This window comes from Nicotiana tabacum, chromosome 21, assembly GCF_000715075.1.
Source record: "Nicotiana tabacum cultivar K326 chromosome 21, ASM71507v2, whole genome shotgun sequence".
Classification (NCBI taxonomy): Eukaryota; Viridiplantae; Streptophyta; class Magnoliopsida; order Solanales; family Solanaceae; genus Nicotiana; species Nicotiana tabacum.
The window spans coordinates 95297960-95370048 of record NC_134100.1 but is presented as its reverse complement, the minus strand read 5'-3'; the positions used below and the strand labels follow the sequence as shown (position 1 = coordinate 95370048).

Below are 72089 nucleotides of genomic sequence, written 5' to 3'. Positions count from 1 at the left end.
AGGATCGAGATGGTTTTTGCACAGGAGAGATGGCGGAGGTCTGATAAGAGGCCTCATCAATTTGGTGATTTCAATGGTGACTCGTCTGAAGGCAGGGGTAATTTTGGCAGGGGTCATCCTCCAAGACCGTTTCATTCAGCACTTCATGTATCTCCCGGTGTTTCAGCGAGTCGCGGTCCTATTATGCATTACTCCGGGCAGCTATCATTTAGTGCACATTCAGCTCCTATCAGTGCACCACCACTCCAAAATTACTACAGCAGTTATCCGGCCTATCTGGGTCAGCTTCTGCTTCAGCAACCACCACATCAGGATGGTTGTTATGAGTGTGCGAACATTGGTCACATCATGAGGTATTGCCCTAGATTGGCGAGTAACAAATCTCGGCAGGATTCAAGTGCCCTCATACTGGCACCGGTTGCTTCACCGCCTGCTCAGCCAGCTAGAGGTAGGGGTCAGGCAGCTAGGGGTGGAGGTCAGGCCATTAGAGGTGGAGGCCAGACCGTTAGAGATGGAGGCCAGCCAATTAGAGGTCATCCTAGAGACGCAGTTCATAGTGGTGGGGCTCAACCCCGATTTTATGCTTTTCCAGCTAGGCCTGAGGTCGAGTCATCTCGTGTTGTGATCACAGGTATTATTCTAGTTTTCCATAGAGATGCTTCAGTTCTATTTGATCCAGGATCTACTTATTCCTATGTGTCCTCCTATTTTGCTTCATACTTGGTTGTGCCTTGTGATTCTCTGAGTGCTTCTCTGTGTGTATCTACACTGGTGGGAGACTCTGTTGTAGTAGATCATGTCTATCATTCGTGTGTGGTTACTATTGCTAGTCTTGAGACTAGTGTGGATCTTCTATTTCTGGATATGGTAGATTTTGATGTCATCTTGGGTATAGATTGGTTGTCACCTTACCATGCTATATTGGATTGTCATGCCAAGATAGTGACCCTAGCCATGTCGGGGTTACCTCAGTTAGAGTGGAAAGGAACTCCTGGTCATTCTGCCAGCATGGTTATTTCTTATATGAAAGCTTGGCGTATGGTCGAGAAAGGGTGTCTAGCCTATTTGGCTTATATTCACGATCCCAATGCGGATGTTCCTTCTATGGACTCAGTACCAGTTGTTCGTGAATTTCCAGAAGTATTTACTGCAGATCTGCCGAGGATGCCACCCGACAGATATATTGACTTCTGTATTGATTTGGCTCCGGGAACCCAGACCATTTCTATTCCACCATACCGTATGGCCCCGTCGGAATTGAAAGAATTGAAGGATCAGTTACAAGACTTGCTTAATCAGGGATTTATTAGACCCAGTGTCTCACCCTGGAGTGCACCGGTATTATTTGTAAAGAAGAATATGGTTCCATGCGGATGTGTATAGATTATCGGCAGTTGAATAAGGCCACTATCAAAAACAAATATCCGCTGCCAAGAATTGATGACCTATTTGATCAGCTTCAGGGTGCCAAGGTATTTTCGAAGATCGATTTGAGGTCTGGTTACCATCAGTTGAAGATTAGGGCATCTGATGTCCCTAAAATAGCTTTGCGGACTCGATATGGGCATTACGAATTCCTAGTGATGTCATTTGGGTTGACAAATGCCCCAACAACATTTATGGATTTGATGAATCGGGTGTTCAAGCCCTATTTGGTTTCTTTTGTGGTTGTATTCGTTGATGATATCTTGATTTATTCCAACAGCCGAGAGGAACATGAGCAACATCTTCGGAGTGTGCTTCATACCTTGAAGAATAATCAGTTATATGCCAAATTTTCAAAATATGAGTTTTGGTTAGACTCGGTTGCCTTTTTGGGGCATGTTGTATCGGCAGAAGGCATAAAGGTAGATCCTAAGAAGATTGAGGCTATTCAGAATTTGCCTAGACCTACTTCAGTTACAGAAATCCGGAGTTTTTGGGTCTAGCAAGTTATTATCGTCGGTTCGTGAAAGGGTTTTCATCTATAACAAGCCCATTGACCAGACTGACCCAAAAAGGTGTCCCATTCAGATGGTCAGACGAGTGTGAGTTGAGCTTTCAGAAGCTCAAGACTGCTTTGACTACGGCGCTAGTGTTGGTATTACCCACAGGTTCAGGATCGTATACAGTATATTGTGACGCATCTCACACTGGGCTTGGTGCAGTATTATTGCAAGATGGAAGGGTAATTGCATATGCGTCGCGGCAGTTGAAAGTTCATGAGAAGAATTATCCTGTTCATGACTTAGAATTGGCAGCCATTGTTCATGCATTGAAGATTTGGAGGCATTACCTCTACGGTGTCTCGTGTGAGGTATTTACTGATCATCGTAGCCTTCAGTATTTGTTCAAACAAAAAGATCTTAATTTGAGGCAGAGAATATGGTTGGAGTTGTTGAAAGACTATGATATCACCATTTTGTATCACCCCGGAAAGGCTAATGTGGTTGTCGAATCTTTGAGTAGAAAGGCTGTGAGTATGGGCAGTCTTGCATATATTTCGGGTGGTGAGAGGCCATTAGTTGCGGATGTTCATACTTTGGCTAATCAGTTCATGGGGTTAGATGTTTCAGAACCTAGTCGAGTTGTAGCTTGCACAGTCTCTTGGTCTTCTTTATATGAGCGCATCAGAGAGAGGCAGTATGATGATCCTCATTTACTTGTCCTTAAGGACACGGTGCGACACAATGATGCCAAACAGGTTGCTGTGGGGGAAGATAGAGTTCTGCGAATGCAGGGTCGTATTTGTGTACCTAATGTTGACGGGCTTCGTGAATTAATTCTTGAAGAGGCACACTGTTCCAGGTATTCTATTTATCCAGGTACCGCCAAAATGCATCAAGATATGCGGCAACATTATTGGTGGAGGAGAATGAAAAAGGATATAGTTGTATTTGTAGCTCGGTGTCTGAATTGTCAGCAAGTTAAGTACGAGCACCAGAGACCTGGTGGATTGCTTCAGAAGTTAGAAATTCCTGAGTGGAAGTGGGAGCGTATCACTATGGATTTTGTTGTTGGACTCCCACGGACTCAGAGAACATTTGACGCAGTTTGGGTCATTGTGGACAGGTTGATCAAGTCAGCACATTTCATTATAGTGGCAGTTACCTATTCTTCAGAAAGGTTAGCTGAAATTTACATTCGTGAGATTGTCCGCCTTCACGGTGTGCCCGTGTCTATTATTTCAGATCGACGTACGCAGTTTACCTCACACTTTTGGAGGGCTGTACAGCATGAGTTAGGCATGCAGGTTGAGTTGAGTATAGCATTTCATCCACAGACAGATGGACAATCAGAGCGCACCATTCAGATATTGGAAGATATGCTTCGTACTTGTGTTATAGACTTTGGAGGTTCTTAGGATCAGTTCTTGCCACTTGCGGAGTTTGCTTATAATAATAGCTACCAGTCGAGCATTCAGATGGCTCCATATGAGGCATTATACGGAAGCCGATGCCGATCGCCAGTTGGTTGGTTTGAACCTGGAGAGGCTTGGTTATTGGTTACCGATTTGGTACAGGATACCTTGGATATGGTCAAGATTATTCAGGATCGACTTCGCACAACTCAGTCTAGGCAAAAGAGTTATGCTGACCGTAAATTCGTGATATTGCATTCATGGTTGGAGAAAGAATATTACTCCGGGTTTCACCTATGAAAGGTATAATGAGGTATAGAAAGAAGGGCAAGTTGAGCCCTAGGTATATCGGACCCTTTGAAATTCTTGAAAGGGTGGGTGAAGTAGCCTACATACTTGCATTACCACCTAGTTTATCAGCGGCTCATCTGGTGTTCCATGTGTCTATGATCCGGAAATATCATGGTGATCTGTCTCATATGTTAGATTTCAGCTTAGCCCAATTGGACAAAGATTTGACTTACGAGGAGGAGCCGGTGGCTATTCAAGCCCGGCAGGTCCGACAGTTGAGGTCTAAGAGTTATCCTTCAGTTCGAGTGCAATGGAGAGGTTAGCCGGTAGAGACATCTACCTGGGAGTCCGAGTCGGACATGCTGAGTAAATATCCACACCTTATCTCCAGCTCAGGTACTTTTTCTAACTCCGTTCGAGGACGAACGTTTGTTTTAGAGGTGGAGAATGTGATGACCCAAAATATCATCTTTAAATTTAATAAGTAATTATGTGTTCTAAGACCTCGAAAAGCACTATTTATCATTTCTCGACTTGCGTGCGCAGTCCGTAAAAATTTTCAGAAAGTTTTTATGTGAAAAATGGATTAAAATGTGAAATAGAGCTTTAAAACTCAACTAAGTTAACTTTGGTCAACATTTTGAGCAAACGGACACGGATCAGTATTTTGACAGTTCTGGTAGCTCCGTATCGTGATTCGGGACTTGGGAGTATGCCCGAAATTTAATTTGGAGGTCCCTAGCTCAAGTTATAACCATTTAACGGAACTAGTAATTTAAAAGGCTAAAGATTTCCAAGTTTGACCACGGGGTTGACTTTTTGATATCGGAGGCGAAATCCGATTCTGGAAATTAGAATAGCTCCGTTATGTCATTTATGACTTGTATGCCAAATTTGAAGTAATTCTGGATTCATTAAATATGTTTTGGCATAAGATTTGCAAATTAAAAAGTTTAAAACTCAAAGTTCGAATCGAGGTGTGAATTGTAATTTCAGCATTGTTTGACATGATATGAGACCCCGAGTAAGTCCGTATTATATTACGGTACTTGTTGGTATATTCGAACGGGGTCCCGAGTACCCCGAGAGTGATACGGATTGAAATCGGATCAAGAATTGGACTTAAGGAAAAATGTGAAATTTCTGCCTCTGATGTAATCGCACCTGCGAGGGTCTTGGTCGCAGGTGCAATACTGCTGGTGCGGCGAAATTGCGCAGATGCGGGACTGGGCTGGCCTGGAGTCTTCGCAGGTGCGGCCATTTTTCTCAGAAGCGGATGACGCAGGTGCGACAGGAATGTCCGCAGATGCGAAACTTCACCTGGCAGACTGGCATCGCAAATGCCAGCTTTGTCTCGCAAATGCGAGTCCGCAAATGCAGAACTTTTATCCGCAGATGCGAACATGACTGGGTAAAGCCCATAAATTAGAAAATCGCCATTTTTACTCATTTTTGAGTTTTAAGTTTCGGATTTAGGCGATTTCAAAGGAGAGTTTCACGACTTTGAAGTGGGTAAGTGTTCTATAACCAAAAGTGATTATATTTCATGAATCCATGTCTATATTCATCACTTATTTCAGATTTAGAAGCAAGAAATTGGAATTTTTGTATAACTTTTTAAAAACGAAAATTTAAGATTTGAGGGTCCATTTGACATCGGAATTTGATAATTTTTGTATAGTTGGACTCGTCTCGGAATGGGTGTTTGGATTTCGTAAGTTTTTCCGAGATTCGAGGCGTGGATCCCACTGTCAAATATTTTAATGAATTTCGGATTTTATTCAAAAAATTAGTAAATTCATACGGAATTAATTCCTATGATTCGTATTGAATATATCGAATTGTTTGTGGATAGATGTGAAGCTTTCGGAAACAAATTTAAAAGGAAAAGTTGTGGTTGAGAAATTAATTGGAATTTGCAAAGCGAGGTAAGTGTCGTGGTTAACCTTGACTCGAGGGAATAGAACCCTTAAACTATTTGTTATGTGAAATGCATGTGAATGACGTATAGGCGAGGTGACGAGAGTCTATACGTCGTCAAATTAATTGTTTGCATAATTACTTTAAAAATCATAAATCATTTTAAATCATGAATTAATTATTATAATAATTGTTTCTCTCTTATTCTTTATCAAATATTAATTCTTGAATTCCTGCATTAATTGTTACATGCTACTTGAATTATGTGTCTTAATTGTTATTTGACATTTAGCATATTAAATATTAAACTATCTATTTTCTACCTGATTTCCATAATAACTTGCTATTTGTCATTGTTGTTTCATAATTAAATCATAATTATTGTATGCTTGTTATTTTATAATTTTATATTAATTGTTGTATTTATTTGGGAACTTTCTTCTATAAGAATTAGTAAATGAATAAATTGGATGATCGGGCAACAGACTTATTGAAAAGTTTATATATACTTGATTGAAATAAATCCGCAACAGACTTATTTAAAAGTCTATATATACTTGATTGAAATAAATATACAACAGACTTATTTAAAAATCTATATATACTTGATTGAAATAAATATATGACAGACTTGATTAAAATGAGTATATTGGAGGAACGGGTTACACGCCGCAACAGAATGGAATATGAATATATTGTGAGAGCGGGTTGCACGCTGCAACAGAAATTGATGGATAAATGAGTTACCTGATTTTTTCTATTATTTGTTGTTGCTACGAATATTGAGTATGTGTTAATGTAAGTGAACCGCCTTAGCCTCGTCACTACTTCGTCGAGGTTAGGCTCAGCACTTACCAGTACATGGGGTTGGTTGTACTGATACTACACTCTGTACTTCTTGTGCAGATTTCGGAGTTGGTCCCAGCGGCGTACCATAGACTTGCTCGGATTTCAGCTACTCATACGAGACTTGAGGTATAACTACACAGTGTTCGCAGTACTGAAATCCCCGTCTATTTTACTTTAGCTGTGTGTTTATTTCCAGACAGTTTTATTTTATTCAGGCCTTTATTTGTATTATTCTAGAAGCTCGTGCACTTGTGACACAAATTCTGAGATGGTATTTAGACACCGTTAATTTTATGGATTATTCACTATATTTCAGACCTTGCTTCCGCATTTATTTCTTTGTTATTAATAAATTTAAAAATTGTTTAGAAATGGTTAATATTATTCTAACGTTGGCTTGCCTAGCAAGTTAAATGTTAGGTGCAATCACAGTCCGATGGTGGAAATTTCGGGTCGTGACACCACGGGACTCGGGGAATCGTTACACCTTCTCCCCGGTCAACAGAATTTCTTACCAGGACTTTATTTTCGCAGACCAATAATAATAGAGTCAAACCTTCCTTTGACTAGGGATTCAAATAAATGGTGACTTGGAACACCCAAAAAATCAATTCCAAGTGACGACTCTGTAAATAAAATAATCCCTATTCAAAATTGTCACTTTAATTGGAAAAACATTTTAACCCACAACAATCCATAACACATATATCTTTTAGGGCAAAAAGAGGTGTGACAGCTCTGGCGACTCTGCTGGGGAAAATAACCAAGAACTTCTAGTTCAGGGTTCAGAATTCGATCTTGTAATGTGATCTATACTTGGCTTTCTTGATTGTTGATATTACTGTGTTTGTGGGCCTAATGTGATAATTGACGCTCATTTACCGCCTTGATATTATTTGAACTATATAAACTGCCTTCTTATGCCTCCATTATGAGTTTTGTAAATTTATGGTGCACACGTGTGCGTGGACCACTATTCTGTTAGAGGTCATCCCAAATAGAACGAGGCTGGATCAGTAACTAGGCCGGGTAGACTTTCGTGCTCCCGGTACGTTGCCCCCACCCCGTCTCGAGCTGTTCGCTTGGGTAAGCCAGGTATAAAATATCCCCCCCCCCCCAGGATTTTAAACCTAGAATAACATAGCCTCATGTCGGATCCCTAGTAGGAACATTTGTTTGTGTCACGTGCATTTGACTTTGGGGACTCAATACAGGGGTTGGGTCCGTCTAGGACAGGTGTACCCAAAAATGAAAGACCATCGTGATGCATCCTACGTGTTATTTGTGCATTTGGTTTGATCTGATTTGCATGTTGACCAGCTACTAGAATAAATATAGAAAATTGAGAAAAGGCAGAAGTGAGAAGTAGGAGAGAGAAAATTCATCTGGTTTCCAAAAATTTCGGTATTTGAAAAATCTAGAAACTCTGCCGAAATTTTGAAGAAAAAAAAGAGAAAAAGAAAAGTCATTTCAAAATGAGTAAACAAAATCATGTTTTCCCTGTTGTGTCAACACCGACCGAACTACGCGGGTCTGATTCTCACCGGATGTGAGATACGTAGGCAAACCTTATCGGTTTCGGCCCCAATTTTCAAAATATCCAAAAATATTTTCCTTTAATTCCTTCTTTAGAAGTCTTTTCTTAGAAAATTCCAAATAAAAAAATATTTTAAAACACAAAAATATTTTCTTTCTTTTTAGAAGTCTCTCAGCTGAAAAAAAAATCAAATCAAAATCCAAAAATATTTTCTTCCTTTTTTAAAAAAAAAATTCTTTCTCCCAAAAATTCAAAAAAAAAATCAAAATCCAAAAAACAAAACATTTTCTTTCTTTAGAAAATTACAAAAAACAAAAAACATAAAAATATATATTAAAAAAATAAAAATTCAAAAATATTTTCTTTATTCTTAAAGAAGTTTTCCTTTCAAAAATTCCCCCAAAAAAAAAATTATAAAAGAAAAATATTCAAAATTCAAAACTATTTTTCTTGTTAGAAGATTTCGTGGTCTGTTTTGTATATGAGTAAAAAACAAATAAAGGAAAAAGAGTTAGTTTATTTACTATTCCTGATTTTTTTTTGAACTACGAAATGATCTGATTCATGCGGTGTCATGATACGTAGGCAATCCCCATCGGATTCGATCATAGCCATAAACAAATTGAGTGAAAAAATAAACCGAAAAAAGAAAAAGAAAAACATTGAGTGAAAAAGAAAGAAAAGAGTGACAAAACAAATAACAAAGAAAAACAAAGAGCGAAAAATAACAAAAAGAGAAAGAAAAAAGAAATCAACGTATGAAAAAAAAATTCAAAAAAAAAAAAGAAAGTAGAAAAAAAAGGAGGGCCTCCCGAGAAGGAATCGGTTTACCCCTGTTGGTGAATCATACTCGAGCTTGTTCCAAAAAGCTAGTCAGGCTAGGTCTACTGCAGCTAGTAGCTCCGAACCGATGCACCGGGCTAATGCTAGATATGAATACCACTCTGGAGCAGTAGGACATGATACATAAGACTGCTGAATGTTTAAGAGAGCAGTGGAAGACCTCATCGAGGTCAAGGCAATAGTGCTTAGCGATGAAGATGCCCCTAATATGATGAACAATCCTCTGCCTACTCACACCAATGGGCCAGTAGTCAGAATGATCTGTGAAGATGAGGAATTTGATCCAGCACTGAAAGCCACAGTAGCCATTTCCGCGGCAGAAGAGAAACCTAAAAACGGGCGCCAAGCCTGAAAAGTTCTCTTTCAGATGGGAGTCTCGGTAGCCGATCTTGCTATCTTTTCTGTGTCCAGATTATTTCAGGGTGTAATGCGGACGTTTTACTTTTAGTGTCTTACTTTGGGATGTAAACCCTTCAATCTTTATTTTTAAAAAATAAAAATAAATCAAATCAAATGAAATTTCATTGAATGTCTCTTTTCTTAATCTTGTCATCTTTCTTATTCTCTTTTCAGTTCTGTTAAGGCAGATTTTAATGAGATGGCATTCTTGCGGACTTCATGCCTAAATCCTAAAATGTTGTCAGACCTCGAAATAATGAATCAAGAAGCAGAATGTGTTGAAGATAAGGCATGTGAGAAAATAAACAAAGAATTGGAACAGTAGGCCTAGGCCAAATCCGAATGAAATCAGAAGAAGTTGAAATTCCCTCTCTTCGGATCATTGTTGAGGCTGAGATTGAGGATAAAGATTAGGTCAAGAATCGATTGGAACAATTGACACTGATTGATGAAAAGCGATTGGCCGCAGTTTGTCACGAGCAGTTGTACCAACAAAGAATGGCTAGTGCCTACAACAAGAAAGTGCGGCCCGGGAAATTTGAAGTGGGGCAACTCGTTCTGAGATGTATCCTCCCGCATCATGAAGAAGCTAAAGGAAATTGGCTCCAAATTGATGCAGTAAAAAAGGTACTATGTTTGACCCTTCACGCACCTTTAATGCTCTTTGATTGAGATGACGGAGGCTTTCATTCTCGCTACCCAAACACCATTAACCTTTTTTTCCATCCCTTTGAGCCGGTTACCTTTATTTGATTACCCTCTTTGGAACATGAAGGAGTTATTGAAAAGAAAAAAAAAGAAAAAAAAGGAAAAGGAAAGAGAAAGAAAACAAAATAGACAGAAAGATTAAAAAAACAGTTCATGTTACCTTGAACTACGTTCTACTTGATTCCAAAAGGATACATAGGCAGCCTCTCTCTGGGGTTCAGTCACACCTAAATAAAAATCCACATTTAAAAAAAAAAACTGAAACTGGTGCAGATGTTACAATGGTTCGGCAATGGTTTCGCCTTAATGGTTCCAAAGTTGTAATTCAATCCAAATCCCTTTTACCCAAATCTTTTTCAAGTCCTTCTGATCAATCAACGAGAATGTTCAAGAATTGGAGGATACAATTACTTGGATCTGATACAACAAAATGAGAGAAGTAAAATGAGAGAGTCTTATTGATGAAAATCCTCACGGGCACTGCAAGGCGATGGTGAGCAAAGAAACCAAAATGAGAGTCTTGTTAGTGAAAACTCGCAAAGAGTACTATAAGGCGATGGCGAAAAGAGAAATGAGAGAGGTTAGTTAGTGAAAACCCGCAAAGGGCGCCACTGATCGAAAAGAGGATCCTCACACCCATTGGCATTGACACAGTCCTAGGCAAGGTTTCTCGGTTTCAAGGCAAAAGTTGTGATGAATTTCTGAGAGTCGTACAGTGGACACAGATCGGGCATCCAGTCCAAAAGGCATTTCATGTTCATTGAAGTCCGCATATACTCCAGATATATCCATCTTTCCTTCCCCTTAAAGGGATATCTCTTGTCATTGTCCATTCCATTATTTGTTGTTCTTTGAATCCCTTTCGGTCTAACTCTGTTCCAAAACTAAAGCAAAGAAGGGATAGCAAGACTGATTTACAGGGCTTTCGTTTGATACAAGCTAATATTCAAGAGGCACCCAGCCTTGGCAGGGGCATCAAGTCAACCCCGATTGGCCATGGTGGATGATGCTTTGAAATCAAAAACTCTCAAAAGGAGAAAATCAAATTGAAAGTGCCTACAAGGCAAAATGAAGTTGAATAGGTTAAGTCCCAAGTGGCTAACCATTTTGGCGAAGTTTGAAAAGCCAAAGGTTCCCCAATGCTCTGAAATTGAAAGTTTTGGAGGAAAGAAGTCGAAAGTGAAATACCACAAAGGCAAAATAAAATTGAAAAGATTAAGTCCCATGCGACCAACCATCATGTAAAAGTTTGAAAAGTCAAAGGCTCTTTGAGGCCAGAAATGCAAGTGGTATTCATGAAACATCTAGTGGCAGGTTAAAATCATCATCAAAAGAAGATGGGCATAAAGCCAAGCTGCCAAATACATCAAGGCCACAAACTGACCACCACTTTTAAAACTAACATTTTTTCTTTGTTTGTAGCAGGAACAAAGCAATGCAGAATGGCGACTCCTAAAAGGAGAATGTCACCAAAGGTAAGTTTCCTCAAAATCTCCACTTTCCTTTATTTTTAGCATGCATCACTACCGTTCATACCTCTCATTTTCATAGCTTAACCCAGGTAGAACCTTTTCGCCTAGGGGGATCCAACTCATAGTTCTGGGTAAAAGTACTCTTCGCCCAGGTTATTTTACGTAGCTTAACCCAGGTGGAACCTTTTCGCCTAGGGAGATCCATCTCATATTTCGAGTAGAAGTACTCTTCGCCCAGGCTCGCTTTTCGCAGTTTAACCCAGGTAGAACCTTTTCGCCTAGGGGGATCCAGCTCATAGTTCCGGGTAGAAGTATTCTTCGCTCAGGTTGTTTACGTAGCTTAACCCAGGTAGAACCTTTTCGCCTAGGGTGATCCAGCTCATAGTTCCGGGTAGAGGTACTCTTCGCCCAGACATGTTTTTCGTAGCTTAACCCAGGTAGAACCTTTTGCCTAGGGGGATCCAACTCATAGTTCCGGGTAGAAGTACTCTTCGCCCAGGCTATTTCTCGTAGCATAACCCAAGCTCTTCGCCCAAGATGTTTTTCGTAGCTTAACCCAGGTAGAACCTTTTCTCCTAGAGGGATCCAGCTCATAGTTTTCGGGTAGAAGTACTCTTCGCCCAGGCTATTTCTCGTAGCTTAATCCAGGTAGAATATTTTCGCCTACAGGGATCCAGCTCATAGTTCCGGGTAGAAGTGCTCTTCGCTCAGGTTGTTTTACATATCTTAACCAAGGTAGAACCTTTTCGCCTAGGGGAATCCAGCTCATATTTTCGAGTAGAAGTACTCTTCGGCCATGCTTGTTTTTCGTAGCTTAACCCAGGTAGAACCTTTTCGCCTAGGGGGATCCAACTCATAGTTACGGGTAGAAGTGTTATTCGCCCAGGCTTATTTTTCTTAGCTTAACCCAGGTAGAACATTTTTGCCTAGGGGGATCCAGCCCATAGTTCCGAGTAGAAGTACTCTTCGCCCAGGCTGTTTTTCGTAGCTTAACCCAGGTAGAACATTTTCGCATAGGGGGATCCAGCTCATATTTTTGGGTAGAAGTACTCTTCGCCCAGGCTTATTTTTCGTATCTTAACCCAGGTAGAACCTTTTCGCCTAGGGGGATCCAGCTCATATTTCTGGGTAGAAGTACTCTTCACCCAGGCTTGTTTTTTCGTAGCTTAACCCAGATAGAACCTTTTCGCCTAAGGGGATCCAGCTCATATTTCCGGGTAGAAGTACTCTTCGCCCAGGCTTGTTTTTCGTAGTTTAACCCAGGTAGAACTTTTTCGCCTAGGTGCATCTAGCTTATAGTTCCGGGTAGAAGTACTCTTTGCTCAGGTTGTTTTACGTAGCTTAACCCAGGTAGAAACTTTTCGCCTAGGGAGATCCAGCTCATATTCTGGGTAGAAGTACTCTTCACCCAGGCTCGCTTTTCACTGTTTAACCCAGGTAGAACCTTTTTGCCCATGGGATTCATTTTCATTTCAGTAATAGAGGGCACCAACCCCTGGTTACATTTCTTTTCCGTAATACAGGGTGTCATCCCTTGGTTACATTTCCTTTCAGTAATATAGGATGCCATCCCATGACTATATTCTTTTCAGTAATACAGGGTACCAAGCCCTGATTACATTCTTTTTTCCGTAATATACGGTATCAACCCCTGGTTACATTTCCTTACCAGTATCAGGGTACACTAATCCCTAGTCGCTTTTCCAATATAGGGTTTCCACTCCCTAGTTTCTTTCATTTTTATACATAGGGTCTCTATTCCCTAGTCTCTATTTTTTTCGGGGTACATCATTCTCGACCTTTTATTGCTTTCAATAAAGAAGTAGTTTAGAATTTTGTTACAATAACTCACGAAAATTTCCTACTGCAAACTGGGGCAGAAAAATTTTGTTTGTTTGTTTTGGTGTTTGAGTAGGTTTTACCTCGAGGAACATGGTTCGAGATGACCAAAAGAAGAAGCCTCAATTCAGAATAAAATAAAAGAAAAAATAGGTGAATCCAAAATGCAAAAGCAGTTGAAATGATGTGGAATGCTCAAGACATGACTGAAGCCACGAGCATTGGAGTCCTGTTTTGATTAGAAGAAGCTATAGAACAATGAACTAGCACCTACAGCTAGTGAGCATCAAGGTTTAGATCAGAGTTTGCATGAAGAACCAGTCAAGACGCAAGATCAAGTTTCAGAGATAGGAATCTTGTAACTCATAGCTGATAGGCTTGTTTAGTTTTTTTTTTATAATAGCAGGATCGCTGACCGGAGCCTCGACGGAACCTCACTCGACACCTCAACTCATCATTCCACCATTTTTCTTGAACAACACGTGACCTGATTCCCCTATAACTCGGGATATGTAGGTTGTCCAAAACCAGGACTCGGTTACACCCTATCTTTTATTTCTTTTCCTTTTGAAAAACGGTTTGGTCAAAAATTAGTCACATGGCTCACCTAGTCTTTGCCTGAAAACTCTTCATGTTTTCAAGTGAAGAGGGGCAGCTCTGAGCACCTAATTTTTGACTATATTTGAATTTTTACCACCTTCTACTATGAAAATATTTTTAGAAATTTAATATATATATTTTTAGCTTTGTTACTTTTTTTAATATAGGGTAAGAATTAAAAATAATTTAAAACGTCAAATTATTACTATTAGTATTATTTTTATTTTTTATCTTTATTTTAAAATAAAATAAATTTAAAAAAACTGAAAAAATTAAATATTTTTTAAAATTTTTGGATGGGAATAAAATAATAGGAAAATTAAAGGTATGGAATAAAAAATTAAAAGTAAAATTAGGTGGAAATTGATATTTAAAAAAAGTAAAAGAAAGTGAAAAATTAAAAAAATAAAAGTAAAAGAAAGTGAAAATTTTAAAAAATAAAAAGTAAAAGAAAGATGAAATTAAAAAATAAAAGTAGAGGTAGCTGAAATTGTTTTAAAAAAAGTAAAAGAAAGTGGAAATTTTTTAAAAAAAAAAGTAAAATAAGTGGAAAATAAAAGAAAGTAAAGTAAAAAAATTGGGAAATTAAAAAATAAAAGTAAAGGAAAGTGGAAAATTATTTTTCTATAAAATAATAAAATAATATAAAAAAATCTGAAACAATTCTGATTTTTTTCTATAAATAGAAGAGAAAGGTGAGGAGAAAAGGGCAGGGAGAAGGAGAAAAAAATAAGGGAGGAAGGAATTGAGAGAAATTATTTTTTCCTCTTCTACGCTAAGAGAATTTCGACTCGTGTTATTCTTTCTTCGTCTTTCTTTCAAATAATCCAGCAAGTCATCACCCAAAATCCAACAAAAATACTTCATAACATCCTTTTTTTACACGCCAAAAAGTGGAGTCAATAGTCGAGGTCGAAGATTCCGTTGGAGCTCCGTTCACTAGGTTTGATGTTATTCGACGTTCGTATGAGTTATTGTACCTGTTCTTGGGGACTCATTTAATTGGAAATTTTGCATTAAAGGTTTATTCTTCCCTCTGTTCTTTTTATCTTATTTCATGTGATTTATTTATTTGCCTTTAAACTTTATAAATAATAATGTATGTTAGTCCTTAAATGCTATATGCTTAATCATGTTTTTGAAAATATGGTATTCAAACTTGCTTTAAAGTTGGGAAGATTTGGACCCTAATGAGTTTGGGCTTCAATTGTTGGGTTGTAGGGTATTGGTATATGATGGTTTATTTATTCAAATATATAAAATCATACACTTCTTCCACAAGTAATTCCATAATTCATGGCCTTCACAATAATCTCAAACTTAGGAAAGAAACAAATCATGAATGCGCTAGAATGCTTTAGGCGTACTCATAATTAATTGAATCATCGTAATTATGTATACGTTCGCGTGATATAATTACGATTCCCAAAACTAAAATCAAGGTATGCATTCGCGCAACTTTGGGCGAAACAACCTTAAATATAATAAAAATACTATTAATTGTGTGCACGTACACGTGACATGATTTTGGCATAATAAACAAAACGAATTCACACACGTGATTCGTTTCAAAGATAATTTTATATTTTAATATAAAAGCGGACATATAAAATATGGAAATTAATAAATCACAGTTTATCTAAAATTAATTCAAGCCAAGTTGTAGTCAATAAAGCGACCGTGCTAGAATCACGGGACTCGGGGAATTCCTTACACCTTCTCTCCGGTCAACAAAATTTCTTACCCGGACTTTGTTTTCGCAGACCAATAATGTAACGACCTGACTTATCGTTTTAAGAATTAACGTCACGTTCAGTGACTTAAGATCTCGAAAAGCTTCGCAATATGTATTATGACCCGCAGGTGTGGTCGAGTTTGAATTACTAAAGATTCGGAATTAAATTAAGAGAACAATCCTTATTTAGAATCTTAAATGGAAAGAGTTGACCGAAGAGTTGACTTTTGAGCAAACGACTCCGGAATAGAATTTTGATGATGTCAATAGATCCGTATGGTGATTATGGACTTAGGGGCGTGTCCGAAAAATTATTTGTGAGGTCTGTAGAGGAATTAGGTTTGAAATGGCGAAAGATGAATTTTTGGGAAGTTTGACCGGGGGTTGACTTTTTGATATCGGTGTCGGAATCCAGTTCTGAAAATTTTCATAGCTCCGTTATGTCATTTATGACTTGTGTGCAAAATTTGAGGTCAATTGGAATTGATTTGATACATTTCGGCGCAAAATATAGAAGTTGGAAGATTTGAAAACTCATAATCCGATTCGATGCGCGATTCGTAATTTCGGCATTGTTTGGCATAGTTTGAAGCATCAACTAAGTTTATATTGTATTCTGAGACATGTTGGTATATTTGTTTAAGGTCCCAAGGGCCACGGGTGGATTTCGGAAGGTAAACGGAATGGATTTCGAACAAAGAGGGTTGCTGAAAATTTCTATTGCAGAGCTGTTCGCCAGAAATTTCTGGTGCGTGGAGCCAACTTTGAAATCTTATATCTCACAATCTATAAAGAATCAGAAATTTTTAAAACTTTAAAGTTGTAGCCCTTTGATTCTAGTTTCCAGAATGTTAAACCATTCATCATTTGGACATTTATACAGAAAGTTATGATGCCAACTTTGGAAGTTTATATCTCGCAATTCATAAGGAATCAAAAATTTATCAAAACATGAAAGTTGTAGTCCTTTGATTCGAGTTTCCAGAAAGTTAAACCATTTATCATTTGGACATTTGTACATAAAGTTATGATAGATTGAATGAAGGCTGCTGCAAGCAAATTCTGGTGTGGACTTTTAATGACGGAAAATGGACTTTTAGTGACGGAAAATGGACTTTTAGTGACGAATGGGCAGAAACTTAAGGACTAAAAATGGTCATTTACTTCATTTCGTTTTGGATTTTTGGAGCACGGTTCTTGGGCAATTTTTGGGCGATTTTCATGAAAAAACATTGGGGTAAGTGTTCTTTATCCTATATTGATTTTATTTCATGATTCCATACTCATTTACATCATGAATCCGTGAATTTATGGAAGAAAAATCAAGATTTTAGCAAAATCTTCCAAAAATAAAAATTTAAGATTTGGAGGTCGAGTTGTTATCGGAATTTGATAAAATTGGTATGGGTGAATTCGTAATTTAATGGGTTGTTGGATTTCATAACTTTTGCCGGATTTCGAGACGTGGGTTCCACGGGCGAATTTCTATTGAAAAATATAGTATTTTCTTATGGAATTGATTCTATAATTTTTGTTGATTGTATTGAATAATTATGACTAGATTCGAGCGGTCCAGAGGTCAATTCAAACAAGAAGGCAACTTTGAAATATCGGCATAACTTCAAAAAGGTAAGTGTCTTGCCTAACTGTCACGACCCAAATTATCCCTCCGTAAGGGGGTCGTGATGGCACCTAGTCTTTCCGACTAGGTAAGCCTAATATTGCGAAAAATATAAAGAAAACACAATATTTTAAAGGTAAACAGCATATTATAAATAGCCAAGAGTAGCACCACTCGGCATATGCAAAATAGTTTCCCAAAACCCGGAATATCACTAAGTCACAAGCTGCTATAATCTATGTAGCTCTATACAAAAGTCTGAAGATAATAAGGAAAGTCTCTAGACGAGGGAGTAGAAGGGGACTCTGAAGATCTGCGGACCCAAGCAGAAGTACCTTGAAGTTTCCTAGAATCAGCAGCACGCGCTAATCCCAAGGCTGATAGCTCGTACCTGGATCTGCACACGAAAAACATGTGCAGAAAAGGGCATGAGTACACCACAATGGTACCCAGTAAGTGCCAAGCCTAACCTCGGTCAAGTAGTGACGAGGTCAGGTCAAGGCCCTACCGGAGTAAATATAATAAATTAAACTGTAAAAGATATAAGTAGATTTTATGATAACACAGTTAAAGAAATTCTCAAAAATTTAACAGGTAAGGGAGCCCTTGGCTCAAAATAAGGTAAACACAGTAGGAAATCTCTCGAGATACCGTCCCGTAGTTTCAAATAAATATGCAGTACAAGGGGGGATCTCCCGGAATACGTCCATAGTCCCAAAGTAAATATGCAGTGCTGGGAGATCTCCTGGAATACGTCCGTAGTCCCAAAGTAAATATGCAGTACAGGGGGATCTCCCGAAATATGCAGTACAGGGGGATCTCCCGAAATACGTCCGTAGTCCCAAAGTAAATATGCAGTACAGGGGGATCTTCCGGAATACGTCTGTAGTCCCAATTTAAATATGCAATGCAAGATGAAATGACAGGTATGACATCGAGTTATACAGTTTATACTGGACACAGATAAGGCAAATAAGGACTTAACTGAACATGATGCACAGAATGTCAATTAGGCAGTTAAAACACGCAAACATGCTTTTCTAGTATAAACTACACAATTAAACATATTAGTACAATTACTAAGAGAAGCAATTTATGATTTAAAAAGGTTAAATATAATTTTTGCAATAATAGCCCATGTACGTACTCGTCACCTCACGTACACGGCGCCCACACACCAAATAATATCAAGATATCCTAAGGAAAAAGTCCCCAACACAAGGTTAGGCAAGCCACTTACCTCGAACCGCTCAAATCAACTTGATATCACGTTCTTGCCATGAGTATCCGACTCCAAATGGCCCGAATCAATTCAAAACAGTACAATACCATCAATACGCGCTAATGGAATGAATCCCACAAGAAAAACTACAAAATTAGGCCAAAACCCGAAATTGGCTCAAACCCAGCCCCCGGGGCCCACGTCTCGAAACCCGACAAAATTCACGAAACTAGAAAGCTCATTCACTCACGAGTCTAACCATATCAAATTCAAACTCCCAAATCCCTAGTCTCCAACTTCCAATTTTCACCTTAAATACATATTAACTAGGTGGAAAAATACATGGCAAGGCAAGCTTTATGACCAAAAATAAGCACAAGGAACTTACCTCAAGATATTCCTCGAAAATGCTCTCACAAAATCGCCCCAACCTAAGTTTGCAAAGCCAAAAATGATATTAAAAAAACGCGAAGCCCTTTGGTTTTAATCACTGCCCAGGTATTTCTGCACCAACAGAACCTTGGCTCGCACCTGCGGGTGCGCTTGTGCGAAAAACGTGCGCATCTGCGCAATTCACTTACCCCCTCTGCCTTCGCACCTGCGACAAAAAGGCCGCACTTGTGCGCTCGCGCCTGTGGACAACCCTTCCGCTTCTGCACATCTTGCGCATTTGCGAACAGCCTTGCCCATTTGCGGGCATCGAAGATGCGGGACTTCCTCGCACCTGTGACCCCAGGCCAATTCTCGAATTTCTCGCATCTGCGCCTGCAAGTCTCGCTTCTGCGAGGCCGCACCTGCAGATTACCCACCGCAGGTGCGAAAACACCAGAACCAGCAAAAAAAATCAGAAATTCCTCCAAGTCCAAGCTTTCACCCGTTAAGCATCCGAAACACACCCGAGGTCCCCGGGACCTCGACCAAACAGACCAACCAATCCTAAAATACCATACGAACTTAGTCGAGCTCTCAAATCCCATCAAACAACGCAAAAATCACGAATCACCCTCCAATTTAATTTTAAAGAACTTGAAACTTCAAAATTCTACAACCGATGTCGAAACCTATCAAATCACGTCCGATTGACCTCAAATTTTGCGCAGAAGTCATAATCGACATTACGGACCTACTCCAACTTCCGAAATCAGAAAACGACCCCGATATCAAAAAAATCCACTACCGGCCCAAAACTCCAAAAATTCGACTTTCGCCATTCAAGCCTAAATGAGCTACGAACCTCCAAAACACAATCCGGACATGCTCCTAAACCCAAAATTATCTAACGGAGCTAAGGGAACCAACGGAATTCCATTCCGGAGTCGTCTTCACACAGTTCTGTCTACGGTCTATATCCTAAGGCTTAAGCTCTCATTTAGGGACTAAGTGTCCCAAAACACTCCGAAACTCAAAACCAATCATCCCGGCAAGTCACAATAGCAGAAAAAGATTTGGGGGAAATAGTTAATAGGGGATCGGGGCTATTACTCTCAAAACGACCGGCTGGGTCGTTACATCCTCCCCCTCTTAAAACAACCGTTCGTCCTCGAACGAGTATAAAGACATACCTGAAATTGTGAAAAGATGAGGGTGCTGGCTGCGCATATCCTGCTCGGTCTCCCAAGTTGCCTCCTTGACCGGCTGACCCCTCCACCGGACCTTTACTGAAGCAATATTCTTTGACATGAGCTTTCTGACCTGTCTGTCCAAAATGGCTACTGGCTCCTCAACATAAGATAGATCTTTATCCAATTGGACAGAGCTGAAATCCAACACATGAGTCGGATCACCGTGGTACTTCCGGAGCATAGACACGTGGAATACCGGGTGAACTCCTGCTAGGCTGGGAGGCAACGCAAGCTCATAAGCAACTTCCCCATCTCGTCGCAATATCTCAAAAGGACCAATGAACCTCGGGCTCAGCTTGCCCTTATTCCCGAACCTCATGACACCCTTTATAGGAGATACCCGAAGCAAGACCCGCTCACCAACCATAAATGACAAATCACGAACCTTACGGTCTGCATAACTCTTCTGCCTGGACTTGGCTGTGCGAAGTCTCTCTTGAATCACCTTCACCTTAACCAGGGCATCCTGGACCAAATTTTTACCCAACAATCGGGCCTCGCCCAGCTCAAACCATCCCACTGGGGACCGGCACCGCCTACCATACAAAGCCTCATACGGTGCCATTTGAATGCTGGACTGGTAACTGTTATTGTAAGCAAACTTTACAAGTGGCAAGTATCGGTCCCATGACCCTCCAAACTCCATCACATAGGCACAGAGCATATCCTCAAGAATCTGAATTGTGCGCTCGGACTGCCCATCCGTCTGAGGGTGAAAGGCTGTGCTCAACTCTACCCTAGTACCCAACTCCTGTTGTATGGCTCTCCAAACCCGTGATGTGAACTGTGTACCTCTATCTGAAATGATGGATACTGGAATACCATGAAGGCGGACAATCTCTCTTATATAAATCTCAGCCAACCTCTCCGAAGAGGATGTAGTCAGCACCGGAATGAAATGGGCTGACTTGGTCAGCCGATCCACGATCACCCAAATAGCATCGAACTTTCTCAAAGTTCGAGGAAGTCTAGGAGAGATAATGGTGGCTATTGTCAGGGACAATATGTGATGATGTGGTATTGTGGTGTTGATGATTTTCATGTGATATTCTTGTGTTTATTTTTATACCTTGTGCAATTTGTCTTGTTGTTGGTAAATTGATAACAATCTGATTTATGTTAAAATTGGGAGACTGTGGCTATTGCTAGGCAGGTTATAAAATGAAATGTGGGCGAGAGGTGCCGTGAGTAAATAATGAGGATATCGGCACGTGAATTGTCCGTGCAATTGTGGTATGAAATGAGGGCACGAGGTGCTGTGATTAAATGATAATGATACTTAACACGTGAATTGTCCGTGCAGTTGTGATATGAAATGAGGGCACGAGGTGCCGAAAAAATATAATGATTTAATTATGGGCACGAAGTACCGTGGAGATATGAAAAATAGCCTGAGACCCGTGTTTATGAAAAATATGAAAATGGGCTGAGACCCGTATTTTTATGATTATGAAATAAGGTGTCACATGATGACTTTTTAATTGAAGAATTACATTCAAAATATTTATTTGAAGGATTTTTATTTAGAAAGTATTATATGAAAGAATTGTATTTGAAAGATATTTATTTGAGGAAATTATATTTGAAGAGATTTATTGAAAGAATTATATTTGAAAGATAATTATTTGAGAAAATTATATTTGAAAGAAAGTTATTTGGAAAAATTATATGTGAAAGACATTTATTTGAAGAATTTGATTTAATTGGGTGTACTTGTATTTATTATTTGTTGAGCGATATTAATGGTATTTTGTTGTCTTGTTGTGCATATCAATGGTTGTTTTATGTTGCCCTTATTGTTATTTGTTCCCATTATTTTGTATATTATATTGCAAAGGTTATTAGACTAGTGAGTGTCTTGACTGTACCTCGTCTCTACTCCACTGAGGTTAGTCTTGATACTTACTGGGTACCGACCGTGGTGTACTCATACTACACTTTTGCACATTTTTGTGCAGAGCCAGGTATTGAAGATATCGGACTTGAGCAGAGTTAAAGCGGGATCGTAAGGATTCAAGGTAGAGCTGTTTGGTCGTCCCAGTCCCTTGGAGTCTTTTCATTTCATTGTACTGTTAATTTTTAATCAAACAGTATTGTATATTCGGTCCCCGTGATCAATCCATGTATTCAGTTAGAGTTTGTGACTCAGTACTACCAGTCTTGGGAGGTTGTATATTCATTTTGTTCCGCTGTTAGTTTTAATTACTTATGTTATTTAAATAAAAAAAATGGCTTCAAAATGTAATTGAAATCGGCTTACCTAGTCTTAGAGACTAGGTGTCATCACGACGCCTGTGGTGGAATTTTGGGTCGTGACAAATAATAATAGAGTCAAACCTTCCTTTGACTAGGGATTCAAATAAAAGGTTACTTGGAACACCCAAAAAATCAATTCCAAGTGGCGACTCTGTAAATAAAATAATCCCTATTCAAATTTGTCACTTTAATTAGAAAAACTTTTTAACCCACAATAATCCATAACACATATATCTTTTGGGGCAAAAAGAGGTGTGACAGTGTTATCAATTAATGCATATCATAAAGGTTTACTTATAATTACCTTAATATGATTGTGTAAATATTTTTTTACACCATTATATGCATGGAATCTAAACTCAACGTAGATATTTAAGTTTTATATATATATATATATATATATATATATATATATATATATATATATATAGTAAAATATAGAATTGGTGTATAAGGTAAATTCCTCCCAAAAAAGGCACAGGATTTGTAAATCTTCACACACTATCGTCTCACTTTGCGTGGTTGTTTAATTATTTCGTGAAAGAGCATGGCCATTGGGAAATTGATAGAATAACCAAAAATCTTTTTTGATTTGGTCGGTCGGAGAATGTAAAACTGAATTTTGTTTAACAGAAATGTGAATTCTTCAGCCACGACACGTCCTTTTAAAAACAACTACAATATAATGTAGTTCGTAGGGCTCTGCATAGAAGAGATAGCTGCAACCAAAGTCTAAATGAAGAAAGGGGGATAGAGGAATTTAAGGTATATGTTAGAAGCGAATTCAGAATTTAAAGTTTATGGATTTTTACCGCTAGGGGTATGCAAACTGATGTTTGGATATAATTCCATATTTTTTGTCAATTACTTACCTTATATTTTGGTGTTCTAATGCTAAATTGTATTATATTTATGCTTAATTGAATTTATTTTATGTGTAGGTACTTTGAAGATGAAATTTAGGAGCAAAGTAAATATTTTAATATGTATTTTATACACTATAAATGTGGGATCATTAATTATGTGATTATGAAGAGCATTAAGTGGAGGAAATTGAAGACAATTGCAAACAGAGAAAGAAAAAGCAAAGAAACAAGAAAAATGGAAACGTTAGGCAATCCAAAGTTTTGCAGCAACTTGAAAGCAAAAGTTCGGCGGAAACGTTACTGGATTTACCGCTACACGCCGGCCTGGACCTGCATTACGTGATTTGTCCTATTTCGCCTGGGACTTGGTTATTTCGATTCTACACGGTCCCAACTTGTATAAAAGGGGTCCTAAACCTATTTTGGAGGGAGAGGATGTTTTGAGAGAAAAAACACAAGCACAAAACCGCCGTGGAGGCCGAAATTCATCAAGTTCCATCTTTCTCTCACCAAACTTAGTAATTTTTATGTTTCTTTGTATGATTTATTGTTTGGCTACCATGTCTATGTGGAGTTAAACTTCACGTTCTAGGGTTGTGATTCTTTCATAACTATTATTATTCTGATATTGATTTTGCCTTCTTGATTTATCATATTGGTTTATTTATTCAATCTTGCGCTTAATTATTTAATTGCTTGATCACCATTTGAATACTATCTACGAATCTAGAATTGAACTCGAAAGTGGGAATTCTAGATTGCATATAGGATTGAGTAGAGCAAGTTCTTGAACTCGGGCATCGGGGAACGGATTCGTGGTTAGGATAGACATATACCTAATTGCCTTGCTTGGTTGATTTACAGAAATTATAAATGCGTTCTTGTTGATTCTAACTCCATAGATATATAGGCGTTAGGTTAGCTTGAATAGGCGAGTAAGAACTCGACAGATTCTTATGAGCAATATTAACCCTGTCAACCAATAAGCTAGATAAATTAGTCGGTCAATTCAATTGAAGAATACAATAGGATTGTTAGATAGCCCATAACCCTAGAACGTTTTCATTACATTGATATCATAAAAATCTGTTCTTTCTCTGTTCAAAGTTCATTATTTATATTTTTTTATTTAATTAGTTTAGAATCAAATATTTTTAGGTTTAATTCTTGTTTAGATAATTAGGATAATCTAATTTAATTAATAGTTAATCACAAGTCCTCGTGGGTTCGACATCCGACTTTTAGTCACTTTATTACTTGACGATCGTGTATACTTGCGTGTGCGTTTGGCTGCAACAAGTTTTTGGCGCCGTTGCCGGGGACTTAGAAATTAGCTATTTTTCTAGATTAGACATTTTTTTATCTATTCATTTTTTTTAGTTTAGTTAGTATTTGTTATTTATTTTAACATGACATCTTGGAATGAAAATTATTCGAATGATGGTTATTCTTATTTTCATGATCCTTGTCTATATTGTGGAGGACCCCACTGGTGGAAAAATTGTCAGAATATTCCCGGGACCGATTTGTACGCACAATCTCAATCCTTTGAGTGAAATATTTGTAATATGTGTGGTGGTCAAGATGGCCATTGGGATGGTTATCCTAATCCTGTTCATCCTTCTCTGAGCCCTTATTATGATCTTTCTAATGATGTTTCTGAGTTTGATAGGGGCAATGAAGTGCATGATATGGAACCTAATGCATATATTAGGGATATTCTGAGGCAAGTAGCAGAGCAACAGGATGAACTCAAAAAAGATATGAAAAGAATGAGGGCAGCAATCACAAGAATGAAGGCCAATATAGAAGAATTAAATGAAGAGAGCGAGTACCAGCAAGAAGATAATTTTGAAAAAGTGGAGATTTTGAGCTATATGTCGCTGGTGGAACAATCCGAAAGATTAGAAATATATGAGGCTCAACGTGAGGAAATTACAAATGAGATGAGATACTTTATAGAAGGAAGAGCCGACTTGGGACAAGAGATCGATAAATTTGGCACTACTATTCACTACTTAGAGGCTCAATTGAATACAAAGGTTGATGCGTCTAACGCCCAACAAAACAGTAATGAGTTGTGTAAAACTGAAAATGAGCTTATACGCCAAATTGAGGAGCTAAAAATGGAGAGCCAATCACTCGAGCATATTTTTGTTGATGATGCCCATGTTGAGAAAAGTACACTAGAGCCATGTGAGGAAGTAGATAATGTTATATTTGAAGATTCTTGTGTATGTAAATATGAGGATGTAAAGAGTAATACAATTCTAGAGTTAGGGCGTATTGGTCCTCATTCCAATTATTTTTCCACATTGTGTTTAAATAGTAAGATAGTAATCAAGCCATCTGAGCCTATGGGGGAGTCAAAGAGTGAGGATGAGAGTGCTTGTATTCTTGAATTTGTCATGCCAAAAAGCAAAAAATACATTCCTCATCTAAAGGCCGAGAAGTGTAGAGTGAAAAATTTATTACTTGGCCTGGTTATCATTGTAGCCCCACCACTGGAGCATAGCCGCAAACTGGATGCCATGTTAGGGGCTCAATTCATAAGTTCGAGGTGGAGGCAAAAAGTGATTCACGTCGTGCCGCTACGTTAAATCAGGCGCTTGTTGGGAGGCAACCCAGCTTTACCGCTTTTTTTTATTTTTGTTTACTTTCTATTTTATTTTATTTTTATTATTTTATAGTATTTATTTTTATTTTGTAGGATTATGAGCATAGGAAGAAAAGCCATTAGAAGAGTGCAAAAGCGAGCTAGATGGTGAGGACTAAGTGTGGGGTGCCCACACAAAGGACGATGCCTGGTAGAAGTTTGAGTACCTCGTGAGCCGCTATTGCTTCGGCCTTTGGCCTACCAGGGAGACTCGTTTACCCTCTTATTATTTATAGTGTGCATTGAGGACATTGCAAAATTTTAAGTGTGGGGTGAGGAGATCGTTTGGATGAGTTTCTGTGCTATTTTAGTTTAGTTGTAGTACTCATTCTTAAGTGTAGTAGCTTTTGTGAAGAAAAAAAAATGAAAAATTAGAAAAATTGGACTTTTCCCGACGATTGATCTCCTAGACAGTTTTCTTGAGGGATTAAAGTCTAAACAAAAATCCAAAAATATATCTTTTAGCTTTATTTAGGTAGTAATAATCCCCTATGATTTTTCTTTGTGCCTCGGTTCTTTTTCATGGGATGTAGTTTGAACTAGATAATTTTTTTCCGAGTAGATTAGGAATTTAGGAAATAAAAAGAGCAAGAATGATGAACCTAGGCGCCCTTGATGATGCCTTGTTAAATTGGATAGCATGTTTTGTGGCGCCTATGTCTCGTTTACATGACTTATGTTCACCTTGTGCTTAATGCTTAATATCTTGTTGCTCCGTGAATACTTACATTGTTTGAGAGTCGAAATGTGATCGTCCTTAGTGAGTCATGTGCCATGTGTGGTGAGGTTTTTGTGTAGTCCATGTATTGTACTTTTGTCTAGAACTTGCCCGGTATGTGAGTTGAAGCGAAATTTGAGGTGATGCTCGGTTTGAAAAATGATTTTAGGCTTTCTTTGATCTTTTTAAGATTATTGCTTATCATAAATAAAATTTATCCCTAGTTAACCATTTTGAGCCTATTGACTTTTATTTGGTACCGACATTACAAGCCTATACCCTTTTTATTCTTAATTGATATTGTTTTGATCCTTTTACCTCTTAAAACACTTTAATTGTTAGATGAGCGCTAAAAGAAGTAAGAAGGGACTAAGTGTGGGGTGACTTTTGAGTGGAACCAATGAAAGAAAGAAGGGTGCACTTATTTTGTAAAATAATACACCACTAGCGGAAATTGAAAAAAAAAAAAGAAAGAAAAATATAGATGAATAAATTGTTGTCTTGTTCTTGCTAGTGGGTATGAAGTAAAGTAGTGCTTAAAGAAAGAGGAAATATTGTTGGGGATGATATTATTTTTGAAATTGAAATAGTGTTGAAGAATTTGCGCTTAAGTTATTTGATGATGTGTTAAAGTGCTTAGGAGGTTGAGTCACTATTCCTAAAATATATCCTACCCGTCCCTTAGCCCACATTACAACCATGAAAAAGTCCTAATTGATTTTAGATCGAGCGAGCTTATATTAGTAGAGATTTACATTAAGGGCAAGCCTATAGTACCAATTACATACATGTGGCTTCTTTTGTGAGAGTGAGCGATTTTCGTTGATATATGTGAGCATGAGATTCGAATGTGTGGATTGATTTTACTCTCTTTGCTTTTGTTGTGAGGGCACATAGTTTCAAGAGGGATAGGTAACATTATTAGACTTCTTTAGGATGTTGGGTGTTCAAGCCATGAGTGCATTATGACATTGAGTCGGTTTTTGAGCCTAGGATTGTTATGAGTATGTTGTCTTTGTTTGAATATTTTTGAAGTTATGGCATAAGTTAAAAGGAAGTGTGTGGTGATTGCATACTCTAGAGTTTAATTGTTGCTATCAACCATGATCATTGGTGGAGAGTGATCAAAGATAGAGTTATTTGTTGGTTGACTCGAGGACGAGCAACGTTTAAGTATGGGGTAGTGATATTTGGATATAATTCCATATTTTTTGTGCATTACTTACCTTATATTTTGGTGTTCTAATGCTAAATTGTATTATATTTATGCTTAATTGAATTTATTTTATGTGTAGGTACTTTGAAGATGAAATTTAGGAACAAAGTAAATATTTTAATATGTATTTTATACACTACAAATGTGGGATCATTAATTATGTGATTATGAAGAGCATTAAGTGGAGGAAATTGAAGACAATTGCAAACAAAGAAAGAAAAAGCAAAGAAACAAGAAAAATGGAAACGTTAGGCAATCCAAAGTTTTGCAGCAACTTGAAAGCAAAAGTTCGGCGGAAACGTTACTGGATATACCGCTACACGCCGGCCTGGACCTGCATTACGTGATTTGTCCTATTTCGCTTGGGACTTGGTTATTTCGATCCTACATGGTCCCAACTTGTATAAAAGGGGTCCTAAACCTATTTTGGAAGGAAAGGATGTTTTGAGAGAAAAAACACAAGCACAAAGCCGCCGTGGAGGCCGAAATTCATCAAGTTCCATCTTTCTCTCACCAAACTTAGTAATTTTTATGTTTCTTTATATGATTTGTTGTTTGGCTACTATGTCTATGTGGAGCTAAACTTCACGTTCTAGGGTTGTGGTTCTTTCATGACTATTGTTATTCTGATATTGATTTTGCCTTCTTGATTTATCATATTGGTTTATTTATTCAATCTTGCGCTTAATTATTTAATTGCTTGATCACCATTTGAATACTATCTACGAATCTAGAATTGAACTCGAAAGTGGGAATTCTAGATTGCATATAGGATTGAGTAGAGCAAGTTCTTGAACTCGGGCATCGGGGAACGGATTCGTGGTTAGGATAGACATATACCTAATTGCCTTGCTTGGTTGATTTACAGAAATTATAAATGCGTTCTTGTTGATTCTAACTCCATAGATATATAGGCGTTAGGTTAGCTTGAATAGGCGAGTAAGAACTCGACAGATTCTTATGAGCAATATTAACCCTGTCAACCAATAAGCTAGATAAATTAGTCAGTCAATTCAATTGAAGAATACAATAGGATTGTTAGATAGCCCATAACCCTAAAACGTTTTAATTACATTGATATCATAAAAATCTGCTCTTTCTCTGTTCAAAGTTTATTATTTATATTTTTTTATTTAATTAGTTTAGAATCAAATATTTTTAGGTTTAATTCTTGTTTAGATAATTAGGATAGTCTAATTTAGTTAATAGTTAATCACAAGTCCTCGTGGGTTCGACATCCGACTTTTAGTCACTTTATTACTTGACGACCGCGTATACTTGCGTGTGCGTTTGGCTGCAACAAATTTTTGGCGCCATTGCCGGGGACTTAGAAATTAGCTATTTTTCTAGATTAGACATTTTTTTTCTATTCTTTCTTTAGTTTAGTTAGTATTTTTTATTTATTTTATACATTTAAGACTTAATATAAAATTTTCTTTAAAAAATGTCTAGAAATATTTGGGATTCTCTTGTGGGATGTAATATTTAATAGAATATGAAGTGCTCCATTTTTATTAACTTTAAATAATTTATTGTATGATCACATTCTTATCAATTGTTATTAAAATGCGTCAATCTTTTTGTTCTTTCATATTCATATGTCAAGATCTATTAAATTCTTATATATTTTTTGAATTTGAAGTGGTAATTGAAAATTAAATAGAATCTATTTAGGTATCATATTGATTTTTATATTTAATTATTAAATTCGGTTAATCTTGAAAGAGTACATCAACGAAAAGTTATTGTCAGACAATCAAAAAATAATTATCATGTGCTACTAAGAAAATTCGCCTATAAAAATATTTTAATAGATCATATGTTTGTCAATTTTTTTAATTTTTATTAAACGTATTAACTTATCAAAAAATTAACAAAGTAAGATTGACATATTATTCATGTAACAAAAAAGCAAAAAAATCCAAAAAAATCCGACAAAATCGAACCAATCCAAATCGATATAGTTTGTTTGGTTTGGTTTTAATAAAAACCGAATCAACCTGGTTCATGTACACCGCTACTGACCTCAATCTCAAATTAATATATAATATTAATTGGAAAACAAAATGGGCTTCGAACTAAATACTCTTATACATTTAATAATTTCGTAACACAAAATACTACGTACGGATAAAAGTAGTTCACGTGAACCCGTAACTATTACATAAATTCCTGCGGAGATCCGATAAAATTGGAAGGTATATACACAAACGATATGTTTCACAATATTAATATAGTGTAACTTTTGATAATATGTTAGTTAATATTCTTTCTAGGTTATCAGCTGATATTTATCATAAATTTAGTCGCAATTAAGTGATTTGAATGTCAAAAAGAGAAGATTTGGCATTGTTTAAAGCAGGGTTGTACATGAACCGAGTTGGTTCGATTTTTGTCAAAACCAAATCAAACAAACTATATCGGTTTGGAATGGTTCGATTTTGTCGGGGTTTTCGGGTTTTTTGTTACTTAAATATTATTTCAATCTTACTTTGTTAAATATTTGATAAGTAAATATATAATTAGTAAAAATATAAAAATTGAAAAACATATTATCGATTAAAATATTCTTATGGGAGAATTCTATTAGTAACACATAATAGTTATTTTTTTAGTCGTCTGACAATAATTTTTCGTTGATGTACACTTTCAAGTTAACCGAATTTAGTAATTAAACATAATAATCAATATGATACATAAATATTAATAATCACTTCACATTCGAAAAAGATATAAGAATTTAATATATCTTAACATATGATATGAATATGGAAGAACAAAGAGATAGACGCATTTCAGCAACACTTGATAAGAAGGTGATCATACAACCCATTATTTAAGGTCAATAAATATGGAGCACTTCATATTCTATTAAAATTTATATCCCGCAAGAGAATCCCAAATATTTCTATACATTTTGTAAAAAATATATATATAAAATCTTAAAAGTATATATAAAAATTATATATTTATATGTCGGGTTGGTTCGGTTTTTTTTACTCAATACCAAACTAAATCAAACCAAACCAAGTCGGGTTTTTAATCGGTTTGGTTTGACTTTTCAGTTTGGTACGGTTTTTCGGTTCGGTTTGTACACCCCCAGTTTAAAGTATGTAGTTGCCCTTTTTTTTTCCCCCTAACTACTTAGCATTTATAAGTGAACGTACCTTTTAAACAAGTACTTGTGAGGAAAAAAAGATAGTCTAGAAGTAACATGCTGAGGATTTACTTTCAAAGTGGTCCTTCACTTAAGTTATTATTATTATTATTATTATTATTATTATTATTATTATTATTATTATTATTATTATTATTATTTAGTTATTTTTTGAAAAAATAAAATGAACAGTCTAAGTTTTGTCTAACCTGGCGTGTGTGGCCTAACAAGATTGTCTTTCTCAAAGAGTTAACATCTATGAGGGTATAATTCAGGTGAACAACCATTTCTCTTAAATTTTCTTGTCTTCTCAAAATTTCAATAAATATTCTTGAAAGAGATAGAAAATAGAGATGATAAATGGATGGTATAAAGTTAGTTCTACATCTTGATGACCATTTATTGCTTTTGTTTTTCTCTATTTTCTTGAAAGCTTGAGAAAGAGGGGAAGAAAGAGTTTGATATTAATGAACTTATATAGACAAAGACCTTAATTTTATCCATTATTTCAATGTCACGGCCCCGACCATGCTGCTAAGGCATTGTCCGTTTTGGCTCGATTCTTTAAGACCACCTTAAGACTTTTCAGCCTTACGATCTTTTTGTCTTGGATTTTATTCAAAAGGTTGTCTCAACAGTTTGAATTATGGGTCCTTAAATTTTCTCTTTCATTCTGATGCGAGATTTAGTCAAAGCTTCACAATGAACTCCCTCTCTACCGTTCACGGTTTTGTCCTCTTGGACTTTAACTCAAAAGGTGCATCGATATTGAATACTAAACTCGTGCTTATATGACTCTTAAATTTCTTCTCTTATTTCGATATGAGATTTGCCTAATGTAATTTTACAACGAACCTTATTTTAATTTCAACCGTCTGTAGTCTATTGGTTGTTACAATCAATCTCTCTTATCATATGATGTATACTCGCAAAGAGCTTTTAGGTGATCTGAAAATGTAATACTTTGTATTTTTTATATATTGTTGTAAAGAAGTTAAACTTAAATCAAAAGAACTTAACTTATATACACTAGGTATATAAAAAATTTATATTTATTTTAACCTGTTATAGTAAGTTACTGATCTTATTTTTTAGATTATTAATCTCAATTTTATGGACGCTTACTTATAATTATCTTTTAAATGACATGATTGTGTGAGAAATTATACATTGTAGGCTCTAACAGAGAATCCAAGTTTTCATTTCCTAGAAGGAAAAAGAAAAAATAAACAAAGAAGAAATGAAAACATCACATGTTCGATTTATAGCTTTCCTCTTTGTTTGCTAATAACTCAGCGTGGAGCTTAAATTTTTTCATCTATTGATGTCATTCATTCCTGCCATAGACTTTCTGTCCTCTCTATTTTTTTATTAACTATATATAGAGCAACATACCTATTTGTTATATTGAGAGAAAAAAAATAGATTCAATTTTCCATTCAATCATTTACAAATAAAATAGAGAAAACAAAATGAAAGTGGGGTCTATGGGAGTATTCTGTAATTAAGAGTGGCGGTGGGAAGGTAAGGGGAAAGAAACAAATATGCCACCAAAGACTAATGATAATAGTGTCAAAAATATATCAAATCTTGTTTAAACAATCCCACCATTTTATTATCCACAATTATAGGCAATAACACATGGTTTGCTACTTTTGATTAACCCTTTACCTACTATCTAATCAAACCATATTTGACCATAATACTTTTTTGTTTCTTTTTTAGCTAGCTAGCTCCAAGATTCTAATCGGAGATAGATTTAAAACGTATTCTATTAACAGTAACTCAAATTATGTATCTATACAAAAATTTTAAATGCATTGTTTTGCGAGATTTCTTTTTCTTATGATTAACCAAACAACGCTTACTTTACATTCACGTATATTAGTTTATGTGACTATCTAAATAGAATTTTCAACATATAATAAGATCGCACTTATTCTAAATTATTGATTCTTGATTCCTATATTTGCCTCTCATTCTAACCAACTAGCAAAACTCCATCTCCACCTCACCCCACCCTACCCCACCCCCTTTTTCAAGATTTATATACACTTCTACCATTCCACCAAATACCAATCAACAAACTCATCTAGTGTGCTTCAAAAATGACAACAAGAACAGAGGGAGAAAAGCAAAAGAAAGGAGCCATGTATGTATATAACTTAGAAACCGGAAATCCAAAACCAAAACCAAAACCAGAACCCGATTTATCATCCATGTTAAAGAAAGGGATTTCAAAAGGATGGGGCCTCAGAAGATCGAAAACTTATCGCGAAAATCATCAAGGTGAGTTGAATAATATGAATGTTACAACAAAAGGAGAAACAAGAAAATCAGTTTCATCTATTGAATCAAGAAAATCAGTTTCATCAGTTGAAGAAGTGAAGCAAGTTGAATCAAGAAAATCAGTTTCTTACATTGAAACAAATAGGAAATCAGTGACACGTGTGGAATTGAATGTAGCATCAATGGCTGCAATTCTTCAAGTTAAAGTTTTGGTTACAGATATGCCAGGATTTATGCTAGTGCATGCTATTAAATGTGCAAGAACTACTTATGATAGCTTGGAAAAATTCAGCTCTAAACATATGGCCTATAACATGAAAAAGGTATGTGTCCCATCCTTTTACCTTTGAATTTATTTTTTTTTCTTGGCTAATTTTCTTCCAATTGCCGAGGATATATTGGAAACATCCATCTACCTTCACAAGGTAGAGGTAAAATCTGCGTACACAGTATTTTTTCAGACTCCACTTGTAAGATTACATTATGTTTTTTTGTTGTTGGTGGTGGTGATATAATTTTCTTCCAATTCTGACCCCAATCTTAGTAGAAAACAATTGTGAAGTGGATTTTCTTTGTGAGTTTTACACAAGTCCCTATTCATAAATTTATGCAATTTGAGAGAGTGTAACTTTTGGGCATGACTAGTGTACTGTTTTCTATCAGGTTAAGATAACCTACAATAATACGTAACTATTTATCGTAATGTAGTGACTTAGAATGCGTAGTAAGTAACATGCAATAATCGGTTAAAATATACTGAATGTATAAAATTATTTGACGTTGTTAGTGTATATCTATGCTAGCCTAAACATGGAACTGTTGTTTGGGGTGAGTGAGTTGAAGTATGAAATATGAATTATGCAACTCAAAACTAAAGTACCTAGATATGGTTGTTTTAATAAATAAAAAAAGGGGTCTGAAATAATTTTCTGTTATCTCTATCTTGTTTCTACTGTTGATTTAGTTTAGGCTACTTTGTGGATTTTTTTTATTTTTTGGGGGGGAAAACAACCCCAACTACTTTTAACGGAAAAGAAGTTTCTCATTCTTCCTCCCTTTCATTTATTTTGAGAGTTTAATGTATTTCTACACTGTTAAAAAAACATTCACACTACATTTACATAAAATAAAAGTCATCTACTCATTTTTATGGTAACTGTTTGACAAATAAAAACATGCAAACCTGTCAATCAGATCTGAGACAACTGATTGAGGGCTAGACCATATATTAAACAAAAACAATTAGGGGCAGCCCATTAATTAGTGTAGAATCACAAGTTAATATTTAATAATAGCAAACTGTATCTCTAATCATGTGCTAATTGTCAATCACTATTCTCTTCTTAGTCATCCCATGTGAACAACAAAAGCAAAATTAAAGATGGCTACTTCAAGAAATAATTATATTTATTATAAACTAGCTGTGGAAGTAATATTCTACTGGTTTAACTTTTATTCATTGATAGTATAAAAAAATGTATACACACTATCACACTACTTAAAAGATAAATACAAGTAATCATTCACAATAAATGAGATCAGTAACTTAAAAAATAAGGTAGATAGTTTGCTACAACAGGATAAACTATATTGATAATATAAAAATTCTTAACATTATCAATGGATATAAGTTAAAGAGATCTTTATACAAATAGCCGGTGACTATTTATTTTTTCTAACCGGTATACATCAATTATACTCTGATTATATACGGTTATACATATATTATATATAAATTATACATATTATATATATATATATATGCCAGCTATTTTAAATTTAAGCGATCGGATGCACAACTATTTAGGTTAAGTCTTTACACAAATAGCCGGTCAGATTCATTCTTTATTTTTTCTCGCTGGTACACATAAACTATGCACTGATTATACACAATTATGCATCTATTATATATAGATTATACTTATATTATATATCCTCCGTCTATCTTTAGTTTAAACAGTTTAGTGATCGCTATTTAATTTAATTCTTCTAAGTTAAATCCATATTTTGATAAGATTCTTGTTTACAAATTTCAACAGGAATTTGATAAAATATATGGGCCGGCCTGGCATTGTATAGTGGGCTCAAGTTTTGGGTCATATGTGACTCACTCCACAGGTGGCTTCCTCTATTTCTCAATGGAAAAGCTTTATATATTAGTCTTTAAGACAAAAGTGCAAAAGACCATTGAATCATAATTTATTTATTTATTGGTAGTAATACTTTTACTTTTGTGATTTATATCACGTTTGTAGAGAGTTCCTTATTTTTTATTTAGGGTTTGTAAATGAAATTCATTGAGATGAAGTGTGTATATGTCTTAAATTCATATGAGAATGTGCAATTGTCTTATTAGGATATATGATTGTAGCGATTTAAGACAAGTTTCACATTACATCTCTATTTTTCCTCCGAGGAATGTTTAAAATTCTCACTGCTTAGTTTTTAATTCGCCTTTGATCATCAAATGAAATGTGAATAACCCGTCCGACCCGTATAAATACATCAGTTTTTTACTCGTGCAAAGGAGCTATTTCTTGACAACTTGGATAACTTAGAACGATATTTGTCCTGCACATCACTAGGAGGAAAGAACCCATACCTTGAACCCGAAAAAGACTATAACTACCCAGAAAATGATGAAGTACGTGAAGCGGCTCATTTTTTGAGTCCAGACCTTTTAGCACAAAATAAAGAATAAGGATCTAATTTTATGTAAAATACTTTTTGTACTTATACTAGTCCATAAAAGTTCAATAATGAGCTGAATTATGTGAAATTGACCTAGAGGGCCATATAGTAGGTAAGCATATATTATTTGAGGGGTCTTGTCAGCAGTTGCACTTAATTACGGGAAAATTAAGTTTGGCTAAAGTACAAACCACTAATGGCTTGATTTTAAACATCCCTCATTTTCGAAGTTGTCACTTGGCTATAGTCTTGATATTTTTCCTCGCTATTTATTTATACTATATTAAAAGCACGAAGGATCTTAGCTAAATGTCGTTCGCATTTTTTACCCTTTAAAAATAGATTTTGCACTAGACAAAATAGTCATTTAATTACTATCCTAATATTTAGTACTTTAAAAATACCTAAAATTTTGGTTATTAATTTTTTTTCCTATTTGAACTAGGTAGAAATTCCTAAAAGTTAAGAGTTTAAAGTCAACTAAAATTCCACCTTACATAATTATTTTCCTTATTTGAACTATATACAAAATTTAATTATAATTCTTATGTTATTTTTTTTCATGGATGTATACTCTGTGGAAAAAAAGAGTAATTAATGAAATTAAAGTAACTGACTGAATCCACAATTTTTATGCTAATATTTGAAAGGTCAACTAAAAATATGTGCACGAAAAACAAAATTTTGATATCAAATATGGAAGAATAACGATAATTCATATTTGAGATAAGAGGTAGGCATGGGATTAGACTTTAAAAAGCAATTAGGAGGTTTTTTTTTTCCTTTTCTTTGAACAATAGACGGACTTAGATTTGAAAGTATACTTAGATTTTGTCCACTTTTATTGTCTATTAGAAAGTAATCAAATGATAATCTTTTTTAAATATGAAATCTATTTTAAACGGTAAAAAAATTGACTAATATTTTGTACAAAGAAATACGAATAGGAAAATGATGTATATATCTAATTAGAGAGAGTAAAAGAAGTTATTTAGAAAAAAATCATAGGCAATCTAAAAAAACTATCAAGCTAAAAATTTATAAGAACTATTAATAAGCTAAAATTTTATAATAATTATTAATAATAATTGAGTTTGGATGCCTATGTAATTACAAAGGTATGAATAGAATAGATTGGATCGTCAAACTCCTAAATATGATTAATATTTATCATTATGGAACTTGCAAATTTTTATTAATTTTTATACTATAACGCAAAAATATATCTTTTGAATATATTTTTATATTATTTTAAAAAATTTAGTTTCATTGACACGAGAAACAAGCGCAACGCGCGTACGCTAATACTAGTTTAAGGAAAGGAGAATAAATAGGAACAGAGGCAGAGCCACGATTTCAAATTTATGAGTTCGAGATTCAAATTGTTTTAAATTATTGAGTTCTAAATTAATAATTTATACATATTCAATAGATTTTTAAGACAAATATAAGGTTCTAATCAAAGTTATTGGGTTTGATCGAACCCGCTCCCGACACTCTAGTTTCGCCCCTGATTAGTAAACCATAATAGAAATGACCCCTACAGGTTCAATTCTAATATATAATGTGTGGACTGTAACATGCAACCAGGCAACAAATTAAAGAGGTGGTGGATAGATTGGATTGAAATTGGTTTGGTTGGATTATATATATATAACGAAAATGACTTGTTTTTATTATAATATAGTCAATAACCACTTTATCCTGTAGTTTTTCCTTTGTCATCTAAAATATAACACGTCATTTTCTTGTTGTTTTAGGTGATCAAATTTGGAAACTTTCAATTATCTAGATGGAATCTTCTTTAGGTCACTTAGTCACTATGAGTCTTTGCCTAAGAAATTATAGTAAATATTACTCGTACTAATGCATAATTAGGAAGTTGATGTGCGAGTTAGGCATTTGCATTGACCAATTGACATATTTGTAATGTTTCAAAATGGACCAGATCTTTTAGCACCTGCTTTGTATTTAACTAATTTGTTAGCAAAATTCAAAACACCCAACAACTTTCATGAGCTTTTAACCTGTCTTAAATATTCAAGAATGGCTATCTTTGCAACAATGGAGAGAGAGTTAGTTAGAAATATTTAAAAAGCATAGCTCGTGCACTAAAATTTCGTTATGGGGTCAGTGAATGATCGGACTATACATTGGAACAATTGTATGTACCTTTAACTTGTATTCCTGTAAGAGATTTTTTTTACGGCTTAAACTCTTAATCTTCTAGTCTCAAGGTATCAGGTTATACCGTTGCACGTAGGGATGGACGTTCGGTCAGTTCGGTTCGATTTGAAGAAATTCGGTTCAGTTATTTGGATTTCTATTTTGTAAAAGTAGTAACCAAACTGAAATAAGTTTGGTTCAGTTCGGTTTTCTAATTTCGGTTTGGTTTATTTCTAATCGGTTTTCGGTTTGAACATTATCATATTGGGTTCTTTTTATATAATAATTGGACTGACGAATTTGCTGGTTTTCTTTCAAAATTTCGGTAAGTTAGAATAAAATGGTAAGTTTCCTTAGAGTTAAAAGTCTTAAAGAATGAAAAATTAGGAATAACCGATTGGGTTACTTATTTGGATTGGATCTTTGATGGACTTCAAAATTGGGCCTATATTATTAACTATGAGTTTAGCCTATATATAACTTAAAGAATCTATATGCTAATAATTCGGTTTTTCGGTTAACCAAATCAAATAAATTAATAACCGACAACCGAACCGAAAAACTGAAAATTTAAATTTTAAACTACCAAAAAAACCTAATAATCGAAACCAAAATAAAAATATTTTCGGTTCGATCAGTTTCTTCTGTTCGGACCGAAATATGCCCGTCCCTAGTTGCACCCAGGCTTCACATCATCTAGGGACTAGAGTAGAAAAATATTTCTATTTTGAAAATTTGAACTTCTTCTCTGTACATTTGAAAAAACATCTTCATACACGAAAATTAGAAAGTATAGCAATACAGAAAATATATTTAAAATTAAAACTTACCCACATCCAATATTAATTTAAAACTAATTAAACCTATGAATGCATAACATATGTTCCCACTTTTAACTTAACCATGGTTAATAATATAGTTGTAACTTGTCATATATTTTAGGTCAAATACATATACAGCCAATTTAACTTGGTCTTATTTTTTTATTTTGGCACTTTATCTCAACCTTGTTCCATTTTGGCCCTCCCACTCTATTTCTTATGTTTTTCATTTAACACAAAAGCTGAAATCAGTGCCAAAAAATATAGCGCATGTGTATACACAAATGTGAGGTGTAATAAATATCCAATTAAATGTTGTTCATCCTTGTCAAACGGGTCAATACTAAAATACCCGACCCGAATTTCTTGATGTCCATGATATTTTCAGTTCAACTTGAAATCCACAAGAACAAATATCCATTCCATTATGAAAAAATAATTTTCTTTGAGACATGGATTCACTTCAAACTTCAAGCTTATATAAAATAAAGGATGAAAAAATCAGGTGGCAATATTTAATTGGATATTTATTACACCTCAGATTTGTGTATACACACGCGCTATAATTTTTTGCACTGGTTTCAGCTTTTGTGTTAAAATAAAACATAAGAAATAGAATTTGAGGGCCAAAATAAAACAAGGTTGAGATAGAGTACCAAAATAAAAAATAAAGTCAAGTTGAATGTGCCTTTATTTGGGTTTTGCCTATATTTTATCACTAATCGTGATTAATTAATATATAGTAGTGTGAACATAGTTGTATATAATTGTTTTGTGGTTCTATAGTTAAAAGAGAAATGCTCTTATGAGCAAAAACCTATACCTAAGAGTAACAAAAGAAGAAAAGATACATCTTCTATTTTCCTTTTACCCATCTAACGCCGTAACAAATGGCAGCTCGGCGCACAAGGTATTTTGCGTTTATGCAGGGTTCGGGGAACGGCCGCATCTCAAGAGGGTGTGATATAGACAATCTATCTTAATGCAATCATTAGTGGTTATTTCCTCAACTCACACCCGTGACCTATAAGTCATACAGAGACAACTTTACTATTGCTCTAATACTCCCCTTCCCATCTAACAACAACAACAACAACAATAAAATGTAATCCTACAAATGGGGTCTACGAAGGGTAATATCTACATAGACCTTATCCCTACCTGGCAAAGATAGAAAGACTGTTTCTGATAAAAACTCGGCTCAAGAATCAATCTAACACTGTAAATACTGAAAAACAATACATACAAAAGGGTAACAAAAGTCTCATCTTACAAACAAAAAAAAAATAGATGATTCCACATCATGTCTGAGGAAGAAACATAGTACAAAGCCATAAAAAAAACACAGAGAAAGATAAGCAAAGAGGACAATTTCACTACACACTAAGACTTACGTTGGACAAATTTACGTGGTTTTTTAGATTTAACAGGCTTACCAAATATGCCACAAATACCACAACTAGATACCTTAGGAGATGGAGGATCAATGGACGGTTCCATGTAGTTATCTTTAGAGCGATAACTAATACGAGGTTTTTGTTCTGACGATGATGGAGATTTTTGTTCTTTCTTGTGTTGTTCTTGACTATGATCATGAGTTGAAATTTTGTTGAGTTCCCCAGATAATAATTTATCATCCCATATTAAACCTGATGAACCTTGTCTTCTAAATGATATTTCTGACCTTGGCAATATTTCTCCTGTAGTTGAAGCCATGAAACTTTATTCTTGTTCTTCTTCTTGATCTAATAAGGGGAATTCTTGATTTGAAGATATCAAGGTGAATTTGAGTCAAAAGGATTTGTTCAATCTTGATATACTATAAGAAATTATAAGATATGAAAAGATTGATTAGTTGGACAATGATGTGATCATAAACTAGTGTTTGAAATTACTTGTTTGCCCTTTGAAATTAATGAAACTATTTTTGAAGATTTAACAAGACTAGCCCGTTTGGCTATGCAATTTGTTTTTCAATATTTTTCGAAATTAGTGTTTGGCCATAAAATTTTTAATTTTCACTTGAAAATATGAATTTTGGAATTTTTGAAAATTTTGAAAAACTACAAAAAACTATTTTTCAAAATTCACTCAAATCACTAACAAAAATTCAAAAACAACCACAAATTATATTCATGTCCAAATATAACTCTAATTTTTAAATACCACTTTCACTTCAAAAAAAATTCAATTTTTTTCCAGAATTTTACAATTCTTAAGTCTAGACGCCCACTAAATTCTTTCTTCCGTCCTTACTCGAGAACTATTGCCTACGATCATAAATGGTAGGGTTCAAGTGATATTGATTGACTGTATATAGGATTTGGTAATTAATAATTTGAATTTTTTTTCTCGCCTGGTGTCCGATATAGGCATTGTGATCTGATTAAATTCGGGATCGCACTGGAAGGTCTCGCATTTGAGGATTATAATTCGCTCCCTAACAAAAACGAATCTATACCCAAGACTCGAACCCGAGATAATATGATATAAGACTTGTAATTTCAATCCGACAAATAGGTTAGATATGAAGGTAGTAAGGAAGCACAAACATGGACGACAGTCAAAATTATAGTATAAAAGTAGCAGCCATCTTTGAATAGAAAATTTGTTTTCAAAATTTCATGAAAAACAATATGAGTAAGAAAATGTCACTAGTTTGAAAAAAAAAATATGAGTAAGAAAATGTCACTAGCAAATACAGTGATTTTTTATTTTAAATCTTCCAGATTATTTCGATGTGATTGATTTGATTATTTGGGGAAGTCTCTAAAATTACGTTCATTTTTCCTCGTGCTAGTTGTTTTATCTATGTTTGGGTAACGAGTTAGAAGTTAATGAGGTTTAGTATGGAGTGATAACGTATTAATATGTCGAGTAATTACTTGAAAAACATAAGATTTTCCAATGAATTAATAATTAAAGTAAAAAAATGAATTAATCTTTTTTTTAATTTCCTACCCGATTTTTAGTACCCATCTTGGATCCGACTAATCCGGATTCGTACAGAAAAATCTTACAATGGGGTTAAAACGCATTCCCAAGGCTCAAATCCGAAACTTCTAATTTAAGTCTTACAATGAGGTAAAACACTCTTATGGGGTAAAACACATTTCCAATGCTCAAATCCGAAACTTCTAATTTAAGTCATACAGTGGGGGCAAAACACACTCTCAGCCAAAGGAAACTCCATTTCCAAGGCTTCAAACTAAGGCTTCTAGTAACATTACTCCCTCCCTCCGTCTCGAATTATCTGTCGTGATTTTTAAAAATAGTTGTCTCAAATTGATTGTCATCTTAGAAGTTCAAAACTAAATTAATTATTTTTTTCTATTTTATCTTTAATATTAATTGTTCTTGAAAACTACAAATAACTCAATTATAAGTAAATATTAAAGGAAGATAGATTATATCTTAAGACATAAATAAGGGTAAACGGTCAAAAACCTCTCCTATTTAATATTTTCTTAAGAGACGCGTAAAAGAGAAACACGACAGATAATTTGAAATTTGAGACTGAGGGACTATCATGGTAAAAGGCTATATTCCATCTACCTATGCTACTCCATTGCACAATTTCTTCTACCAAATACTCATGACACATGCATGGACTTGGTTGATTCAAAATCTTGTGAAGTTTCAAGCACCTCTACAAAAACATTTACCATTTTCACTTCCATTTAACACTCTCAAAACAAAACTTTGCACCAAGCTACAGTAAAACCTTTTCAGAACTAAGTTTACATCATTATACTACAGAAATCCTTTCAGATATGTTTCATCAAGCCCTTAGTAATTCTACTAATTGCTGAAGTTCACTACTGAACTCAGCCTCCTTTTGTCTTTGAGAATTTCACTCAGAGGTTTTGGACCTGAAAAATCTTCTCTTTCACTTCCTCCAGATGGCACAGTTCTCTCAAAAGAATTTCCATCTTCTCTTCCTTTAATCTTTTCTTCTCTAATTTGAGCTAGTGTCTTTGGTCCACCAAAGATCTTAGGAACTTCAGTCGATCTCTGCCTAGAAGCCATCCTCCTAGGGGTTTCATTTGCAAAAGGCTGTGACCTGCCCCGTCTCCTGTCCTTGAAATGCTGCTGCCTGTAACTGCTTCTGTGGGATTGTCTCAACTTCTTCAGTTGATTGGCACCCTCCAGACGAGTGGCATCCACAAAACCGGAGGAGAAAGAAGAGTTGCTTTCCAATTTTGAAGCCAGACTCTGAGGCATCCACCGAGAACCCTGTGGCCGATGCCTATCCCTGCATTGCTCACGAGCATTAAACCTAGACAGGTCTAACCTTCTAGACAAGTAATTTGGAGGATCACTTTCAATGACTCGACGCTTCTTCAGAAGGTCCCGGAGGTCCACATTGCCTCTGGCACAAAAACCCGGTTCTCTAGGAAACTTTCTTTTATGTGGTATACTCTGTCTTCCATGAGCAGGGATAACAATTTCTCTTGCATATTCATTTACTTCATGACTCTCAACTTTACTATAATAAGAATCATCTAGTTCTTCGTCGGACACAATTCTCATGTCTGGATATGCAGGATCATACTCAAGGTTGTTCTCAAAATCATATCCAGCAAACCGCTCGTCACACTCCCTATCATGCTGCAGTAGGTAACTATGATCATCTTTGTGACTCCAACCTTCTATTCTATCATCAACAAGAACATCAAAACCAGGAGATGATTCCAACCACTCCTCTCTCTCCACATTGTCCTCCACTTCTTCGTCTGAGCTCCAGTCGGGGGACAAATCGGATCCTCCTTGGGTAAAGCCTTCAGCAGGGACTAAGGAATCTAACCTTACTGCAGTAGCTTCTTCAGAAGGAGATCCTGAAGTCTCATGAGAAGCACTCTGCTCACCTACATCATTAGTCATCGAGATGAGATCCACTTGTGACTTGATATATTCATGTGCTGCTGCCTTGGATCCAGTTTCAGAAGAATTAGAGGGCTTCTCCACTGATGCAGGACCAGTTTCACTTCCTACAGATGTCTTTTTCTCAGCTGTTGGTCCATCAGGGACTCCAGACGCTATTTTCGAGGATTTCCATGTGGTTGTACCATCATCAGGTCCATGCAGAAATGAACATCTTTCACCTTTAATGCAATAGCCATTGAAATAGAAGTAACAGGGAACATTTGTCTTGTTAACAGGCACTGCAGATTTATGTTGTGGAGGAGCAGATTCAGATGATGTCTCAGCATGGCTCTCTAATGGCTGAGGAAATGAAAAGGAAAAAATTAACACAATCAAAGAATTAAAAATATCAAGTTCAAGAAGCAATTTTATACAGGTTAGAAACAAGGACATGAAAGATCAGAGAAAAACATTGCTTTAAAGCATCAAATTTCTTGTTAGCTTGGTACTTAAGTAACCCAATTAAGTCGTACAAGGCAATGACCAACCAAATGAGAAATCAGACGCAAAAACCTTCAGACTCGGGAAGATCTAACGACCAGCCTCCAGGTACTTTTTCTTTGTTTTTTGGGGTATGGTAAATCCACCTCCAAAACCGGCCTGCCTAACACTAACCTTTATCCGCTTTGCTTCCTTAATGAGTAGAATCCCCAACCTCATGGTTGGAGGTGGGTGGTCCCGAAAACTGCAGTTTTCTTTCTTTTCTAGTTCTTCTCCCTATACAGATGCTTTTTATACAAGATTCTTAGTTGGTGGGGAAAGAGAATTAGTTTCGAATTTCGATTAAGCTATCCCTCCTCATCAACCAGTCTCCGGTACTTAACTCATTTATACCCCCAAAGCCTCTTTTCTGTTCCACCAGAAGAATTAATATGAGCACATCTTAGCGCCTTATATATGCATACAGAATTCGTTAACATTCATTTCTATCAGAATTAAACATCAAAATCTTACAGCCAAGTGACAACCAAAAGGAGAAAGAATGTTATATGATAGTGTTCGTATGTATAAACCACTAACTAGAAGCGAGATAGATTACTGTATTCTCCTGTGGCTTGAAAACGATGAAGTCTTTTGTGTCAGAGTAACAAGAAGAAGGTAAATCAGTCACCGAGGCATTAAGATTCAGGGGAATGAAGGCGCAGAACCAACGTTTCTTCAACCGACAGAATTTGGAGGAGTTAAAATTATGCTTCTGAACTGTTCATGTTGCAATCTTTTGTATATTACTTGAATCCATTTTGCTAGATCTTACGCAGGTTTTTGCAGAATTCTGCTGGTAATCTCATAGTTTACATACAAGCAAGAATAACTATTGTTTCTTTAAATAGTTTACATATGACATTTAAAGAAAAACTATTGTTTCTTTAAATATTTTACACTATTGTTTGTATATTACTTGAATCCATTTTGTTAGATCTTACGCAGATTTTTGCAGAATTCTGCTGGTAATCTCATAGTTTACATACAAGCAAAGAATAACAATTGTTTCTTTAAATATTTTACATATGACATGAGGTTTTGCGAACTTCACATAAATAAATCATTCAGCAGAAAGGGCTACAGACATAATTTCTGATGAATGCTTTCTTTTCTTTTTCAAAGTAATGTCAGTTTCAAGATACTCGCATAAAACCAATAAAGAAAAGGAAATATTCATTTCCATTTATAGGGTTTACACAACTCCCTCAAAACAACAACTCCTGCAAAAGGGAATTTTTGGGCCCCCACACCTTGAGAAGGAACATGAAATAAGGGAGACAGGGGACTTAAAAAGGATGCCAAACAAATTATCTAATCCCATTAAAGAATTTACACAAACAAGATAGTACAACATATGGAAACCCCACAAACTAATATCAAACTTAAATTTGACATTACCTGATCAAACTCATGTAAACTTGCATAAGTGAATGCAGTAATAGCAGCACACGAAAGAAGGGACCCACTATCCCAACACCTCAGGGTGACCCAACCTGAGTTTTTTCTTTTAGTAATAGGTAATGCATAGGACAATTACACTTTGTCTACCTAAGCTCTAGAATGGTAGAAAAAAACACGGCATAAAAAGTAGGCTACCACAGTTGGATGTAAGTAAAGTAATAAATAAAATTTGCTGAGAAAGCTTTACAGATAAATACTTGGTAGATTGTTGTTTGACGGAGTAAGGCAAATCATTTTGAAAGAGATATCCAACTCTAGATATTTCAACCGCATTTTCTAAGGTTTAGTTAGAATATATGATTTCCAGAACATGAAACTCTTGATGAATAAAAAATATATATGAAGAGGATGAGTCAGAACAAGTAAAGAATAAAAGAGATGCTCGTGAAAACTTAAACCTTTAGATAATTGCACTGGTTTTTTTCAACAGTTCAGTGATTTGGGAATTCCGAGAATATCGAGGTTTCAAATATCGTGTTAGTCCTACGGAATGTTGCATTGTACTCTTCTCGAAAAAAGAATTTGGAACTTGAGCTCTAAGCTTGTTGAAATTCCCGAGTCACGGTTGCCATGGTTTTGGCTGACACAGGTCTTGAGGAGCCCGCAATTCTTATGGTGATCTATGTTTCTTGACTCCTGATGGTATCTTGTTTTCTTGGCTGACACAGGTCTTGAGGAGCTAGTAAATTTTAGGGAGATCTATATTTCCTGACTGTTGATATAGGAAAAGTGCTTCTTCGACATGAAGCTATCTCACTTTGTCTTTTCATGAGAAGAGTGCAGTGCAACATTCTTTAGGAGCAACAGGATATTTGAAACAGCAGAGTCCTCGAAATGCCCAAATCACTGAACTGACTAGAAGGCCAATGCAGTTATCCAAAGGTTTAACTGCACCAAAATCTCTTTATTTTTTACTTGATTTGATCATCCTTTTAATATATCTTTTATTCACAAAAAACATGATATGGATATCATATACTTTAACAAAATCTTAAAAGAAAATGATATTGATATATTTAGAATTGAATATTCTCTTTCAAAATGGTTTCCCTTACACCATCAGGCAGGACTCTATCAAGTATATCTGAATTCTCAGTGCATCTAGCTATGGTAGCCTACTTTTTAGGTGATGGTGGCGGTTCTACCATTTTAGAGGTTAGGTAGACCGTAGACACAGTGTAATTCTCCTACGTGATAGGCTAACACTAATACCCTATCAAAACAAAAAGATAGGCAATAGTAATATTCTTATATTTTGAAAGAAGAAACAGTCAAAATATGTTTAAACTTGATACACTATTTTAAGTTGGGAGAAAGTGTCAAGCCGAAACAAAAGCATAGTTTATTTTTGTCGCATTTTTGCATTACTTATATGTCAAAGTCAGCACAGACATCAATTTCAAGGCATAGCAGCTTCGTGCTTACCGGATGCCGAAAAGCACATGTTGGGTTAAGACAGCTTTCCGCCAGCCAGTACCAACAATCCCTAGGGTTGAGCCTAGCTATCTCACTATGTCGATATTCACATTCTATTCCCTGGAACAAAAATCCATATCACAAAACTCAGATACAATAATTGAAATAATGAGTCAAGAATGCACATAAAACAAAAATACTCATGACAGAGTAAACCAAGATAACCAGGTATAATACTTGATACGATGAGTCAAGAATGCACAAGTAAGAAAACATCTAAGATTACCGACACTGGTGCATAAGTTAAACAACAACGATAAGTGTTCATTGTATTAAGGCTACTACTGTGATCGTTGTGATTCCATCATCTCTAAACCATAACTGATTAGACTTGAACTAAAAAACTAAAATTACAAAATAGAAAATGAGTAAAGACCACTTAACCACAATAATGGACAGTATTCTAATAGATAGATAGTATGACTTCAGTAACCACAGTAGGATCACCGAATCCATTTACTTGTAAACGTCTAAATAACACGCAAATCTTCAACCCACTGAATTCCCCTAGCATGAACTCACCACTGAACCATTCCATTGTAAAGAAAATCCAAGAAATCAATGCAACCTAAACCAGACAAAAAATACATCAAACAGTGTATAAAGACCCATACACACACAGAATACACATACATTCTCCGTTTCAATTTTATACTATAGTGTTTGCTAGACACAAAGTTTAACATATAAATTTGAATTTAAGTTCCATACACTGATAGTGTAATTCAGTAATTTACAATGTATCATAGTAGGTTAGCTACCATTTTTATAAGGTCACGGGTTAATGCTCATCAAGAGACTTACTATCAATTTAAGGTGTATAGTATATCAGTGATAACATACAAAAATACTCACTTAATTGATAAAGAGAACATAACATCAAAATTGAAAAGGAAAATAAGATAAGTGAATATAAACACTTGAGAATTATAGAAATTCTACAGAACAATATTATTAGTGGAATCACATCAAACATTTTAGCATGTTTCAAAATAAAAAAGTGCAAACACCATATAAATTGGAACCCGTGTTAGAAATGCAAGGAAATTAATACATCGCCTTGTAATACGAAATGCGTTCATCCAACATTTTCCACAAATTCTTGAACAATTAAATAGGAAGTCAAATAAATGCGAAATTCGAAGAAATGCAAATGAAAAAAGAGATAAATACAGAAAATTATACCTTCTTGCAAGTGAGGGGAGAGGCTAAAAAATATACACAATCAGTGTTGCGCTTTAACAATTCTTCCTCCATTTTTCCCCCTACAATTTGATTGATTATACAAAATGTTCAAATTTCAAAGCATAACGTACAATATAACGTGATAAAATATACAATGAAGCCCTCAATCCGCATATATATGGTGTTTTCGAGTTTTATAGAAGCTAACGCTTGGGGTTTATATATATTTATATATATTAATAATATTAATTTTATGATTTCTTTTTTGGGTTATGGTCCTTGCTTTTTCGGCATGCTTCATTGTTTGCCCGGTAATTGTTTTTAAATGTCCTATTCAATTTTCGTATTTAAAAATTCTTATTTTATTCTTAATATTTAATAAGAAGGTAACTAATAAAGTTACAGTCATGTGATCAGGAGGTCACTGGTTCGAGCCGTAAAAATAGACTTTTGCAGAAATGCAGGATAATGTTATGTACAATAGATCTTTGTGATCCGACTCTTCCCCGGACCCCGCCCATAACGGGATCGTTTTACCATATAAAGTGAAATTTCTCCGCACGAATCCAAATATAATCGGGTTCCAATGTTTGACTTAAATTGCATCTTCGGGTAGAGTCTAGCTATCTCACAATGTCGATATTCACATTCTATTCCCTAGTGTTGAGTATTGAGATTTTGATGATTAACAAAGTTTGTTTAGATGCAATGTTCGAAAAACTAGGTCCTCAACGTAGTTGCTTAATTATTCTAAGAACCAGCTCCTTTGGTTGATGATTGTACGTCTATGCAAGATAGTAACTTTATCTCAAAGTTACCTAGGTCCAAGTTTGGTGGAAGAAGGTTGCTACAAGTGATAGGGTTGTTGCTTAAGAAAATACGAATAAATTAGTAAGAGGCAAGAGTCCCAAAACTTGTGGAGTCCTTAAAACAGTAGGAGTCCTATCAAACGAGAAGTTGATTATGCATAGGACTCCTAAAATATCTTGAAGTCCATGCGTTTAAATACTATCTATTTTGGACTTCTAAGATTAACCTTTTACACATCAACCGAAGAACTACATTTTGTTCACTCTAATTTAGTACTAATGTTGTGTTCTTCTTGAGTCAGTCTAGTGAATGTGTTTTAGGAAATTGATTTGTAATCAAAGTGTCACAAATAATTAGTGAGATGGAGTGAGTGTTTGCTTTACAAGTTAGAGTAACTTGTAAATCAAATAGTCGTAGTAGCAGTACTGGAGAGTATTGAATTATAGTCTTGTAATTGATACATTTTGGCTCATTTTTCTTGTGGAGTTGAAGTTGAAAATCCTACGCAGTAGGTCATAATTTTTACACCTCTTGAGCCGGGTGATTTTTCACGTAAAAATTATTGTGTTTACTTTATTGCTTATTTTACCTCACGTTTAAGGAACACGGTAAAGAATCAAGTTCTTTAGTAATTCATATGGGCACTCAAATTAACAGTTGGTATCAGAGCAGGTTCTCTCTCACACACGACTAACACCTAGAGAGATCTTAAAAGCAAGATGAGTGCTCCATGCGAAATTAATGAAGGGCAATCAACTACCAGACCACCCATGTTTAATAAAAATATTACAGTTGGTGGAAAGCAAGAATGGAAGACTTCTTGACAGCTTAAGACAATGAACTATGGACCATAGTGAAGTAAGGTCCATTGACTCCTGCTAAACAAAATGCACAAAATGAAACAGTTCCTAAGGACCCCTCTGAATTTGTGCCATCATATTTCAGAATGATAGAGAAGAATGCAAAGGCTAAGAAAATCCTTATCTGTTAACTTGGTCTTGATGAGTACAACAAAAATTTTCATGCTCTAATGTAAATGAGATATGGGATGCACTCCAAACTTCTCATGAAGGAACAAACCAAGTGAAGAGATCAAGGATAGAACTACTTACAAGAAACTATGAGCTCTTGTCCATGAAGTTGTTTGAGCCCATCGAGGAGATGATGACTAGGTTTACCATAATAACTAATAAACTGAAATTACTTGGAAAGGTGTTTACCTCAGAAGAGTTAGTCAGCAAAGTTCTAAGTATCCTTCTAACTTCATGGGAATCAAAAGTCATGGCGATCTAGGAAGCCAAGGAGCTGGACAAAATATCACTTGATGAGTTGGTTGGAAACTTAAAGACTCATGAAATGAGGAAAATAGAACTGTACAAGGAAGAACCAAAGAGGGATAAGGCCTTAGTCCTTAAAGCATCTGAGGAAGATAAATTTGACAATGATGATCCTGACCTAGCAATGTTTGATAAGTTCAAGAGGTTCATGAAGAACTCCAAAAGTGTATCTAAGAGTGAGACCAACAGTAAGCCTAAGCAGATTGACAAAGCTAATTATAATGGGTGCTACAAGTGTAGCATGCTAGATCACATGGTCAAGGACTTCCCAATGTAGGAAATTTGGTGGAGGAAAGAATGAGCTAAAAGGGAAAAACGTGAGAAGATGAGAGAATATGGTTCCAACAAAGGAAAAATCCTAGGTAATGGATTCACTGAAGCAATGAAGCATGCCTTCTTGGAAGCATATGATGACAGTGGAAGCTATCAAGAGGAAGAAAAGGAGGATGGGATATAAGTCTCTATGTTGTAATTGATGAACATCATACAATGGAGACAGAGCCTCCAGTACATCTTGGAATGCACATTGTAAGACATCCTCTATTTGATGGACACCACTATGATGAATGTAAGTTACGTGTGGAAACAATCCTTCAGGCCACTGACTTTGACCTATGGGTAGGGCTGCTTATCGGGCAGATCGGGCGGTTATTTACGCTTAACGGTTTGACCTATTGGTTATCGACTTATAAATGTATGAGTACATATACCACTTGACATTAAACAACTTAAATTAAACACATTTATATTAATTTTCTTGATCTAAACCTGCCTAAAAGTCTGATGTTTTTTTGTTTTTGCAGTACCACTATTTGTTTAACTGATATTCCTATTTGCAAATACATTTATAATCACTGGTGTTAATGAAATATAGAACTATGGAAAGGGAAATTTAAAAATAAAATCAAGAACAATTGGAGGAGACATCCAAAATACAATTCTTGCAGTTAACAGTTCTTCAATTTCTGCAGCTTCAAAGTTCAAACAACTTGACTTGTTGTTCTGGTTATGGCCGTATGGAGAAAACGAGGAAGTGACTCGATTCTTAGAGAAGAGAATGTGCTTTTCGTTGAGTTATTGTCTTGTTGGTGTCGCAACTCGCAAGAACTGTTTGGTTGAGTTGTTGCCTCAAGTTTAGAGACATGTAGTACTCACGTTGAGACCTTGAGACCTTTCTGTGGAATCTTTTGGTAGTTTGGTTGAGTTGTTGCCTTTCCTCAACCCTCAAGTTCAGAGAGTAGAGAGTAGAGACTGAGAGGTGAGCGCGGTGAGTAGAGAGTAGAGACTGAGAGGTGAGAGCGGTGAGAGAGAATGTTTATGACTGCTGAGGGAAATTAGGAATTTAAATTTTAGGGTTTCAAATAGTAGAAGAGATATTTAATATACATAGGGATAAAAATATAAATATAAAAATTCTTAACGGGTTAACGGTTTATCCGATAAGAAAATTAAATAATGCGCCCCCAAACTGATAAGCCGTTAATTAAAATATTTTAATCCATTCACCACCCATTAATCGGATAACCTGATAACCCGATACCAATAAGCTAATTTTACGGTTCGGTTTTCGTTTTCAGTTCGGTTTTGAGCACCCCTACCTATGGGTAATTGTCAATCATGGACCAATTCTCTTGACCAAAATAGATGTTGAAGGTAACAAGTGCAACAAGAGATGAGAGGAATACAATGATGACGATCATCAGCTAATCCAGAAAAATGCTAAAGCAAAGGACCTCCTTTACAGAAGCTTGCCTAGAAATATTATCTACAAAGTGTCATCTTTCATCTCTACCCATGATATATAGAGGACCTTGAAAGCTGACTTTGGAGATGAAAACATCAAAGTGGCACTAATGGCTATTTATGAATCCCAAACAGAAGAAGAAGTGATAAGAATGATGGCCATGTGTAATTCAAAAACTGAAGATGAAACAAACCAGGTAAGTATCTCTAACTTAAAATAAAACATCCATGCTATGTCTAAAAAATAACCGATGGCCATAATTGTGAGCATGATAAGTCAAATGGATAAAATGAGTGATGAAAATGACCAGTTAATAAGCAATCTTTCATGTGTCAAACTTGATCTCAAAGAGCTTGAATCTGACAAAGCTAAATTAGCTAATCTAAAAGTGACAAGTCTCTTGATATACATGGTAAGGGAAAAATGAGTGATCAGCAGAAAAAGCTTGAAAAATAATTAAAAAGGGCTAAAGATAATCTTTGTGATGCTGAACGTAGGAATAAAGCCCTGTAAGAAAATCTAGAAAAGGCTAATTATGAACTATATAGACTAAGGAAATGGCATAGATCTTCAAATGCTTTGAATTGGCTGAATAAAAACTGCAGCTCTAACAAATCAGAAATTGACGACAGAAAACTTGTTCCCAAGTTTGATCCAAAGTATGTAGGAATTTATTATAATAAAATGTGCACTCATTGTGGAAAGGTAGGACACTTTAGAGATACTTGTCATGTCCTAATTCATGCTCAGTTTAGAAACACCTTTGGTATTGCTAAAAGTGTGAAGAAGGAAGAGGAGCCAAAAGCCAAGCCTTTTGTGCATACTAAATGGATTAAGGTTAATAAGAAAATAGCTTCTAATCCTCTTCCCTTCTAGGTAAGAAGAGATCTGATTCATCCGTTTCCAAACAAAAAGGGACCCAAGCTTGTCTGGGTTTCCAAGACTAACTTGTGATTTCTGGTGCATACTAAAGTGAGAGGGAACAATCAAGACTGGTATCTAGACAGTGGATGCTCAAGGCATATGACTAGAGAGAATAAAACTTCCTCTCACTAACAGCCTTCTAAGGGGGGAGTGTGTTATTTGGAAATGGGAAAAAAGCCTAGAGAACGTATTGGCAAAGTTGGTAAGTCAATCTCTCAAGTTATAGAAGATGTGTATTATTTGGTAGGCCTTAAACATAATCTTCATAGCATCTCTCAAATGTGTGACAAAGGAAATAAAGTAAAATTCAATTCCAAAATCTGCACTATCACTAAGCTTGATACTGATGAAGTTGTGGTAAAAGGTACGAGACATAACAATATTTACAAGATATCTATTATGTCTCTACCCCAGAGTGAGCATACATGCTTAAGTGTAGTGGAAGATGACCTACTGCTATGGCATAGAAGATTGGGTCATGCTAGTCTTTCTCAACTCAATAAGTTGGTAGCAAAGGACTTGATCCTTGGTCTACCAAAAGTTGAGTTCTCTTCAAACAAGGTTTGGTCTACCAAAAGTTGTCAGCACCTCCAAACCTCTGGAACTCCTTTACATTGACCTATGCGGACCAATGAGAGTGAGGAGCAGAGGAGGTAAGATGTATGTTTTTGTCATTGTAGATGACTTCTCTAGGTATACTTGGACTCTGATTTTGGGATCTAAAGATAAAACCATTGATGTTTTTTGTGTATTTGTCAGAATAATTCAACATAAACTGGGTTGCAATGTATTAAGTATAAGAACAGACCATGGAACTAAGTTTAAAAATTCCAAATTCCTTGAGTTCTGTAACTCACATGGTATTGATCATAATTTCTCTGTACCTAGAACTCTACAATAAAATTGGGTTGTAGAAAGAAAGAATATATCCCTAAAAGATATGGGAAGGACCATGTTGATTGCTAGCGGACTGCCTAAGAGTTTCTGGGTTGAGGCTGTCAATACTGCTTGTTACTTGCTGAACAGATACATGGTCAGACCTATTCTTGAGAAAAATCCCTATGAGTTACTTCGAGGAAGAAAGCCCAACATCACTCACCTGACATCACTCGGGTGCAAATGTTTTATGTATAATAATGGCAAAGAAGCTCTAGGTAAGTTTGATGACATAAGTGATGAGAGAATTTTCTTGGGTTACTCTCCACATAATAAGGCCTATAAAGTTTTTAATAAAAGAACTATGTGTGTAGAGAAAAATATTCATGTTATTTTTTATGTATCTAACAATTTAGCTGAGAAAGGTCTGCAGTATGAAGACTATGACATAGGACTCACTGGTGATGGAGTTCCTAAGGAATCTGAACCTCAATCTGATGATGGATCCGTAGAAGACAAGGAAATTGACAGTGATCATGAGGAACAAGAAGAAGAGAGAACTAGTTTGACTGCTAACCAGGCTGATGAAGCTATACCTAGTGTACATATTCCTTTGGGTCACTCCTTGGGTGAATCTTCTATGGGTATATAGATCATGCTATGGAAATATCAAAGTTCACATCCTCTTGAGAACATCATCTTTGATCCAAATGCAAGAGTGCAAACTAGGTCATCTTTGAGAAATCTATGTGCACTCACAACATTTCTCTCACAAGTTGAACCTAAGACCATCAAGGAAGCTCAAGAGGAGCTAAATCAATTTGAAAGAAGAAAGGTTTGGTACTTGGTACAAAGACCCAAGAACAGAACTGTCATAGGTACCAGATGGGTGTTTAGAAAACAAGCTGGATGAACAAGGAAATGTCACAAGGAACAAGGCCAAACTGGTGGTTGAGGGATATAATCAAGAGGAAGGTATTGACTATGATGAGACGTTTGCACTTGTAGATATAATGAAAGCTATAAGAATGCTAATAGACTTTATTTCACACATGGAGTTCACCTTGTATCAGATGGATGTAAATAGTGCATTCTTGAATAGTTATCTAAAAGAGGAAGTGTTTGTAAAGTAACATCCTGGGTTTGAAAGTGAAGAATTTCCTCACTATATGTTCAAGTTAGATAAAGCCTTGTATGGACTGAAATAGGCTCCAAGATCTTGCTATGAAAGACTCTCAAAATTCCTCTTAACCAACAACTTTGTAAGAGAACAGGTGGACAACACTCTGTTTTTTAGGAGCAAAGGCAGGAATGTTTTGATTGTGCAAGTGTATGTGGATGACATTATATTTGGGGCTACTAATGAAGCAATGTGCAAGGAATTTTTTGAGATGATGGAGAATGAGTTTGAAATGAGCATGATGGGTGAACTGAACTTCATCTTAAGCTTGATAAGTGTGGATTTTGACCACTTATTAGTACCTTTTTACTTTTATTTTAGTCCGAAAGTGTTGATTTATGTTTTCAAAACTAATGAAAGTATGCAAATTGCAGGAATATTGGAGATTTGGGTTCAAATGAAGAAATCCAACTCAAAAAGGAGTGTTGCGTCTCACAAGGCAAGAAGGGGAGCAACATACCAAAATTGTGGTACGCAAAAGTATTTCTGCTGCCGCAAAAGAAAGTGCGGACCGCAAAATTCTCCTTGCGATCGCAGATCTATTATTGAAGCTCATATATGGAATGAAGAGAAGTGCGGCCGTAGAACATGGTCGCACTGACAAGAATTCAAAAAGTTCAAAGAGTGTGCAAAATGACCAAGACTGAAGCCTTGTCTGAAGTACGAAGCATACATGAATTGTGCGGCCGCAGAAGCTGAAGTGAAAGTGCAGATCAAATTGTGCGGCTGCAGAATCTATCTACCCGCAGACTCAAGCAATGTGCGAAACCGTAGAACCTCTCGAAAGGCATTTTTGTCAGCAAAAGTTTGGCCACTATAAATAGACGAGAATCACCTTTTTAGGTCAAATTTTGAAGTTTCTTAGCTGTAGCTGTTGTAGTTTACCATTTTGAGTAATTTGTGATAATTTTGGGACAACAATATCATAGTTTAACATTTTAATTCTATATTATGGCTTTAATTAATGTTTGTTCTTTGTTTTCTTCATTTTCTACTATGAGTAGCTAGATACTTACTATGTTGTGACCCAACCCTAATGTGTAAACCTTATGGATATTTAATTTAATGCTTGTTTATAATTGGGTATTTATTATTTAGCTTTGTTCATGCTTTAATTTTAGAATTAATGATTGCAAATATTGATTCATCACTTTTTGACTTGGTCTTTACTTGAAAAGAGGGACCTAGTCTAGGAAAACTTGGTTAACAAGAAATTGGACTAGTTAAGGATTTGGTTAGCCTAATTAAAGGGTTTGAACCAGAGATTGGAAAAACCCGCCTTGAGCTCATTTCAACTATTTAGCTTGATACCCATTAGGGCTTGATAAAGCCAGATTGGGCATAATCACTCTATGACCAAGAGGTATTTAGTGGATAACTTAGAGTTGAGAGCTATATTACACCCTAATCAATAAAACAAGTGTTAACGTAATTAACCCATTAGGCGAATACCTAGGCGAAGGTTACATCCCTAGGATTTTTACTTTTTGAAAACAATCAAAAATAATTAGTCAACTTCTAGTTTCATTTCTCTAGTTGATCATTGATAGTGTAATTCATAGAAGTAATTTGCAAAACCAACTTGATTGGAAGTGTGTTTAAGCTGTTTCATCTTCACGCATCAAGTGTACACTCTAACACCCATTGTTAGCTCCCTGAGGAAATTGACCCCGACTCATAGTTGGGCACTATTCTTCCAATGACCTCTTTCACTCATTGTTGAGTGTGGACTGGGAGTGGATCAATTTTTGGCGCCATTGTCGGGGAGTTAAAATGATGTTATCTATATATTTGAATGTGTTTTTGGAATATCTTCTTTCCCTTCTGTGGTACTAATTTGGTTGAGAAATCATAGGTACATATATGACGAACAATGAGCTCAAAAACTTTCCTTTGGGGGACTTAGACACCGAGGAGGAACAAGTAGATGAGGTACCTCAAAAGCCACAAGCCAATCAGAGAGGCCGGGTATCACATGATAACGTTCCCGTTCCACCCCACCTCCACCACGAACGGCTCAACACCAGATATTGCCCAGCGAAGGTTATGCTAGTGCAGTAGTGTCACGACCCAAAACTCAACATGTCGCGATGGCGCCTGTCATGGTACTAGGCAAGTCGACATATCACGCATACCACATTTTTAAATTCCAATTTGGAACTGAAATAAATTTAAATAAGTAAGAATCTCATAAAAGATGGGTATAAACATTGTAACTCAGTACAAAATTCTCCCAAAAGATCCGGGTGTTATGAAGTACATGAGCATCTACATAACAATACGGTCTAACCAATAGAACACTATCTAGGAAAGTAGAACAATATAAACAAGACTAAAAGATAAAGGAGGAGAGTCAAGGTCTGCGGACACCAAGGCAGCTACCTCGATGATCTCCGAACTGATGAACTGTCAGGAATCAGCAACCGTCGTGCCCGAAAATACCTGGATCTGCACACGAAGTGCAAGGTATAGCGTGAGTACAACCAACTAAATAAGTAACAATTCTAACCTGCGGTCTGAAAGCAGTGATGAGCTCACACAATACAGTAAAAATACAAAATTTAGAAATGCAGAAAAGTAGACATGCTTCTAGATTCAACAGTTAAGTTCAGCACAGGTAAAATAGGCCAAGTGTGACTGATAAGAAGAATATGACATCTCTATATCTACATGCCAAGGTGAATACCGTATGTGATGCAACACAGTGTAATCCCAAATACTCACACTCTTAGAGCACTCAATCTGCCCGTCTCAATTCTCGCTCGCCACGCTCAGTCACTTAGCACTGTACGATACCTGATGCGGCGTGCAACCCAATCCACATATAGACATAAGGCTTGTTGCTCTCTCTCTCTCTCTCTCTCTCTCTCTCTCTCTCTCTCTCTCTTTATATATATATATATATATATATATATATATATATATATATATATATATATATATATATATATATATAGAGAGAGAGAGAGAGAGTCGGCATGTAACTCGATCCATATATACAACCCTAAGGCTCGTTGTGGCGTGCAACCCGATCCATATATACATATAGATCACAGCTCGGCACTTAGGCCCACACACACACACACACACACACACACACACACACATATATATATATATATATATATATATATATATATATATATATATATATATATATATATATATATATATATACACTCGGCCTCACTCAGTCATCAATCTCTCCAGTCTCTCGGGCTCACAACACTCATGCTAAGCAACCCTAATCAATGATACGAGATGTGACAATATACAATAAAAGATATTGAGATATGATATGTAATGATGAATGCGACTGAGTACATAACTGCAATTAAACAAATAAATCAACAGCAACGAACAACCAATGTGGGTCGCAATAGTACTAGCATATAGCCTAAACATGATTTCTAATATGAATCACAGTTCAAGTGCTCTAACACATAGAGTACAACAAAAATGTTCGGATAAAATAGCTACGCAGTTCCAAGGAATCAACTAGATCACAATTTCTATAGTGCACACCCACACACCTGTCACCTAGCATGCGCGTCACCTCAACATAAATCACATAGCATGAAATTCGTGGTTTCATACCCTCAGAACCAAGCTTAGAAGTGTTACTTACCTCAAATTGTGCTAAACTCTACTCCAACAAGTCCTTGCCTCACGAAATAGACTCTGAATGTATCGAATCTATCCACAAACAATTTGATACAATCAACACGAGCCGAAGGAATCAATTCCATAAGAAAATACTAAGTTCTTAATCAAAAGTCAAAAAGTCAACTCAAAAGTTAGCCCCCCGGGCCCACGTCTCGAAATTCGATAAAAGTCACAAAATCCGGAAGCCCATTCAATCACGGTCCAACCATACCAAAATTACCAAAATCCAATACCAAATTGACACCCAAACCCCCAATTTAAACGCTCCAAATCCCTAGCCTCAAACTCTAAAATTATACCTTAAAACCACACAATCTACCTGGGAATATCAACGGGGAAACATAATTATTGAGTAAATTTAACCACAAGTGACTTACCTCAAGAACCCCTTCGAAATTCCTCTCAAAAAATGCCTAATCCCGAGCTTGAAATGTCCAAAATTAAGGAAATCACAAAACCCTCAAACTTAATACTCTGCCCAGCACTTTTGCACCTACGGCCTCGCAGGTGCGAGAAATCTTCTGCTTCTGCGGTTAGCCCAAGGCTCCAATGCTTCCGCTTCTGCAACCACACACACCCAGGTGCGAGTCTGCACCTGCGGAAATCCTTATGTATCCGCGCTCCACATCCCCCAATCCATTTCTGCTTCTGCGCTCCAGTCGCTGCATCTGTGGCCACGTAGGTGCAAAAATACCCTCGCATATGCGACCACTGCACACTCACCTCCAGGACGCATCTGCACTTCCCTGCTCGCACCTATGACCACCACTTTGCACGTACGATTGCACCAGAACTGGTGAGCTTCAGCAGCCTCTCAACTTCCAAATTTGATCCATTAACTATCCGAACTCCACCCGAGGCCCCCGGGACCTCGACCAAATATACAAACACGTCCTAAAACACGATATGAACTTAGTCTATCCTTCAAATCACATCAAACCATGCTAAAACCCCGAATCGCGCGTCGATTCAAGCCTAAAGAACTTTTAAACTTCTAACTTCTACATTATATGCCGAAACCTTTCAAATCACGTCCGATTGACCTCAAATTTTACACACAAGTCACAAATAACACGACAGACCTACTCCAACTCCCAGAACCCCAATACAAGCCCAGTAACCACAAAGTCCACTCTTCGTCAAATTTCCAAATTTCCAACTTTCATCATTTCAAGCCTAATTTAACTATGGACCTCCAATCCGGATAAGCTCCTAAGTCCAAAATCACCCAACGGAGCTAACAAAATTATCAAAGCTACATTCCGGGGCCATTTACACACAATTCAATATCCAGTCAATCATTTCAACTTAAGCTTCCAACCTTGAGACTAAGTGTCTCAACTCTTTCCGAAACCTCTTCGGACTTGAACCAACTACTCCGGCAAGTCACATAACAACAATTAAGCATGGAATGAGCAATAAATTGGGGGGGGGGAGGGAATGGGACTACAACTCTCAAAATAATCGGTCGGATCATTACAAATAGTCCCTCTCTATATTAGGGCGGGCAACTTTCAAATCACCAACGTGATGCTCACATTACTTTAGCAGCATGCGTTTTTTACCGGTGCACCAACTCAAAATGCCTACAAACATTTGAAGGATTTTGTGCATATATATTGGAGGAGCAAGCAAATGAATGTTTCCGAGGATGCATTGAGGCTAAGGCTTTTTTCCTTCTCTCTACGGGGGAAAGACTTGGAATGGTTGGAACAATTGCCGAACCATTCGATCGACACTTGGGATGAGTTGGCGGCAAAGTTCATTTCTATATTTTTCTCTCTCGGGCACATGGCTACACTTCGAGATGAGATCTTGGCATTCAAACAAGAGCTGAATGAACCACTACACTAAATTTATTGAGCGCTGTAGAACAATGGTTAAGAAATGTCCCAACAATAATATGACGAAAAACATGTTGCAACAAACGTTTTGTTGTGGGACTAACACAACCAACCAATGTGTAGTGAATCAACTTGCCAGTGGAAACTTTATGACTAAAACTTATGAGAAGGCGTGCGATATTCTATATAAGATGGCGGAGACGTCATCGACTTAGCAATCCCGGGCCAATATTCTACTAGGTGATCTGAACATGATCCGCCTCCACAAAGAATTGCAAGACCATGGGCAAGCCATTGCCAAATTGACCACTACCATGACTTAACTAACAAAGGCCTAACTTAATTAAGTGCAAGCTCCTTTGCATGTTCATGTTATGGAGGGAGTAAATATTTTGGTGAAGAAGAGGAGGACCAAGGGTCCACAAATGCAAAGTCGAGTGGAGAACGATGTGCAAGATGATGATGATGATGGTGGTTTTGATCAAGATGATTCTTATAATGAGCAAGAGGATAAAGTTCAATATGTGAATAATTTTCAAGGGCAAAGAAACAACTTCCAAGGCCCAACACAATAATAATGGCGACCACAAAACAATCATGGCAATTGGAGTTCTAATAATCAAGGGAGTTGGCATAACAATAAAAATAATTAAGGGGACTGGAGTGGAAACAACCAAGAAAATTGGGGAGGCAACAACCAAGGAGGTTGGGGTAACAATCAAGGCAACCGGGGGTCAGGTTTTCAAAGGCCCCTAATGTATCAACAACCGAGTAACCCACCTCCTTATCCTTCACATGGTTCAAGTTTTTCAAACAATGAGATAGGACGTATTGAGAATATGTTCAAGCAAATAATGAAAAAGAATGCCGATTCGGATGACCAACTTTTCTCACACAACACATCAATCCGCAACATAGAAGTTCAAATGGGGTAAATCTATCAAGCTCTAAATTCTCATCCTAAGGGTACAGTACCAAGTTACACGGTGGTAAACCCAAAGGGTGGTAACAATACGGGGCATGTTATGGCGGTCATCACAAGAAGTGGAAGAGGTGGGAATGCACCCACCTCAAGTGGAAGGAGACTTGTTGATGATGATCAAGTAATGTAAGAAGAAGAGATCCCGAACAATGTTGTTCAAACAAATAGGGAAGTTTGGATTGATATTGATGATAGTGCGCAAGAGATTTAAGAGGAGGTGAACCTGTCTAAGGAACACATCATTGACATACAAAAACCGGTAGTGAAAAAGGCAAAGGCACCATTGCCTAAGCCTCCACCTCCATACCCTCAAAGACTTGCCAAGAAAAATAGTGAGAATCAATTCAAGAAGTTTATTCAAATGATGAAGAGTCTTTCAATCAATGTGACATTGGTAAAAGCTTTGGAAAAATGCCCGGTTATGCAAAGTTTATGAAAGATCTTGTGAAAAAGAAGCGGTCGATGAATTTTGAGACTATCATAGTGAGAGAGATTGTTCATTCAATGGATCCTAAGTTGGAGGATCCCGGTGCTTTCACAATTCCTTGTACATTTGGAAGTGCTGAATTTGCTAAAGCTTTTTATGATCTTGGGGCAAGTATAAATTTGATGCCCTATTCGGTTTTCAAGACTTTTGGGATTGGGCAACCTAGACCCATTTCTATGAGATTGTACATGCCCGATTGTACCATAAAAAGTCCGTTGGGTGTGATTGAAGATGTTTTGGTCCGAGTTGATAAATTCATTTCTCCGACGGGTGTTTTCATTCTAGATTGTGAAGTTGATTATGAAGTGCCAATTATTCTTGGGAGAGCTTTCCTTGATACGGGTAAGGATCTTTGTGATGTTGAAGTCAAAGAACTCACTTTCTAGGTTGGTGATGAAAAAGTGGTATTCCATGTGTGTAAGTCCATGCGGCAACCAAATACCAAATTGAGTGTGTTGTTTTGTGGATTTGGTGACCGATGTTATTGTTGATGATACAAGTGCTATTATCAATGTTGGTTATATGTTGGAGGTCGTCTTGCTCAACTTTGATGATTATTAGATGGATATTTTCATGGAATGTGTGAACCCTTTGCAAGGAATGGGGTCGTATAACTATGCACCTGGGAAATTGTATTTGGATCTTGAAAATATGAAGTCTCCTCCTACAAAGCTGTCTATTGAAGATCCACCTACCTTGGAGTTGAGGCCATTGCCTATACACCTTTGGTATGTATTTCTTGTCTTGTGCTCTACTTTACCGGTTATTGTTTCCTCTTGTTTGACTAACGTGCAGATAGATTCTGTATTGACGGTGTTACAAAAGAGGAAAAAGGCTATTGGGTGGACCTTGGTGGATAGTCTGGGTATAAGCCCCACCTTTTGCATGCATACTATCAAGTTGAAGGATGAAGCTAAATCATCCATTGAACATAAAAAAAAAGACTAAATGAGGTTATGCAAGAAGTTGTCAAGAAGGAGATTATCAAGTGGTTGGTTGCCGAGGTTGTCTACCTCATCTCCGATAGTTCATGGACCTCTCTGGTTCAATGTATCCCACAGAAGGAGGGAATGACGGTGGTCACCAATGATAAGAATAAATTGATTCCTATGTGAACGGTAATCGGTTGGAGGGTGTGTATGTATTATCGCAAGCTCAACAAAGTAACAAGGATGAATCACTTTTTACTTCCTTTCTTAGATCAAATGCTCGACAGATTGGCTGGCCATGCTTTCTATTGCTTTCTTGATGGGTACTCGGGCTACAACCAAATTCTCTTTGCCCCAGAGGATCAAGAGAAAACAACCTTTATATGTCCCTATGATTCTTTTGCTTTCAAGTGTATGCGATTTGGTTTGTGCAATGCAACGACGACTTTTCAATAGTGTATGATCGCTATTTTTACTGACATGGTGGAGGACTACCTTGAAGTTTTCATGGATAACTTCTCAGTGGTTGGGGATTATTTTGATGATTGTCTTGTAAATTTGGACAAAGTGTTGGCTAGATATGAAGAAACCAACTTGGTACTCAATTGGGAGAAATGCCATTTAATGGTTGAGGAAGGTATTGTCCTTGGCCATAAAATCTCAAGGAATGGAAATAAAGTTGACAAGGAAAATATTGAGGTGATTTCTAAGCTTCCACCCCCAACTTCGGTGAAGGGTGTGCGGATTTTCCTAGGCCATGCAGGTTTTTACCGGCGCTTTATCAAAACTTTCTCTAAAGTGGTAAGCCCGTTGTGCAAGATCCTTGAGAAGGATGCCAAGTTCAATTTTAATGATGATTGCATGAGAGATTTTGAATTGTTGAAGCTCAATTTGATAACTTCTCCCATCATCACCCTCCAAATTGGAATGTGCCTTTTGAACTCATGTGTGATGCAAGTGACGTAGCGGTTGGGGTAGTTTTTGGAAAACGTATCAACTAGATTTTTCTTCGGGTATACTATGATAGTAAGACCATGAATAGTGGACAAGTCAACTGTACCGTTACGGAGAAAGAGCTCCTTGCTATTGTGTTTGCAATTGAGAAGTTCCGACCCTACTTAATGGGTGCAAAAGTTATTGTACACACGGATCATGCGGGCTTCGTTATATTATGAGAAAAAAGTACTCCAAAGCTCGATTGATGAGATGGGTACTCTTATTACAAGAATTTGATATTGACATCCAAGATAGGAAAGGTAGTGAAAACCAAGTGGCGTACCACTTGTCTCATTTGGAGAAAGAGGGGATGTCGTATGATGGCCTTGAAATCAACGACTCCTTCCCCGATGAGCAACATTTGGAAATTTCAATGAAATAGGTGCCATGGTTCATGGACTTGGCAAATTTTCTTGTGTGTGGAATCATTTCAGATGAGTTCTCTTCAAGCCAAAGGAAGAAACACAAAGAGATTGTCAAGATTATTATTGGGATGAACAATACCTTTTCCGGATTTATACGGATGGGTAGATTAGGAAGTATGTACCGGAAGAAGAGAAAGGTGATATTCTTGGAGCTTGTCATTCTTTGCCATATGGGGGTCATCATGGTGGAGCAAGAACAACGGCAAATGCTTAGTTGTGATTTCTATTGTCCTACTCTTTACAAGGATACTAGTGATTTGGTGAAAAGATATGATGAATATCAGCGGGCCGGTGAAATCTTAAAGAAAAATGAAACACCTCTCACAAACATCTTGGAGATTGATATTTTAGATGTTTGGGGCATTGACTTCATGGGCCCTTTTGTAAGCTCTTATGGAAACACCTACATCTTGGTCGCGGTGGATTATGTGTCCAAATAGGTTGAGTCCGTAGTTTTACCCTACAACGAGGCGCGAAGTGTAGTGGATTTCTTGAAAAAGAATATTTTCACAAGATTTGATACTCCACATGCAATCATAAGCGATGAGGGGTCATACATTTGCAACAAAGCTTTTGACACTTTACTTAGAAAGTATGGTGTTACTCACAAGGTCACGAATCCCTATCACCCACAAGCTAGTGGGCAAGTGGAAGTCTCCAACTGAGAGATAAAGAGTATCTTGGCTAACACGGTGAATGCTAATCGGACGGATTGGTCCAAGAAGCTTGATGATGCGTTATGGGCTTATCGGACGGCTTACAAAACACCTATCAGAATGTCTCCATATCGGTTGGTGTTAGGAAAAGCTTATCATCTTCCAGTGAAAATAGAGCACAAAGCAATGTAGGCGCTGAAGAAGTTGAATCTTGATTGGGATGTAGCTGCTAACTTGCGGGTTACACATCTGAATGAGTTGGATAAGTTTTGGTACCATGCTTATGCAAGTTCGTCTTTATACAAATAAAAGATGAAATATCTTCATGAAAAATACATTTAGAACAAAGAGTTCAAGGTGGGCGATCTTGTATTGTTGTTTAACTCAAGGTTGAGAATGTTTCCTGGGAAGCTAAAATTCAAGTGAAGTGGTCCATTTGAAATTGTTGATGTGACACCTTTTGATGCATCAGACTTGAAGAATAAAAACAATGAAGTATTCTGAGTCAATGGTCATCGGGTGACGCACTACTTGGTCAAGGTTGGAGATAGCCACCTGTTGGCGGTCATTTACTTCACTTGAGGGTATTATGTGTCATGTCGCGACGTTAAATCAAACACTTTTTGGGTAGAAACCTATGTTCTTTTTCTTTTTATTTTGTAGTTAGATGTTATTTGTGTTCTAACTTGATTTGAAGTGTGCTACAGGGTTGAGTGCAATATGCAAAAAGAGTGAACTAAAAAAAGTCTAAGTGTTCAAGGATCTGCGAATCACACTTTATTTACGTGGACTGCACAATTCTATGTGATGCAGCAAGAGGATATCCGCGGCCGCACATTTCACATGTGGACTGCACAATTGAGAGCTAACAAGTGTGAAAATGTGAACTCTCTGAAGTTAGAGTCTGTCAGTGCTAAGCTAATCTGCGGTCACAAGACATTTTGTGCTGCTGCACTCAAAAATGTATGGACCGCATATTAAGATCAGAGAAGGATGACCCAGATGATAGAGTGCGGACCGCACATGGAAATCTGCGGCCGCACTCGCCCCTTTTCTCTATTAAACCTCTTTGTATAAATAGAAGTTTGGAGTTCATTTTTCACTTTTCACTCTCCAAACAATCATTGTTGCTCTATTAATTTACTAAGAGATTTTCACTATCCCACACACACACCTACTTGTGCTTATACACCTGGTGCACTCACTTTATATGGTATGCTTCATTTCATGTTAAATTTTTGTGCTAGTTTATTTTTTAAAATTTTAGTTTCTTTTTAGTCCATTCATTATTAGAGTTCATCCATGTGTCCATGTAGGGTAGATTTGAACTTGTAATGATAATACATGCTCTAATGGGATTAGGTTAGTGAAATTTCATGTTTATACCATATTGCCATACCTAATTGTACAAGTAATTACAAAATTTAAGTAGAAAAAGATTGCTTGTACGTAATGTTTGAAATCTACGGCCGCATTTGAAATTGTGCGGTCAGCAGTTTGGTGTTTTAAACAAATTGTTGAAGGCTAGTGCTTCTGCGGCCACACTTAAAATGTGCGGACCGCAGAATTCTGAGAGCGGCCACACTTAGCCATCCAAGGTCTACCCTTTTTGAGACCCCTATGTGCGGATCACAAATTTATTCTTCGACCACAAAATAGCCTCCGAACTGTCTTCAGAGAGAGGATTCTGAGCCTCTGAGGTTTGATTGTTTGAAGTGGGGTCGTACTTGCAATTATACGGACCGCAGAACTCAATTCCCGTTGCCTGTTGTTTTGTCGTAACCTCACTATGTGCACAATGTTCTGCCTTGCCTACATAATTCTTGAATGTGTTGAATGATCACTTGCAACTAACAATATTCTTTGCTTTGATCCAGACAACGGTTCGATCACGCAGCCACGATGACACTACAAAAGGAAGAGGTAAATCTTCTAGGGGTCGAGGTAGAGGTACCTTTCCCCTTGGCCATCCCAAAACCATCACGAAGAAGGACACATTGGGTAGGGGGAGAGGTGTAGACCTCTCTGAGTCTAATTCCTATGTCCCGTCTAGGGAAGCTTCGGAGGGCAACTCAGCCTCTATTCAGGAGGAGCAGACAGAAACACAGTCTAGGCCACATGGGCGATTCCAACTCATGGATGAGGCCTCATCATCTCACAGCACTTCCGAGGGGTCGATAAGTGCTAGCCAGAACTCTGAGCCAGCAGCTACCCCAGACACAGATGCACAGACTATACATGATATCCCCGATGATGGTAGAGGGGTAGATGGTACATCCACAGGTATGGAGTAAGGGTGGACCAAAAGGTCTTCAGGGCCTAAACGGGCCTGAACCGGGTAAGTGGGCCTGGTCTGGTCTTCTGGGTCGGTTCTTCACTTTAGGACTGCTAGGCCCAGGACCATTTACGACCGGGACCGGACCGGTCTTGGCGGGCCCAAACGGTCCCAACGGTCAAAAATTTAAAACAAAAATTTAAAAAATAGTTGTTAGGTCTGCCAAAATAGTTGTTGGCTATTTACAAAATAGCCATTTAATCCCTCCCCCCTTCGCACACACACACACATTTTTGTTTTAACCCAAACTTTTTTATAATTATACTTTTTTCCTATTTTCAACTATAAATACCCCCTCATTCTTTCATTTTTCTCACAAATCATCAATCTCTCTCTGAGTTTCTTCTATAATTGCTACTATTGCTTACTTTATTGTTACAATTTGTGAAAAAATTATGAAGTTGGTGAATTGAAGTCTTTAAGTCTTCAACGATAATCAATTTTCAACAAGTTTCGTCAATTTGGTAAACTCGTTCCAACTCTTAATTTTTAATATTATAGTTTTGATTGTTTTATTTATTTTCTATTATTTGATTAATTAAGATGACTTTCTTAAAAAAAACTTTTTGGTAAAAATAAGGGAAAAATCCAAAAGTGGCGAATCTAGTGGCCAATATGTTCCTCCTCCACTACCCCCGGCTCCCGGACCCCGAATCTAGTGGCCAATATGAGAGTCAATTTTGCCATAATGTTGGAGCTGATGAACAATTAGACCATGAATTACTGAATGCTCTTTATTCCAATCTAACTATTGATGAAAATGATAAGGAAGAAATAGATTTTGATGAAACTCAATCGGATGACGATATACCCACTAGTCCTGCTCCTGAAGTTAACCTAACTAGTGATAATCCAAATGATGCTCCGTCTGATACTCCTATCACTGCCTCTACTTTTTCTAGACAACGTACCAAAAAGAGAGAAACATCTATTGTTTGGCCATTTTTTACTCAACTAATTCCACAAAATAAGGCTAAGTGTAAAACTTGTGGTAAGGAGTTAGCTTTTAAATATTTTGGAGTTAAATATTTTGGATGTACGGGGGGGAGAACTTTGGCTAGACACATATTGATACACCCTCAAGATAAAGTCAAATATCTTCGTGCCAAAGCTTTGGCCGAGGGGACAAGTGTACCTACTCCTAGTCAGGCTGACCCTAGTACCATGTCAAATCAATTTCAACCAGGAATTAACACTGTTACCGGTGGTATTTTATATTATGATACAAAAAAGATAGGAAAGAATTGGCAAAAATGGTTACTGTTATAACGGTTTAATACTACTTATAAAGGTTTTCCTCGTACAACCGTAAAGAGCGATATTTATAAATATAAACATGAATATGAACAATATTTGCGTTATTTATTTACTCATATAAATTATCGTGTTGATATTACAACTGATATTGGTAGTAGTAACGACTGTGATTACCTTACTGTTACCAGTCATTGGATTGATGAGGATTGGATAATGCAAAAGTGCATTATTTCTTATAGAATAATTAATTCACGTCACACAGGGCAGTTTATTGCTAGCACAGTTACAGATATTTGTAGATATTTTTGCATTAGTGATAAAATAATGTCAATTTCAATGGATAATGCTACTAGTAACACAAATGCTATAGCCTTGCTTACCACTACGCTAAATCCTACATTTAGTGATATTTTTCATGTTAGATGTATTTGTCATATTTACCATTTAATTGTGGGTGATGGTATGAGAATTTTAAATATTGAAATTGAAAAGGTTAAAATGGCTCTTAACTGGCTTTTTTATTCAAACCGTAGAAGTAGACTTAGAGAATATTTTAAAAGATGCGATGAATTTTTCAGAGGGTGGGAAAATTTATAAACTTGCTATTGATTCTATGAGAAAAATGTTTAAAAAATATTTTTTTCCTATTTTCCCTATTTATGGTGTTGCTGCTTTGTTAAATCCTTGTATTAAATTAGGAGGTCCTCAATTTTGGTATGAAACTGTTTATAAAGGTTTAGCACTTGAAGATGGGGAGTTGTCTAAACTTCCGGAAGTAATAGCCTCAATTAGAATAAATGCTCAAACTATTTATAATGCTTATCAAGTTGCATTAGATCATGCTATACCAAATGTTCCAACTCCTTCTTCTTCTGATTCTTAATCATCTAAAAGAACTATGGGAGTAAGAGAACTTAGTGCTTGAACGAGGTTTATGGGTTCTCAAGGTTCTACTAGTAGTATTTTTCATAACTAAATAAGTTTTAAGGTTATTTGTCACAAGGAATTGAGGAAGTGAATCCCGTCGGCTCCTTTAATCTTTTGGAATGGTGGAAGGACAAAGAAAAATACTTTCCGATGCTTTCAAGGATGACCCGAGATATTTTAACTATTCAAGCTTCAACAGTGGTATCGGAGAGCACTTTCAGTCAAGCAAGATTTCAACTCGGTGATTATAGAGCGTCTATGAGGGAGAGCTTGGAAAAATCAGTACTTTTTAGAGATTGGATCCGTTCGGAAAGAAAAAAATTTGGACATGCTGAATCACAACCAGAGGTAGACGAAGCTTACGAAGAAATGCTAGCTGAACTTGTGGAGGATTCTGCTTCGTCCGAAAGAGGTGATGACCAAGCTTCTTTTCCGCCACTACCAACAGAAATTTCTCCGGACCTTACTGGATTTATGAAGTTTGTAAGAGATACCATGTAACTTGTATGAACAAAAATTAGTATGTATTATATAACTTGTATTTTGGTACATCTTGATTAGTTTTATTTTTTTCTCAATGATGGTATGAGCACTTGTTGTGCTCATTCCATAGGGGGAGAGGAAGAGTAAGAAAGATATTGTCATATTTTTTTAATGTTATAATAAAATTATAATGCATTACTTTGAATATCTCTTTACAGTATTTTTGTCTTTAAATTTGAATTAAAAAATTTAGGTCACAATTCTATAATAAAATTTACAAGGAATTACCTTAGATATTTTTATTAACATCTTTTTTTTCTCTAATTTCTATAAAATTTCAAAAATAAAAGTATCCATTGGGCCCACTTAGGCCGGTCTCTGGCCGATTCCTACAAAAAGACCACCAGGACCAGGATCGTTTGGCCCGTTTAAATTGGGACCGGCCCGGTATCGGGACTGGGACCGTTTGGACCGGTCTACTTAGCCTACCTAGGCCCGGGACCGGCCCACATGCCACCCTTAGTATGGAACGATCGAAGAAAAATGAGATATGGGAGGATAAGTTAGTCAGCTTGGATGCCTTCACTGATTTTCGTATGTGGTGTCCGGTGAGATCCTTGACACTCGAGCGGCAGTTTCTATTGAAGAATTTGGATAAATACAACCCGGCGGTGTTGAGGCAGTTTAGAGCAAGAAAGGGTTGGATGTAGTTTACTAGAGATTTGAGGATGCCAAGGAGTACCTTGTCCGAGAGTTCTACGCAAATGTTTCTCTCATCAAGAAGGGTACGAAGATGACTAAAGTACGCAATCTCAAGGTGAGGTTTGATCAACACACACTAAATACGTACATAGGGTTTGAGGACTTGGAGTCGAAGGAGTATCTAGATAATTGCGCAATGAAAGAAGAAGTCCAACCTTGGCTAGCAGAGATCTTAACACCACTAAGGCCACCACCACCATGGATTACTACTGGGGTTCCCATTCAGTGAAATATATAAGGATGGCAAACCTTTGTTTGTGGTAGACTTGATTCATGCCAGAATGAGACTCATCTTCCTCTTCCTCATGTTGTTCTTGTGGCTTTTATCATGGCCGGGTACCAAGGTGGAAATCGAAGAAGCCATTTGACTGGTATTCATTGATGGATGCGACCAACCCAAATAAGAGAGTTCAACCTTCTACCACCAGGGGACAGTTTGATGAGCCGCCAGTAGTAGTTGCCGAGACAGATGGCATTCCATCTACCTCTGATGAGCCTTCTTCTAGTGCTACTGATATGCCTCCGCAACCATCTTCATATTCTACCACAGCCCCCAGCAGGGCATCCCCTGCTCCATCTCCGAGGCCAGTGCCCATGCCTACAACTCCATTATTTGCTCTGCGAGTCTCCAGACATTAGCGAGTCTCAACAACTGGATGCAGACAACTACTTCAAAGTTGTCTGACATATCTAGTACTGTTGCATTGTAGTCATCTACACAGATACCACATGTTTCCTCTGATCTTGATGAGAAGTTGAAGAAGATTCTGGACAACCAGAAGATGATCATGGACTCTCTGGTACAACGCAGTATCGGTTATTGATGAGTTGGCCAAAGAAGTGAAAAAGATGAGGAAGTCCTAGGCAAGCAAGAAATCGGTTGACAAGCTCAGGAAGGAGGTGACCAGACTTGTGATGGTTGGGGATCTACCTTTTGATATGTTACTTGACCCTACACTAGTCTGTCCCAGATCCATCGGCACCATATGCACCGGTTGCACCACCTGGCCAGTCTGATGAGCAATGACTTGCTGTCGACACTGCTGAGGCAGTGCGTGCGATATTTACCACTCCCGCCACGCCCAAATTTGATGATGATGGGAT

At 36.6% G+C, this 72089-nt stretch overlaps 2 protein-coding genes across 2 annotated transcripts; one reads left to right on the top strand and one right to left on the bottom strand.

Moving 5' to 3' along the window:
• Positions 1-32899: 32899 nt before the first annotated feature.
• Positions 32900-35485, top strand: LOC107791718 (uncharacterized). Its single transcript, XM_016613838.2, has 2 exons — positions 32900-33479; positions 35196-35485. Exons 1-2 carry the CDS (start codon positions 32976-32978, stop codon positions 35352-35354), a joined length of 663 nt encoding a protein of 220 aa, XP_016469324.1. The 5' UTR covers positions 32900-32975; the 3' UTR covers positions 35355-35485.
• Positions 35486-42450: 6965 nt separating this feature from the next.
• On the bottom strand, positions 42451-48562 carry LOC107791719 (zinc finger CCCH domain-containing protein 34-like). The gene is made up of 3 exons (XM_016613839.2): positions 48366-48562; positions 47130-47240; positions 42451-44060 (listed from the first exon to the last, which is right to left on the bottom strand). The coding sequence occupies exons 1-3, from the start codon at positions 48435-48437 to the stop codon at positions 42636-42638; spliced, it is 1608 nt and encodes a 535-aa protein (XP_016469325.1). The 5' UTR covers positions 48438-48562; the 3' UTR covers positions 42451-42635.
• Positions 48563-72089: the final 23527 nt, after the last annotated feature.

Coding starts and splice junctions, on each gene's coding strand:
- LOC107791718 (XM_016613838.2), top strand. CDS start 32,976: ATGACAACAAGAACAGAGGGAGAAAAGCAAAAGAAAGGAGCCATGTAT. Junction 33,480..35,195: donor TGGCCTATAACATGAAAAAG/GTATGTGTCCCA, acceptor AAATTTCAACAG/GAATTTGATAAAATATATGG.
- LOC107791719 (XM_016613839.2), bottom strand. CDS start 48,437: ATGGAGGAAGAATTGTTAAAGCGCAACACTGATTGTGTATATTTTTTA. Junction 47,241..48,365: donor CTCCCCTCACTTGCAAGAAG/GTATAATTTTCT, acceptor TTTTTGTTCCAG/GGAATAGAATGTGAATATCG. Junction 44,061..47,129: donor CATGTGCTTTTCGGCATCCG/GTAAGCACGAAG, acceptor TCATTTCCTCAG/CCATTAGAGAGCCATGCTGA.